The 72,089-nt window shown below is 43.6% G+C and overlaps 1 protein-coding gene and 1 non-coding gene across 2 annotated transcripts; one reads left to right on the top strand and one right to left on the bottom strand.

The window, feature by feature from the left end:
• Positions 1-2,981: 2,981 nt before the first annotated feature.
• On the top strand, positions 2,982-3,053 carry Trnap-agg. The gene has a single exon. It is a non-coding gene; the product is annotated as a tRNA-Pro (tRNA).
• Positions 3,054-15,602: 12,549 nt separating this feature from the next.
• On the bottom strand, positions 15,603-67,181 carry LOC115325758. Its single transcript, XM_029986474.3, has 14 exons — positions 67,100-67,181; positions 65,129-65,347; positions 58,951-59,196; positions 55,843-55,932; positions 54,299-54,459; positions 48,315-48,449; positions 41,931-42,042; positions 34,740-34,915; positions 33,454-33,561; positions 32,863-32,931; positions 28,663-28,834; positions 26,269-26,387; positions 16,448-16,609; positions 15,603-15,728 (listed from the first exon to the last, which is right to left on the bottom strand). The coding sequence occupies exons 1-14, from the start codon at positions 67,179-67,181 to the stop codon at positions 15,693-15,695; spliced, it is 1,887 nt and encodes a 628-aa protein (XP_029842334.2). The 3' UTR covers positions 15,603-15,692.
• Between the last annotated feature and the right edge of the window lie 4,908 nt (positions 67,182-72,089).

The following is a 72,089-nucleotide window of genomic DNA, read 5'->3' as shown; positions in this document are numbered from 1 at the left end:
TAAACGAACCAAACAGAGAATCAAATCTAAACAACGAACTCACGAAAGCCGGTTAGAAACACGGCGGGAGTCAGGTGCAAAGCGAAACTGCAACCATACACACTCGCACGATATGGAGGCATAATAAGTTTGGCCAAATGTCTTTTTCACGTGGTGTACGCACTTACATTTGTTACCTGCAGGCAAGACAGAGAAATATTCAGCTCGCCTTTGTTGTATATTCATAATTTCAAGTGAGACGCGTGCCGAACGTCGCCGCAGAACATCGCCGCCGGTCGTGGCAGATTCTAAATGATCAACTGCCGAGCCAGTCCCACACACACGCTGAATAAGACATTTCTACTGCAGACTAACGCCGAAACTTCTGAGGCACGCAACACATGAATCTGTCAAAACGTCAACACAACACAACACCGACAACACCATGAGAAACTAAACAGAACCAAACCACGAAACAGATTGTACACTACAACTGCGACGGTGGCATCGAAAGTGACGTCGAAATAGTAACGCCACTATTTTGACGTTTTACGAAAATGACGTTACAGACGCCGAAATAATTTTTGAGATATTTTGACGGTGGACGTCAAAATAGTCACTGCCTTTTGGTGGCGCCACCTCACGGGTACCCTCCTGGGAGCTTGTAGGATGTGATCAGACGACGCGCTACGTCAAAGCACGGAGTAGCGCTGTTCTTTCGCATACGTGCCGATTAGAAACGGTCTATTTTGTGAAGAAACGTGTATGAAGTTTTTGGGGTGACCTTTATAATAATTAACAAAGCATCAAAATTGTTTTTTTATAAAATATAAGATAAAAAGTTCAAACGTTCAAAAACAAGCCTGGAACTTCACATTACAGCTTGCACGACGTGCGTCAGAGCTATTCACTGCCTGTCTGATTTTGTTTTTTTGGATTTGTAAAGGCTGTCGTGGAAAAAATGTTTTGCATTCACCATAGTAAATGACGTGCTGCTGTCGTGATGACGCGTTGCAACACAGCTGTGTTGCAACGCGCCGCACACTTGTTTTAGTTACATTGAGCTTGCCGATACCGACGCTTCTATCCAAGTGTGACTCGGCAGTCGCTGACGAGTAAATGCTCGCCCAGCAACTGATGCTTAGCTCCTCCCGCATTGAATACGTGGCAAAGCAGTTTGTCACATCGCGACTTCTGCTCGAAAGAATACCAAAACTTTTCATAAATTTTTAAATTGTCGGACATGGCCCGGCAAATTCAGGCGATTAAATAATTTGTTCTATTCATTTTTTTACCAAGAACTGTTTACAAATTTTAAATCGCTCGCTGAGAAGCGCATCACGCATTATGCTCTTTTGGATCCGAAAAATTGAACATACAAACGGTAGTAATTCGTAGCAGGTGTATACCTACTTTTTGGGATGCTGAAGCGTCACTGACTTACTAGATCTAAGACTTCAATCACGAGGGATCTCGCACGGTGTATAAGCAGGGAGTTGAATGAAACGACTCCGGAAGCCGGATTTTTCTTGCAGTTATTTCGAGGAAATGTTTTTTTACTGGTTTACAAAATTGAAAAAGAATCGATTTGGAACTAATTGTTTACTACACACGTGAGAGGTTCTCGAATTTTGCTTTACTGTTTTCAATTTGATAAAACATTCCTTTCTCAGTTTTCGTTTTTCTGAATCATAATAATAAGAAAAAATACACCTTATTCGCCTTCGCCGCGGTAGATATTGTTGTGTGGATATTCCACCTTCATCATCCAACTTTTTGTACCGGATGATGGAAGTAAACCCCCATTGGAGCTCTTCGACAACTCAGCGCCAAAAGTGTAGCATGAGTACACGTAGCACGGTTTCAAGCTTTGGCGAAATGTCCTACTCCAAACATCACTCCATCAAATAAACACGCGTGAAAGAGGCTTTGCCGCGCGCTACCCAAACGGCGCACGAAGCGAGCTTGACCGAGCCGAGGGATCCAAGATTTGCGCGGTCCGTCCCAGTCTGTCCTACCTGTGACGTCACAAACTAGGATGATGATAGCTAGAGAAGCGCCCCCTTTGACTCGCGCACGCCGCCAGCTGAGACTATAGAAGCTCCTCCGCCTTCAGCGCGAGCTCGCTGGCTTCCGCGGTGCTTTGGTTGCGAGTGCCTGCGCGTTCACACTTGGGTTAGCAATGGCAGAGAGCTCGCGCTAAAGGCGAAGTTTCTAGTCTTAGCTTAAGGGTGAAAAAAGTATAGGACCTCCAAGTTTTACCACCCCAGTTGTCCGAGATATAAGCCCCCATTCCGCAATAAAAGCCATTTTAATGAAGAAAATAATATCGCTGGTTAAAAAAATAGAAAATAAGAAAAAGGAAAATAAGCAATAGGCATGGGCTTGTTCGTTCCCTGGCAAAAATAAATATATTTATACATACTAATGTCCTTACTTTCCTGAACAAAAAAGCTTTTTTTTTTTGTGCTTCAATATTCGTTTTGTCTACTTCACGTTTTTTTGGTTTGATGTGCGCTTACAAGTCGTCTGCCATCATAGATGTGCATTCTGAAAGCATGCATGTTCCCTCTACAATGATTGAGAGTATATGTAAAATAAAAAAATAACTATATGTTTTACTATACTATTAAAAAACGTAAACTATAGGCTAAATATACTTTGCGAAGTGTTTCATAAGAATACGAAATTAGTATCTTCTTAGCCTAGTGATTTTTTTCAGTGTCCTAACTGCATTTACGTTGACAAAAAAAGAAAAACAAAAAAAATGATTGATGTTGTTTTGTTCTTTTTTATTGCAATGTTTTACTTTGCATACGCATCCACTGTTTGGAGCCTGGTTATTTTTCAATGTTTATAAAAATATCGCAACAAAACGAGTAAAGAAATATCCCAGAAAGTTGTGTCACAAGTGCTAATTCCAAAGGAAAAACAAAGAAAGCAGAGTTACGTGTTACCGTCACTCGGTAAGAGAACATGGGAACGATGCCAACGTTTGTTCTGGCTCGTTGGTCTAGGGGTATGATTCTCGCTTAGGGTGCGAGAGGTCCCGGGTTCAAATCCCGGACGAGCCCGAGTTTTTGTTTTCTCTACACAGTGTTTTCTTATTAATCTTTGCTCCTCGGCGAAGATAGGGGTGGCTCATTTTTTATACTGCTCGTCTTTGTTACTGCCCATATTTTTTTTTATTTTTTTTTTGTAATTTCTTATTGCGTTGTACGAATCAACCTTCGGCAAATCAGCGCCCGACCTCCACGTCCCAAGGATAGGCGCTAGAATTGCCGCGTTTAGGCTCATGTTCGTATTAGGTATACAGGGGCCGACATCGCGGCTAATGTATCGGCATGCGTACGCATGTGAACGCAAATTTATTTGTTCCTGCTTTCCGAGTTTTCCCGGCTTTCCATTGGCTTTTCCGATATTCCAGCTTTGCAAGAACCGGTAGCCATTGCCAAACAAAAGAAGGTGTGAAGTTTTAGGTGTATTTTCTTTGTTAGACACGTTAAACATCCACAATTACGACTCGGTTATTGACGTGACTCTTGCCTATGAATATCTAATGCCGCCGAGGTATTTTCGAACGTTCTTCCATCGCTGTCAACGCAAAGCTAACAAAACTCGTTGGCTAATTGAGGACCGTGTCATTATGGACCAAATTAATTTTTCGTTTGCTGGATGCTTCTTTAGAGCCGACCACGAAGGGGGGTCATGTTGGACAACAAAGGGTGGCTACACTTGGCAGTGTCATGGAGCTTCCCCCTTTAACACCGTTGCAGGGGAGGACGATCTGCCTAAGTCCAAAAGGTATAGAGGAAAAACAAATATTCTGAAATTAACATTAAGCTCCGCCACCAAAAAGAAGAAAACTCTCCCCCAATTCTTTCTTTCTGTTCGCTGAAAACGGGAGACGCGCGGAGGAGTGCGAGAGGATAGGCCAACATGGTGGCTTACTGTCCCCGACACGATACGGAGCGACCAGGCTCGAAGCCAGACGACTTCGCCCGGAACATCCGCGGCTTACGCCTTCTCGGGGAAGGGAAACCAGTGGCTCCCACCAAGCGGAACAAGATTTTAGTAAATTGAACAGATTTTTTGTGGAACAGTAATTGGCCTGCTCCAAATTCACGTGTTTTATCAAAAGAAAAACAATTATAGAAAGAAAGAAACAAGCGTTCCACTTATACCGTTTGATCCGCTAAACATTTGCCTCGGCTCAATCGAAGTTAGTAAAACGCCAGCCTTATGCTGTACTTAACTGGAACCTAAGTGGAACCAGATTAAGAGTGTAGCATAAAACGATTTGCCTTAAAATATATCCCAGTGTCATTTATTTTGTATAAGTATAGTCACAAAAAGCAGGGGCTCAAACCGCAACCGTAACTGAAACTGAACGCCGTTTATGAACGAAATTGTTTTCAGTAACCGTAACAGGAACGAAACCGTTATTTAAAATTTATCAAAAACCCTAACCTTAACTGTAACCATAAATTATTTTCCGGTTCCGATATTAGCCCATATTAACCGGAAAATAAAAATACTAGTTTTTCTAAGAATGACCACGAGGATGGATCTTGAAATTTCGTGGCCATTTGGCAGAGTTTCCGTTAGCGAGTGGTGCACCTCGTAGTAGATATAAGTTTAATCTAAATTTGGTATTAAGAATACTTCGCTGGAATCAATAGTCGAGCTTCTAATGAAACATCTCTCTTTCTAAATCTGCCATACTGCTATAATCACTGCATGGATTCAGCACGCGTCGCCGTCAGGGTATTAACTAAAGTTAGAATTCCGAGGTGTCCATCCAACTCGGTTCTTTCAAAACCATAGATGTTCCTGACCTGCAGTAGCCACGAGGCAAATTGACCATCATGCAGAGCTGGCGGAAAACAAAACCTGGTTTTTATTTCGTATGAAACGTGTAGCGAGTGACGATTTTGGAAAACAAAAATAAAAAAGTCAGAGGTTTTACATTGACGTTTCGTACGAGGGGTGTTGAGACAGTTTTGCAACTCATATATAAAAAAAAGGGCTTTGAAAAAAAAATTCAAAGTAATCCCTTCTCATGCTAATGCACGTTTCCCATCAGCCTTAAAAGCTTTTAACAGAACGCAAAAAAAAAAAAAAAAAAAGAAGAACTTTATTCCTGCTTTTCAAGCTTAGGCAGTTCGCAGTGCATTCGAGTCATCGAACCTTGTTCCTTTTAGGTGTTTTCTCACATTCTGGAATTTAAAAAAGTCACTGAAGGCCAGATTAGGCCTGTAGTGTGGGTGGTCAAGCTCTTTGAAAGCACACTCTCGATTGACAGCCAGGGAGGGGAACGCGAGACCTTGTGAACGGGCGCGCTGTCATGGAGGAGGAGGACACTTTTTGCCACCAGTCCTCGTCGGTTTTCCACAATGGCCTCACGCAGTCTGGGAGAACATTGGCATAGTATTCGCCTGTAATTCTCGTGCTATTTTCCAGATAATCAATCAGTAGGATTGTTGTGTCATCATGTCCGAATCGAATGTCATGTGTCGGTTAACTGTGACCTCACTCTTTAACCTATAGATAGCGCGGCTGCTATCAGTATAAAAGCAGCCATGAGTGTGCCTACGGGTTTGTTGTAGTCTTGGCATCATCAAATAAACATGCAAGCTGCAGAAACTGAGTACTTCCCTAGAGGCTAAAACAAGGATAGCTTTTGCGTCCCAAAAGACTGTCGCCATCACTTTCTTCCCCCGTGCGTTGCGCCTTGAATTTATTCGGAGGGGGGCTCCTCATCCGAACAGTTTGGCAGTGGCAGTGCGCGGATGATTAGATCATCATCGCGTGCCGCCACTGCAAGGTTTGCGGCTGCTTCACGAGTGGTAACTATGGTGCGCCTCCGAGTTTCCCACGAGCTTTAAGTCGTTCTATAATTGTCTGGTATAGTGGTTTTTGATTATGCTCAGCATGTTCCTAATTGAAACCCTTAGATTGTTTTTCTAATGAAAAAGTTAATTGAGCAAGTTTAGTTAATTATCCCACTTAACGCAAAGATTAATAGGGTACGTTGCTGGGCTAGTTGGTTCATCTTAGTAACACATATAAAATAGCGCAAAAAAGACAAGGCCAAGAAGTATACTGGACAGGTGCTAACTAACAATACTTCTGAACGGAAAACCGTCCTTATGCGTCTTTACATTCAAGAAATGCCTTTAAAGTAACGTTTTTCGAATCGCTAACAGCTATTGCCACTTTTTGCATCTCTATAGGCTCTTACACAAAAAAACATCAGTTCTCTTTACCTTTAGCGGTTTAACGCTAGCCAGGGCGAAGTTCTTCATGACGGCCTTTTCTGCACATTCCTTGAAAATTTCAGACGGCATGACGACAAAGCCGCCCTGTTTGTCCGCTTGTCAAACAGAGAGGGTGGAAAAAGTCGAAGATCTTTTTCAGGGAAAAAGATCTTTGGCTCTTACAAGTGGACAAAAAGGGCGGCTTCGTCGTCATGCCGTCTGAAATTTGCAAGGACTGTGCACAAAAGGCCACCATGTAAAGACGCATAAGGAGGGTTTTTCCGTTCAGAAGTATTGTTAGTTAGCGTATGTCCTGTATACTTTTTGTCCTTGTCTTTTTTGTGCTTTTTTATATGTTTTGCAAAGTTTAGGACCCCACATAATGTCCCCCTGGCCATATAACTCATCTGCACAAACAGCATTAGTGCATATGCTGCGAATGTTTTGTAATAAATTCGTTCGAATTAAAATGGAACACCTAGTATGCATAGTATAGTGTTGTAGGCGTTACCGACAAAAGCAACGAAAAATGTCACTTGTTACTTGCAAATAAAACTTACGCGTTACCGGCATACGTCACCTGAAATGAAAAGGAACGCGTCACCGTTCCCAATAAAAAGTAACCCACGTTACTTTTGCGCTAATTTTTATATTATTAATTAGCATGATTTAATTTTTTGTCGGTGCAGGTATTTATGTGCTTCATATTTCAAGAAACATTATGTCCATGCATAAACTGAACAAATTTACATTATCTTTTTTTTACGTTTGCCCCTAAATACTCACGAGAAAAGACACAAAGAAGAAAGAAAAAACTGAAATATAAACGTGGCTTGGAGCCTAAAAACACGAGAGAAAAAGATAAAGATGTTTAAAATTCTCTGCAATGCCGAATTTAAGCGCAGCTCTTGAGGAGCATAACGGCAGGGTACGGGGGGGAGGGCATGTTCCTGCTCCCACTCCATACCCTCACCTCCTCCTTTTCTGCTCCCTTCCCATTTAGCGGAAAATTTTCGATAAATTTTCTGCTAAATTTAGCGGGGAAGTTTTTCCTCCACTAAATATAGCGGGAAAATTTTTCCGTCAAATTTAGTGGAGAAATTTTTTTCTTTAAAAGGACATTGACAGGGTTTTTATGCGCGCCCAGGTTTTTAGTTGTACATGACATATGAGAGCCCAATTACCCAGAGCAGAATTTCCGGCTCGAAATTCGGTTTCTTTCCGCCCGAAGACCGCCGATCAAGAACTGGCCGGTTTCAGTCGCGCTCACTTTCTTCTTCGTGGCCACGGGGCGTTTTCTAAGGTTTAGACACAACCATCTAATTTAATCAAAGTCGTGGGTCATTGAAGGCACATACTCTATATTAAAAATAGAATAAAAATAAGAGACACATTCTGTATTCGGTGCGTTCACTGCGTCATTCTCAACATGGCGTCGTATCGTGGACTCGCGGGCTGGACGGCGACGGCAGCGGACGACGGGCATGGGACTTCTACTTCACAACTGTGGTTCGCGGTACCGGTGACTTGTCTTCCTTCGAAAAAGTAACTTTCGACCGATTAAAAGAATTGGGATTCATTCCGTATGACCGCCAAGCCGATTTGCACGAAAACGTCGCCGGGCCGTCGCCTCCTCTCGTGGCTGAAAACATCGCTCGCGCAAACGTCAAGCACGAAGCGCGTAATTCGATTTGAATATGCGCGCGTATGATTTCTTTACCAGGTGCGGATGCGGCCAATGCGGGGTGCTGCCAGGTTCGAGCCTAGGGAGTGCCTTTGCTGGAAGGAAATCGGCAGCAAACTTTTCGACCTACAGTCCACCGGCTGCATTACTACGATCGGAAGAGTTCCCCCAGTATGGCTCGGTGGAAAGGTGTCCGCTTCACGTGCAGCGGTTGCCGGTTCAGTCCCAAGTGCGGGCGTACTGTTTTTTGTTTTGTTGTTGTTTTTTCTTAAACATTTAGCGGTTTTTGCACATTAATGTTCGTACAATTATCGCTGAAAAAAAAAAAAAGATGTTGTGGACGGGACGTCGCTGAACTAAACTGTATGGGATTCCCCTTTTGACGCATGCGAACTCAATGTAGTCATTTTCCACAAAATATAAGGAGCATACAAATCGGGTAGCGGCCGGTTTCCGAGGTTTCCGTAACTGTTCTGTGAGAATTGGAGCCAGCCATTGGTACCAATCCCGTTCATCCTTCGGAAACTTGTGCAGACTTTGCCGCACAGTGCCTCTTTGGGATGCAGAACCTGTGAGGCAGCTCTTCACGCAACTTATTGGGGGCATTCTTTTCGGATGCCGATCACGGGCATTCACTACGGCCACAAACTACGCATTTCTAACTCTTCAATGTACAAAACAACTCATCTCGAAGTGCAGAACAGTGAGCGCAACAAAAATAACTGCAAAGAAATCGCACGGCAACAGTTCCCGCAACGCATGTCGTCGGCTGCGCGCGGCCAAAAGAAAAAAATAACGGAGGGGAAAAAAAAACAAAAAAAAAAACAAGTGCACGGTCAATGAGGTAGACGGGCTTATAGTGATAAACCGGAAGTTCGGAAGTAGCACCCCCCCCCACCCCCCGGTTGCCGCCATGTTGTACGCAAAAGTGACCACTCGTCATGTGACCTCACAAGGGGTGTGACGTCATCGGTAAGATGGCAGCGCCCAGAGCTGAAGAATGCGAGTTTGTTCGGTGCGCGGCAGCTGTGATGTGCAGCTGCTTTCCGGCGACTTAGGGCTCCTTCGTTTCTCGCTGACGCAGGTATAATCTAAAATTATGAAGGAATGAGACTTTACATCCTTTCTGCGCAAGGTCGCTCTGAATCATCTGGATATTAACGCCTGTGAAACAGCATCAGCCGTATCGCCGTTACAGTGCTCGGATTCCCAGATGTGTTCGAGGATCGATAGAACTTTGAGTGCTTTTAGCATAAAATTTTCACATTCTCTTAGCTTTGTTTGAACGTTTGAATGTCTTAGAATCGACGCGAAATGTATGCGTCGGACATAGGGCCTAGGGGAATTTGTTTCAGCCCTAGGTAACTGCAGAATCACAGCAACATTTAGCGAGGAAGCTCCTGCGGTCTTTACGTTTTGTACTTATCAACAAATTTACGATATAACTTCTAGCCTAAAATATTCGCATTTTCTAGCTTCGTTTGCACTTTGGAATGTCGGCGAATCGAAGCGAAACGTATACGTCGCGTTAGGACCTAGGGGAAGTTGATTCAGCCCTGCTTTACCGAATAACCATAACAACTTTTAGCAAGGAAGCTCCTGCGATTCCTTTGTGCTAATCGACGATTTTACATTCGATCGCAATGGTTTCTTAAGTGAAAAGCTGGCGTTTACTTAATTGGCGTGCACGCAAACACATTAGTTACGTTCATAACATATTATATTTGTCCCCTTGGAACTTAGAACACAGCAAGTCTTCACATTCTTCATTGATCAATGCACAAAATGTTACATCCGATGTCCCATCGAAATTAGTATTACTAAACCCGTTACCTTCCCGATCGGTATCAATAGTCCACTGTAACCTCCATGTGTATGATCAGACTCCTCTTAGACGGTTGTCTAATCCGTCATTCTAACATATAGAATCTTTTTTTTTAAAAATGCAGCCTCACTCTTTAGAGGTCAGAGATATAACCAGACATATCAGCAGTTCGTTAAATGTAATTCAACTCTAAAATAGAAGATTAAATGCACATTTTTCTCTTTCGTAAGACTTATTGCAGCAATGCTTTTTTCATCAAGAGTGCATTGTATTAGCCAGTCAATTATTTACTTGTTTTAATTACCTGGACAAGATGATTCCTATTTGTGTTCATCCCTTTCCCGAGGAGCAGTCTTTTTGAAAAATGTTGACTACCATCTCCTTCCGTTTCTTCTATAGATTTCTTTCAAAAGTGTGGGCTGCCTTTGCTTCGTTTCACCGTAACTTGGAAAACGGCAACCGGCACAGCTTCCTAAGCTAATCAGACAGACGGAGTGAAGGTGTGTGACAAATTTGTGCAGACGAGCACTCTGATGATATGTTGTCATGTGCCTCTCTCCGACGTGCATATTGACTCACCGAGATTGTAGCCTTCGCCGCTTGCCAAATTCTGATGAAACGAATTACAGTAGCTACTATTCTAATTACCCAATGCCTTCATACTTTGGGCATTTGTTCGACAAGAATGTTATGTCAGTCATAATCGTGAACTCTGCTCAGTGCCAATTGAAATCGAATGCTGCATTTGCGTTCGACGTGAACTCGAACACATTTGTGTGCTTTACGCCGAAATAAAATGGTGACAGTTATGTTGCTTGATGGGGTTTTGCAAAATGTTTATTGTGCAATACGTAGAGTAAGAGGCCTGCTATGTAACACTGCATAAAAACATACTATTAAACTCGACGCTCAGAGGTGTGTTCGCTCTTGCAATTAGCAAGTTACAGCAATAATAATTTCTTACGAGTGTAGTACTTACTATCGGTAGCTGGGCCCGTTTTGTGCTCATTAATGTCAGTGTGCTTTAATTTTATTATCTTATATGTAGTTTTAAGTATCCTCTCTGCAATGCCTACAAAGGCCCCTGGAGGGAATACATTAATAAATAAACTTTTCATATTACTGGAGTTGGTTTTCAGATGCACCGCAGGTTCAGGAGAAGTGGAACGAGTGCAGCCCCATCCCCATACAACACGTCATCCAGTCTGGTATGTCCTATTAATTAATATTGAAGGGTCAGACATGCAAGTGTCCTCAAAAGGTCCAGCGCATGCAGTGAAAACAATTCTTGGTGTACAGACTCTGAAGGCGTAAAGACATGCGGAAATATGTTTATTTGGCTAGTGTATCAAATATGTTTATTTCCACTTAATTACATAATTATTGATTCCTACCAAATGGTTCCGTAACAAGTTTTTTCTACGACAGTCGCCGTGTCAGGCGTTCAGCCGTAGTACCTAAGTTCCTTGTTGTCGGATGACGCTCCTGGAATGTCGGTGTTCAGTTTAGTCGAGTGACAACTTTGACTGACTGATGCTGCTTTGTAATCATACGTCAGTACCGCCACTGACATTTGATGCACTCAAGCTGCAGGGCTGGCTTTTAATCCGCAAATTTTCCTGGTAGGTTTCTGCGTCAATGCAGCAAGCTCGGGCATGTAATTCTTACGTGACTGTGCCTTTTGCTGTACCGTTGACTTGATAGCTAGCAACAATGTTTGTTTGCTATCCAAGCCATTTCACTTCCATTCCTTAGTGGCGATTTCTTCCGCATCCCGCGACCATATTAGTGGTCGCGGAATGCTTAAGTCTCGTGTGGCAAAGTGAAGTCGGGTGATGCTTGGTGTTCACTTTTGAGAACAACCAACCATTGCATTTCTTCAAGTCACTCAGCGGCATTCGCCTACGAAGTTGCAAATTGGTTGTTCCGTGGAGTGGGCACAGACAATTGGTGTCAGCGTATTATTAGGTATTGTCTTTGGACGACAACCGACACGAAATTAACTGTCATTGCATTGTCGCTCACCTGCTTTGTCGTGCTTACCTCCCGCTAAGGTGATGGGGGGTAAGCACGAGAAAGCAGGCACCATTCGCTGAGCTGCCTCCTTAAAGGGCAACTCCGCATCATTTTTGATATTTAGAAAACTATGTAGCCCTCTTCAGTATCATATAGGAAGACCCCACGTCAAATATTACGATCTAATTCTGTTTATATATTTAATAAACTGGCCAGCAAACCTTCAAGCGAGCCAAGTCGCCGAAATCTGCCAACTCTAGCGTGCGGCGCGAGGGGCAATCATCAGCGCAGTCAATGCCACGGAGTTGGAGCGGCCAACGTTGAACCACTACGTCAGAGGCAAGTGTACGTCATTCTCACGTTTTGCTTGTTTTTACTTCTCAGAGCGAAATTGAACGATGACGTCATGAGTTTCTCCTCCCGGTGTTGGCTGACCGGGCGTTCACGTGATCACCGTAACACGGATGCGCTAGTTTGCGCTGCCCTGCGCGCTTATCGGTCTGTTTCTCCGCTCCCCTTCTCTTTCGTCTTCTCCCCTTCCCCCTCTCCCCAGGGCCATCACCGTCCACGCCACGCAAAGCAACCTGCCCGCGTCCAACAAAAAAAAAAAAAAAAAAAAATCCTGCCCGCTTTGCGTGTTCTGTTTCTCGCTCCCTCCCGAACGTCACAAGACCACGTGGTTGGACGGGGCGTGGCCATGCCTCTGACGACCCGAGACCGATGTTGCCTGACGCAACCGAAGTTTCGGTTTCGGTATCTGCTGATGTTTAAATTAGGATTACACAAATCATATTCCACATTTCGCGAATCCGAAGACGTAGAGTTGTTTAGTAGTGCTTTGTGAATGTGAATCACATGGAAGCCTAAATTTTTCGGAATTGAGCGGAGTTGCCCTTCAAGCTGCGGTGATTGGATCTGAGTGTTGTGCGGAAAAGATGACGCACGGACTTTTCTATCTTTTTTTTTTTTTTTAATTGTATTTAGCTTAGTTGCTGGCTCCCTCGTTCATCTGCAGGACAGCGTGTGTCGCACATCGAAGATGTCAAATTGCGGATCGCATGTTCAGTTTCAGTTCGCGCTTTTAAGCTTATGATATGAGCCAACTTTACCCAACCAAAGTTTTATTAACATTACCGTCTATACATGCACACTGACGCCAAGCAAACTTAACAAAATATTGGGGTAACGACATGCTTCCCATTTCGATACAGTCAGCTGTCTTCTCGGTGCTGTCGTCAAAATGGAATAGATTGCTTTGCACCATATTCACTCCACACCGTACAGAAGTCTTTGCGTATGTTCTTGAGTACCATCTGGTATCATTTGAGCGGAGTGATGGCTTTTAACATATAACGTTGTTTTTCTTAACTGCCTATTGTATTTCTTTTTATTATGAGTATCGTATATTTGGGCCTCATGTAGTATTGCGATATATTACAGTGGACTAGAGGGTTGTAGTGGGCTCACGGGACGGCTGGGCCTGACGCGTTTGATATCGACGCGGCGGTGGCGCTGTAAGCGTTTCCTCCTGAAACTTTCCAGCGCGCATTGGCCAGACCAGGTCGGCTAGGCGGCTCTCACCAATCGCGGCCCGCGGGCGGGAGAAGTTTCAGGAGGAATCTACTGCTGTGCATCCGGCGTTTTCGACATTGGCCGCTTCAGCGCAACACACGGGGGAGATAGGGCGGTGAGCCCACTACCTAACTTCTAGGGCACTGTAGGTATATGTACGCGTCTCTCTATTCATAAAGTCCGGTTATGTTCACCTCATATTACGTTGAATTAAAACTTTCGATTGGGCTAGTTGGTTCATTGTGATCTGGAGGGCTTAAAAACGAGAAAAGCACGGAGGGGGAAGAGACACGCACATAGTGCCAGTCTGTGTTGTTTATGTGTCTCTTTCTCATCCATGCTTTTTTTTTTTTTGCACTTTTAAGTTCTCCAGATCATAATGTGTGTATTTTCTTTACCTCATTGGCTTACTTCATACTACACCATCAACTAAGGCTTTTTTTTTTTTAACTCTCTACTTGCGCTACTGAAATTCCCCATGAAACTATAGCCACCGATGGGATAAAAACGGCTGCACGCGTGTCTTTCCCATGCCTAGCCACCGGCATGCGCTAGTAGCCTTCCGCCGTGATTTGGAAGCGCGTTAATGTCCGAAGCTCACGAGATGCCGAAACGTTGAGGAAGGTATTACCACGGAGTTTGGTGTTAGGTTAGCGCTGGAAGCCAAAAGAATGAGAAAGCTCCCTGTCGTTCTCAGCCTGCAGTGACCAAAGCAGTATACCTCTAAATAAATAAATAAACGCTCATGGTTATAGGGTCGATAGTATGAAGCATTCGTAGCACCATAAACATTCGAGCATTACTTGGGCCTTCTCTATGACAAAGAAACAAAATGCTTCTCAATGTTAGCTGCAAACACCATGCACTTCTCGTCCAAATGCTTGTACCGCACCAGGTTCTTGGTTCGCACAACTTTTGCCGATACTGGGAGTTTTTTCTTCCATTTTTGAGGGTTCCGATAACATAACGCGATCGTGAGTGACTATTTTCTTTCAGTTGGTTATGTTTTCCTTGTGCGACTTCTATAACGATGCATTTCATTTCATACCACTTTCCTGGCCTCTTGATTTATTTATTTTTTATATCCTAAAAAGTTTGAATCGAAATTTCCAAATTTCTTCAATTTTATTGAAACAACACCATGACTGCATTGATCCAGCCAATCAGCTGCTGTCATTTTTATATATAGCGCGGCTCCAGTGTATCTTGCGAGGTAAGCCAGCTGGAGATCTCGACGCGTGCACATAGGCGATTCAAGCTTTCATAAATGGGTTTTAAAGTTGTGCCTTTTAGCTTATAAACTTTTCAGGTATAGCTTCCTTTTTGCGAAAAATGAGAGTAACAAAATTACCAAGGTCAACGGCGAACGGGTTTGCGGACGACAGAATTAGCGACGCTTGTAACGTGTGGCGTCATTTCCTGATAGGTGCAACGAGATGCAGCGCTCTGTCGTCTTCTGGCTACATCAATCGGGAGATGGCGACACGCGTTACTAGCGTCGTTTACTCGGTCGTCTGCTAACTTATCCACCACTGACTGTAGCAAGTGTGTGAGACAAAAAAGGAGCTATGCCTTAAAACGTCATCAGCAAAAATGCACCACCGCAAAGAAGATTCGGTGAAAGTTCGAGTTTCCTATGCGCAGGCGTCAATTTTTTCGGTTGGATTCACAGTGTGAGATACACTGTAGCCCCCTATTTATGTCGCATTACAAGTAAGTATCAATACAAAACAAAACACAAACTGTCGTTCGCTTTTTGTGACATTTTATTTTGTGGCACGTTCCAACACGACCCCATTGTCGTTTCAAAGCTATCTTTGTGCGATTGTAGGATTACAATTTTTGTAGAATAAAATGAAATTGTATTAAACTTTTATACAGATCAGCTGTTCAGCAGCAATCTGTGCAGGGCGTATAAAATATAAAACAGCAGGTTGCTTGGCACAAGAGACTGCTAAATTTCGGCTATTTTACTGACGTACGCAAAACGTAAATATTTTTACTACGTCAATACTAATTTCAGATGTCAAATTATTGGTACACACGGTCTAAAATAGTAAGCAGTGTAATATAAAAATACGCGCTGTATTATAAGTTCACCAGTCACAACTGTTTTCAATAAGGATTTATTTCAGTATTATGAAGGCTTATCGTTTTTTTTTTCTACTTCAACACACAATTCGTTACAATATTTATAAAGGACCATTCGCTTGTTTAATGTGCAGACGTGTTCATTGCTGCATTGGAAAAGAATGTAGATGTTTTCGTGAGACTTCTATAGAATCTCAGCACCATATCTCTTGAAAACAATAGTAACCGACGGGTCAGCAAGCCGAGGGTAGCTTTCTTTGCACATTCAGATAAAGCACACTTTATTTATCTTGTACTCCTTCTGAAAACGTGAAAAAAATTGCATGGTGAATCGGCTGTACTCCATTAAAAATAGTACCTAGTTTTTGTAATTAAAAAGATGCTGTATAAATGCACAAATAAAAATGCACCTCAAAAAATTTCAGACTATAAAGTACCCAGGAAACAGTTCTGTTGGGCCAAAATTTGTGTTTTGTCGGTAAATTTGTGATTTTAACAAGACTGAAGAAACCCGGGTAAAGCCAAACTTGGAGTTCATTGGCCACAGCCTGGGTTCCTTGGCCCTAAATTGCCAAACAAGTACCAAAGTTGGGCTTTACTGCCGGTACTTCCGGTTTTCATGTGTCCACTTTGGACCTAAATTACCGATAAAGTGCCCTAATTAGGATTTACCGCTGCTTCCTTCGGTTCGTATACGCGGCATTTCAGGCTCAAGTCTGGCACTTTGAAAATTCTGTGGCGAGCCAGAGGAACGCCCTAGAAACGCCAAAAGTGAAGTACTCTCGAACTAACTAACGCCTTGGAGCAAAACCGTATCAGGCCCATGTTAGGCTCCTAGGGCTATCAAGCTTGTGCCAAGTTTGGCGTTTCTCTAACATGCCGCCTACACAACTGCAACAAAAGCCGCAGTACACAGCGGAAGAAAAAATTGTATGAGATTGGGGCCGATTCTACAGTGCCGTCCTTCATTATATCTAGAAAATTTGTTTTATTTTTGAAAAAAAAAAACGTAAGGGTTACCTTGTTGTACGTAAATTTGAACGATCCTCTTTTAGCGTGATACACCATTTTTGTCGTTATTTGATCCATATCCACTTCCTTTTGGAGCGTCGACGTTTCCTTCAAGTCGATTAATCTTCCCCAAAGCGTAAACTTAAGGAAACTTTCCTCTCTGTCCTTAATCTGTTCAATGGATGCTCATTAGTAGTAATACCGGAAAAACTCGAAAGATGTACCTGTACCATGAACTGAGTCCTGAGAGGGTTAAAGAAACACTACCACTAAGTGAAGCATAATGCACGCCACCTACCCGGCAGATGGGCGGGTGAAAAAATCTACATAATAAGAACTCAAACCTCGAACAATGTATTACTTCGTAACGTGCGATCAAAAAGTACCAAGACAACTTTTGTTGTGTAATCTCTTTGCTTTTGTCTTGCACGTAGCGTCAGATGCGCCACAGCACGAGGTCCGTGTCTCGAGCGAACCTTGAAAGCGAATGGCGGCGCAACACTGAAATGAGCGGCCCTTCGAAGCAAATGGCGGCGCAGCACTAAAACGAGTGACCCTTGGAAGGGAATGGTGGCGGAGCACCCGCCCGTGACACGTGTCTTGTGTATTTCCACAAAAACGGTTGGTGATACTTGTTAAAAGTGCCTGTGTCGAGGGGCTTTAGCGCGCCTGGCTTACAAAGGCAGTGACCTTCATGTGCCATGCCAAAGGGCGTCGTTCTGTGAACATTTGGGAATGCACGTACAAGAGCTTGACTACGTACACGTGCACATCAGCGATTTCAGCATGTACATCAATGAGAGCGACAAACGAGCATCGATTCTGCGTCAAACTCAACAAATCTAAAACAGAGACCATGAAATGAGTTGGCAGGCTCATGACAAAAAAAAAAATGCAATGAGTCGTGCGAGGAATTTCGAATGGCGCTTGCTTTTCAAGAATGTCAAAACGCTATTGGAAGACGAAGAGAGGTCAGGAAACCTTCCCCGGCCTCTCTTCGTCTTCCAGTGATGTTCTGTCGGCTCAGGTTCTGTGGCACCAATTTTCTCCCTAAATATAGCGGAGAAACTAAATTAGTGCATAGGTCACGTGACATAAATATTCTCGCCAAATTTGATATTTAGGGGCACTTCTCAAATGGGCACTGACAGGTAACAATAATTTTTTTTTTTTTATCTGAAACGATTGAAAACGATGCCTTGACATTACCCTAAAAAGCATTCGGAGCTTGGTAAATAAGTATTTCTGAAGTAAACAAAAAACAGTTTCAAAAAGCCGATTTTGAAGTTCCCGGACGATCCGTGCCAGTGCAGTGATGTCAAACATTAAGTCTACCTGTAAGTCAAGTATTTCTTCCGCCTCCGAGCCATCCCAACCGGAAGTGTCGTGTTTGCCCGATCAACTGCGCTTCTCCGTGTGTGACGCTTAACGAGGTGGAGGACTTAGAGCGACAAACCGGGGTTCCGGTCCACACACGTAAGTGACCCCCCCCCCCCCCCCCCCCCCCCTTTTCCGGGCCGCTGCCATTGTACACAAATGTGACTTCTCGTCACGTGACCAGACCAACTACGTGATGTCAAAGAAAAAATGGCAGCGCCCAGGCAGTGCTGGCCCCAGCTGATCTGGGGCGTTGGCCGGAGCTCGTCGTATCCGTGGTTCGTTGTCATTGATTTGAGCGAGTTGATTTCAGATGCGGGAGCTGTCATATGAAGTCGTTCAAAAGCGACTTGAGAGTTCAGCGTAGTCTCTCACCTAGGTATAACGTGCAAATACGGAAGAACGGTTCGCATTTCGCTGGCAATCGACGGGGGTATTGCCACGAAAAAGACAATCGGGCCTGCGTTGCACGTACGTACTTCAGATTGAACCTGATATCGCGATGACAAATTTTAACGCGACGTTTTTGTGCCGTCGTTGACCATCGTAATCCTTAAAGGGATGCTGAACCGAAATCTGGATTCCACAAAACACGGCGGCAAAAGCGTGCAACGGGATGCTACAAACACCAAACCATGACTCATACAGTGATATCTCGAACGGATGACCGTATTTTTTTAAAAAAAGAGGCGCCTTTGGCGGGAATGTTGACGTCATGTTTTTCCGAGAAGGAGAGGGAAAGGCCTCGCGGCTTTGAAGGAGCGAAGCGAAGAGAGGAGGAAACTCAGTATCTTGACGTCACGCGCCTTGTCGGCCTGGTTCCCCCCCCCCCCCCCCCCCCCCCCAATCTCGACTTCTTTTTTTCCAAAAATACGGCCGTCCATTTGAGATATCGCCTTACTAGTCGTGTGGTAGGGATTGTAGCGTCCCGCCTACATCTCCTGCATTGTTTTTTTGTTTTTTTTTTTTTTAAATCCAAATTTTGGTTCACCATCCCTTTAAGGTTTGCAACGAAGCGCGTGCAATATATTTGGATACACCGTTTAGCTACAGAAATTGCGTGAGTCGTGCCTGGCAGTGTGCAGTCCTGGTGCCGCTTCGTTCAAATGACTGAAGATTCACCTTGATTGTGCTGCGCACCGAAGAGCTGTCTTCAACCTGGTAGCTCACGTGCCGTGTTAGATGGTGCTGGCTGCTTCCTAAATTGTTTCACGGAACACAGGTGTTGCAGTTTGCATTGAGTCCGCTGGTATGCCGCACGTTTCGTTGACACCAACGTTTCATCTGCACTTTTTACGCGAATAGCAAACTGTATGGGTATTTCATCGCGCGTGTATCACTGTGGCACCTGTTACCTACCCGGGGTACCCGTTCACGCCGCTTTGCGGCAACAGTCTGCAGCGACGTATTACCAAAAAAAGTGGTCTTAACTCCATTTAAGTTCAGTTCGTCCACGGCAGTCGTCAAAACACCGAAGGAGAAGACTTATTCAGAGGGAATGCCACTAAATCAATGCAGCATTTTTTGCTGGTCAGGGTAAACTCTTTAACTCTTTTCTGTCAGTTTTATGTGGTCACGGACGCTTGGTCCAGTCGTTTTAACAATTATTACTATTATGAAAAGTTACAGGCCATGCTCAGCTGTCACCGTGCGTACTGGTGGAGGTGCTGGGTACTTTGCTCTTAGCCTTGCACTTCGTGGGCACCATGGTGGCTCCTTAGCTGAGTTGCCCGACAACGAGACATGGGTGGCGGACTGTCCCGTGCGGCGACAAAGTCGAGTCACGCACATCGCGCACGCCGCCTTGATAAGGCTGATGAGAGGTGCCGCCCAGGCAGTCGGTGACTCGGTGCCTATACTCAAACGCCAATGGTGACACGTTGTTTTAATGTTAGTGTTCTTTATCGTCTCATTGCTCTTCAATTAAATGTCTTTCCTTGTTGTCGCAGCTGTTGGCTCCGTGTTCTTCCCTTGATTTAAGTATGAAGCAAGGCAAACCGACCACAATGGCGCCATAGCGTGGTATGATACTTACCTGAAGAAATTTCACGGGTGTTGGTTTCTTTTCTTGGTAAGCTTTTTTCCCACTTCCAGTGTTTCCAGTCGTCATTCCGTGCTTCCGTGTCACGTCCGCGTTGGTTGTACTGGGGTTCGTTTGATTTGTTTTGTGCCTGCAGCAAGAGTTTTCTCGCTGCTCGCTTGTGTCGATTGCCTGGAGGCGTTTTTTGTGTGTTTGCAGTCATGCCGACACGGCAAGAGGATAAAGAAAGGGTAGAAGCTGCACAGAGGAACCCCCTAGCGAAGCTCACTGAGATGTGCACCTTTGTGATGCAGCGCCTGGCCCTTAGGCCTGGCCAGCAGGAGACCCCATCACGACAGCCCTGACCACACTTGTCTGTGCCAGTCTGCACAGGGTACGACGACGTCAAGTCCGTGGCAGACTTTTTGAGCGGGCTGCAGACGTACCACCATGCTTCCGGTGCCTCTGAAGCTTTCATTGTGGACCGCATCCTGCCGCTTGCATTACAAGCGAACGCCAAGTGCTGTTTGGTGTCACAGGACCTCTTCACCAGCCTGGCGGACTTCCGGACAAGGCGACAAAAAGAGTTCCTGTCTGCGAGCTATGCGGCACAGATTCTCCGAGAGTTCGAGGCAAGGACGCAACACCTGCAGAAAAGTCGGGTCCAGGATGTTCGTGTCATGCAAGAGCTCTTCAAGAGAACGGACCCGAATACACCGGAGTCGACAGAGTAGCTTGGGTCAGAAGACAGTGCCACTCAAGATACCATGTCTATTTTATCAACGGCACTTTTGAGACCCTTGAAGAGCTAGGCTGGGGCGCCAGCCTCGCCGAGGAAGCCATTCATGCAGGGCGGAATTATGTGCCGCCGTCGTGGTGGAGACGATGGGGCTTCCGGAACGGGACTGCCATCAACGTCGTTCCGGTCCTGCGAGAAATCTTCGTCTCCTGCTTGAAAACATCGTTTCAGGTCGGTCACTTGAACAGATCCAGTTTCTTGACTAGGCTCAGTTTGTACTTGACTTGTGAACACTTTTCATGCACACGAAACGGACTTTCCCACCAGTTTGCGAGGGAGGGTGCGAAGCTTTGAGCGGAGTCATTCTGTGGGTGAGTACGCCAGAGCACAAAATCTCCCACCTCGAACTGCAGGTCACGTCACCCTTGGTTGTGACGTTTCAACTGCTTTACTCAGGTTCCTTCAGATTGAGATTCACCCAGTAGATGTTCAGGAAACGGCTTTCATCTGCCACACAGGTTCCCGAAGAGTGCGTCGGAGAAGTTACCTGGCTAGCTGCAGTTCCTGAAGGACTACTGGACGGTTTAGAATCGAACTCCTTTTTTTCGTTACTTTGTCGACGAGGATTATGAAGTCCGCCCAAGCGACCCTAGACCGTGGGTGGTTAAAATGGTACCTCGGTTGAGGCGTGGTTCCGACACACTTCCCGCAGCAAAACATCCAAGAACAGAGGTAAGTCTACCGAGCATAAAGAACTTGGTCTGATTTCCAGAACACCCTCCCTGCTACAATCTACAGGTGCCGAGCGCCGCCACGTTTTTCAAGAAAGGATAGAAAGCCAGGAGGCAACATCACTTTCAGACTTCGATTGTCGGTATTTCAAAAGAAGAGGGCATAGGGCGTTCGCAATTGCGTTAACAAACATGTTTTACAAATGCCGTTAATAAATGTTATAGAAATGACGCTTACAAAGCGTCTAAGTTGTATAATCGATTACGTCACAACTAAAAAGGATCGCGGAGGAGAAAAACGCCAAAAATAAAAAGGTGCGCGCGCGCGTGGGAGAATTTATTTGGCGTTCTGGTATTCTTTTTTGCATGCCTATGACTACAACTTACATCATTTTACACTATAAAAAATACGACCTTTAGGGTGCCAGTGCCACTTCAGAGGTATTAACCCCATACCTGGCCGTTGCAATTCCTCTTTGCCTTTTGATCTCTGCCTGTTCCTTGGCTTCAGCCATAAAAACTTTCGGCGTTGGTTCTTTCGAAGACAAAGGTTAATAAACAGGCGAGCTGGTTAACGCTGAACAGGATTTTAACCGGAGACATCGGAAGGCAAGAGAGTCAAGGGACAAACATACAGGTCCCAAGCGCAGCTGAATAGATTTTATTATGCATTGTGTTTTATATGTCACCCATCACACGACCTTCACTGAGTTCTCACTTGTGTACACAACCAGCGCCACGCCTCCACAGCACAGCCAATGGTACGCTACCGTCTACCCCACTCTCTCACATGACTTTCACCAAGTTTCCACACGTTCCCCACATCCATTTCACCCCCTACCCAACAGATTCAATGGTATGGGTCAAACTTCTCTAACAAAGCCGATAAAAAATGTAATGTTCCCCTTACCCCTATTCCACCCATTACAAAAATAAAAAAAAACCTTCGCGACACCGGATTAAGAGCCATTGAAGGCTGGCTAATAGAATTTCGCACAGAGCCAATCCGAATTGTTTTGTTTGAAATTCTTCTTGTACAATTGTTTTCTTTACTCAATACAATATCCTCCAACACCGGCAACGATTGCACTCTTCTACGAACCTTGCCATTTCCGAGTTCGTTGCATTATTCTTGACAGCCTTCTTGTGCTCAAGTAATCTTACATTCAAACAGCGCTTTGTCTGTATGACGTAGGAGGATCAACACGTCATTGGAATGTCATAGACAACACCAACCTGGAGTTTTACGGGGGGCTTCCTGTGACTTTCTACAGAAGCTTGAATTCCATTTAAAAATGGCTTCAACTTATTCAACTTGCAGTCTGTAGTAGCGACCACGTTTATCCGAAATGTATTAGCAACCGCCATCAGATTGTACGAAAACCCGTGAAAGAAAGAAATACACGCCACACTGTCCTGTTTCTCTCCTTTTTTACAATTCCATTAGAACACTTTAGGCATTTAAAGGGTACCCTTCCGCCTTGTTATTCTGAGTATCCCGCGTCCTTCTCGCGCAATAACTAGTGCTTAACTGCCCCAGACAACCTGTGCTGACATGTTTTCTTAGAGCATTGTCTAGCAAGGATGCTAATATATCTGATTTAACTAACTTTGAGTGACGTTTAACTGACTTTGAGTGGCAAGTTGCCACCCAAAGTTAGTTAAACGAGGTGTAGCGGCAACAATGATGCTAAGCAACGAAAGGCCGAAGTGTCGTTACTGTGATACGTATAGTTTCTAGTAGGCCCAAATCTTCAACGTGACACTAAAGAAAGTGAAAGAGTGTCTTCTAGAAGGCCGGAGGGTTCAATTTTTTGTCACCTGAAGAGGTAAACGGGGGAAGGGGGAGGGGAGTTTACAAGTTGGGCTGTGTAGCTCGTAAGCGCCACAACACGAAAGCACGTGAGTAAAAAGTTTCGAGGATTGTATCTGCGACTGTACACTTCCCTAAGAGGTTACTATAGAGCTATTGCTAAATTACCTAAGCATCATAGAGAATACTGAAAATGTAAATACATGAGCCGCTCGTGCTCGCCTTCCCCGTATAAAAGGTTCGAAGTAAATAACCAAAATAAAGCGTTGACGAACGCGCGTGCCAGATGCCATTTCTTTTATGGTTTTGCTTTCAAACAGTTACTATACTCTGTTTCATACTTAGTGTGTGACGCTGTCAAAGCTACTGGCGCGAGCACAGGGCTTGAACTTGGTTGATCATTTGCACGCTTTCTCGCGTAAACAAAACCATAGATCAAGCCACGCGCTCGCGCCAGTAGCTTTGACAGCGTTGCACGCTAAGTATGAAACAAGTGTATAGTGCGGACGCAAGAGCTTGCAGCATACGTAACTACTTGGTGCTTGGTTAATTTAGCAAAAGGTCTATTGAATAATGAAGGCAGCATTCAAGAGGTTGTGTTCTTCCGGCTCAACGGAAATATTAAAACAATTCTGTGTGTGTTTTCTTTTTTAAGAATTGTTTTTTTTTTAACTGTGGGTATGTATTGCTTGTATATTTTGAGTAGTTTCTCGCCTTACATTTATGCAGTCCAACATTGTTTTATTGGGTATTTGCTGGCGATTACAAGCAAGAATTGAACATGGCCCAAAAGGGCTCCCACCGATATATCTATGTCAATCATCGTATTTCAACGGCGATTACAAAGAAATAACCCAATTTAATAGGTCAACTTCCTAACACTGTCACTGTGCGGCGCTGAACCGAGATAATAGATGCTATGGTTGGATTCGGCTATCTTTCCAGCGCGTCGTACTATTTCGCCGTGCATGCAGCTGATGTCTTCAGTAAGAAAACATTCATTGCAATGCAACAATAGGGTGTACATAGAATACGGGGTAATGTTGGGACCGGAGCGGCTCGCGTGAGGCGTGTGGTATAGTAGATCGCGATAGGTGGTCAACACAGGTGCATCAGCAGTAGGGTCAGTTATAGCCTCCTCTATGCTCATAAAGCCTGGCAGTTCGATGACGGAGCCATAGAGTACCCAGTTGTAGATTTGGAGCATGAGGATCTGGTAGCACAGAGCATTTCTCGGGGAGTCTGGTATTCAGCGCACAGCTTTTGCAGCGGCGAAGACGCAAAACATGGTTTTTAAACCCGACGGGAAAAAAAAAAGTGGTAGCCCGAGGAACGCGAGAAGCACGAGCGGACATTCCATTACTCTGAGCCAGTGTGTTTCGGCGTCTCGCCGCAGCGGGGCGCCCGTTACGTGACTCTTGTAGAGTGCCTTCATACACACGCGCGCTTTTCCTTGAGTGGTGACATCTCAGCCACTTTTCCACCCAATCCTTTTTTTTTTATGCATTTTGAGGTGTGCGCAATCCGGTGTCACTCAGCTCGAACGCGTAGCTTTGGCTAATGCATTGACGCCATTGTACCGCCCAAGTCACGCATCAAGTGCGCGAGAGCGTCACGCGCTGGCACATTCAGGGCAACAATGAATGTCTTCACCCTCAGACAGACAGACATGTAGGCACCCTAGACTCTTGTCTGCAGCTCTACCTTTTTACTTTCGGCGGCCGCGTCATGTGACGATCTGCCAGGCTTTGTCAGTATAGAGGAGGCTATGGGTCAGTTAGCTGGCGGTTGTGCACGTGCACCGCGTGAACGCGCACGTGCGGCGGCACGGGCGAACTGCAGCGACTTTCTTCTGCCCTGTCGACTGCAGCGCCGCGATTGTTGACAACACGCACAGCCTCACAATTTCCCATGGTGAAGTCGCGCCGGTGCAGACACTATCCCGTTTTCTAATACCCTGTAGCTACAACGCACCCTTCGGCCCCATCATCGCTCTCGTGTCGCACGCTCTAATGGCACGTACGTCAGCGCTCTCCTGTCGTGCGCTGTCGAGGCGCAAGTCTTGTACGCGTTACTTCAAAAAATGTCATTGATTACAATTACAATTACTTTATTTAAAATGTAACGTATTACCGTAATCAATTGCTGCATCACAAAAGAAATTGAAAATTTTCAGAAAGTAATTGATTACGTTTCACCTTACTAATTCATGTTACTAGTTGAGGTCAGTGCAGAACAGAGTCGTCAATGCCCCGGAACGCTTGGATCGTAACAACCCGTTCACAGAAAACAAGGCACATTCGACAGCTCGACAGTCAAAACGCCGCGCTGACCGTGTTGACATTCTAATCCTTCTGATACCTCAGTATTTTTTTTTCTAATTGTTTAGGTCTAAAAATGTGTCCGACCTTGGTGCACAAAAGACGATGTACGCACGAGCAGACAGAATGATTTTTTTTTTTACGTAAAATAACTGAGCTCAATCATTTCAGCTCTTTCGGGAACAAATCATTCATTACTTGTACTTGATTACAAAAAAAATACTAATTAAATTACAATGAACTTGCCCCCCCCCCCCCCCAAAAAAAAAAAGTAAAATTGAAGCGTTAAAAAGTTCCAATAAAATATAGCGGATTACAAATAATCAGTTGCTTGTAACCCTTACAAGTCTGCGAGGCGCTCTCTTTACAGACAAGGACGAGTGCTGCGTCAGCTTTCAGCTGAGACTCTCCTTCAATCAGTGAGGATACGAGTACCTGTAGAACGCTAACGTAGCCCTCGTGTTTAATACCTGCCCCGTATTTAAATTTTTCGGTGACGTAAACATTTCAACCCTCCAGCCTTATTATTTAGGAGGTGTTGGGATAGCGCAATTGCTCGCCTACCCTCGGCCGTTCGCCTACCTATCCCCAGAACACTCGAAGGTCGCTTCTATGGTCTGTTAGAGCCCACTCTGTACAAGCCGTTTACGGCATTTTTTTTTTTTTTTTTTTTTTTTACTTTGGTGCCGCGGAAGGCTTTGGACGCTTTGCAGAAGGTACGTTGGCAACTGACGAGAGCGCACGTGACCAGCACCCCTCCTGCTGATTGCAAAAGGTCCTCACCCTGGATACGAAGAAAGCTTCCCAACAGTCAATTTTTGTCACTCACCGCTTTGAAATCGGTGATTCGCAAACGTGGATTCGGAATGCCACCGGTGACCTCGACAGACCTCCAAGCAGCAAACAAGAAGTCTGGTTCTCTGAGTAATTCTATAGGAAGCGACGTTTCTAGAAGGGTAATTTAAAACCTTATAATAAGAATAAGTTAGTTTATTTGCTTTAGAGGGACAAATCGAATATACGCCTTTGTGAGAGGAGGTGAAATGATTTTTCACATTTAAATTTCGTTAAATCAATTTTTATTACACATATATTGTTATCGCGAAAAAAATATACGTAGAGCCTATCTCAACACCTACTTTGAGAGAACTTGCAAATTTGCATCTGCCCTCTAACGACAACAGGAACCGTGTTATGACCGGTTCATTTTGGATACATAACGAGTAGATTGAAGAGTGTCAACATATCTGGAATCTGGAGATTTCTATACGTTTCTGCAGTTTCTAGGCAGATGAAAACGAAAGTGAATCATGTAAAAATCTATACCATTATTTCGACTCAAAGAAATAAAAAGTCAGTCGCAAAACAAGACTCGTGAACATCAACACAAAAGCGATGGAAGGATTTACGTGTAATGAAGCCACAATATTCTTTACGTCACTTAACCTTCCCGCACCCAAAATAAGGCGACATGATGGGGCTAGGGTGGAGTCCCAACGGCTTTAACTTAAAAGCACCGATGCATATCCGTCAGTCTAAAAAATACAAAATCGGTAAAACTGCAAAACACCAATCTCTGGACCTTCTTGTTCCTCCAACTAGACTGTTTTTGTCGAAATCCTCCAGTCTTAGACTTAAAAATTAAAATTTGTATAGTATTTTTGTACGCTTATTGCCATTTTTACATTCTGAATGGCGAAATACGCCCATATATAAAAAAATTAATGATCACCGAGAAACAACCGCTGATATATTATGAATAAACACCGGAAAATCTACGACTTAGATATAGCCCACCTATTTTGTCAGAACAGTTCCTCAACATCCAAAAAAGAATGCCTGTTGACCAACCGTCACTCATCGTAGTCTTTGTCGTTTCCACCCGTTTAGGACAAGTTCTCATTCGCCCACAGAGCACAGGGTTCACCGCCACGGTCAAGTCCGCAGCCAGTTTTACGAGAATCACCCAGCAGTCGAGCACGCACATGCTATCCATAAGATGCATTCATACTGAGTAGAAGCGAAGCGTCACGGTGGCGAAACCCAAAGCACTGCCCACTAAGCGATGGAATGAGTTTTCTAACCGACACTCTCCCCTCTTGCGGGTGACAGGACGATTGGCGGGACAGCATTCTGAGAGATATGCGCTAGTTAATAGGGAAGCATGCAAACCCCAGAACAATTGTAAAGCGTGTTCTCCAAAAATGGTCCGTGTTTCTTTCACCGTAAAAATAAACTACGCATTACCGAACTTTCCGTTGCATAAATAAAGGTAACGCAAAAGACGAAGACAAGTAGAAGACACAGACACGGACAAGCGTCTTAGGGCTTGCCTTTTGCGCTTGTATTTTGTGCTAGATTTACGTATGTATTGTATAACCAACAAGCTTGTCATATGATCTTAGTATCCGCCCAATTGTACGGCTGTTTCCCAGACCAAGTTTTAGAACTGACCACTATATCACCCAGCAGTCCTAGGTGATTTCCTGAAACTTTCAATCGAGAAATAGGGCCCGTTTACCGTGGTTTGCGTCATTCAGGCCCATGCATTCCTTTTAAGGGATTCGCGTCGGCCACATTTTTCCCGAAGAAAAATTTCAAAAATCGCTTAAAGCTTCTTAATAAGATAACGGTTCATCATGAAACCTTAGCGTCGGATTTAGACCACTTGAGCTAAATTTGGGCGGAAAGTGAGCGTTCAGCGATGCGTAATTTGTTGCTCCGGTTAAACATAACCCTTCATTCCGATGACACATGGTAAATAAATTGCCGGCTATTTTCCTTGATTTTTCTTCTTCCATTTTCAATAAAATAAACAAGCATTAATACGGAACATCGTACACAAATAAAAAAAATACACTAAAGCCACCGACCTTGTTGTTATATTGCTGGTGTTTTGTTTGCTTCTTCCTCCGCCTGGCATCTTCACCAAAAGAGTGTCAGCCCCGTCACCTTCAGCGACTATATTCGCTATGAGCATTAATGATTCGGTCATGATACAATAATTTCAAACGGTTCAAGTAGCATCCCGTAATTTACAAAAATAACAATATAATTTTTTTTTTATAATCAAGGTCAAGACCAGTTTATTTTTGGGGTTAAGCAGACATCACCTGTGGTATTTCTTCGCTAGCTCCCAATATTTTTCTGTCCTGCCTATGCCGCTCTGTGCGGATATGTATTCACAAAGTAAGGTTCCACCGTAAACATTGTATATCCTTACCGGTCAATCGCAGCCTCAATTTCCTTGTGTCGTTCTTGTCGCTGCATGCAGTTAGAGCAAAGCCTTTTGTTTCCGTTAATTTATCCATGTTGGAGTTTACATTGTAAAAATAGAAGGAGAAGGTCTGTCCGATGTCATAATCTTTGTGCTTATCACTCTTTTTGTAGTACAGCTAAAAATGACAGACGAGTGTTCTTAAGAAAAGCGGAGAGCAATGTGGACCATGTCTGGCATGTTTATTTAAACAAGGCGCCAGAGTAAAAAAAATGTTGGTCAAAACTCGCAAAAGTACAGGTTGCAAACGCTCAGATACAAACGTGTGCTTTGCGGAGAGGCTTACCTTCTTGAGAGCCTCGCGTTACGAAAGCACTGAAGCAATTAAGGTCTTCAGCGAAACATCGGCGTTAAGGCTGAAACGCTCCAATAGATTTTTATTCTAGTTTGTATGTACTATGATTGAAGGGAATAAATAAGCGCAGGTAGTAAACCACCTTCATTCTGAATTATTACTGCGTGGCCACTAATTATGAAAACATGAGCTCATAGGACACAAAATGAAACAGACATAAACTTAGCACTAATGAGGATGTCCAGCATTTCTTAAGTTGTCTGTTTTTTTCAACTATTTGTGTTTACGATTCACTTCTAGAGGAGCACCATGACACGTAAGTCTTCACGTTTCACCGAGTAAATGTTTGCAAAAAAAAAAAAAGCACTCTCAAGAGATTTTTTTACAGCAATTAATGGCCCAGTATTTAATAAAGAACAGGTGCAGTTCAACCTACGCGGAGTTATGGAAGCTCGTGAAAATGGTTCAACAAAAACAATGTACAAAATCAAATTTCGTTCGTATTTGTATCAGAAGTTTCGGGTATTGACTAAACTCTAGATAACTTTTGGAGTTTGGAGGCTTCTTATTTCTCTGAACAGGCAGATTTTTACGCCAATAAAAAAGAAAAACAAAAACAGCGCTGCCCTACTATGATTATATAATTCTAGCTTTACCTTTGTTATTTTACAGAACAATAATTTAAGCAAATCGTCGTTGCTTGTTCTTTTTACAAAGAATTGTCAAATTGAAGCACAACTTTGGCTTGGCAGTTCTTAATCTCCTGTACAAGTGAATTAGCAGAGGATCGTATTAAAGGGGCACTAAAGTGATTTTGAAGTCCTGGTTTTACAGGTGCAACTCAATCTACGAGCACTAAGCAATTCTAAAAAAAATCAGAATTACATTCATGCGCGTCCGATTTGCACCTTAAAAAGTGATCAAAGTCTCCAACACTTAACATCGGCGCAGAACGACAGATGGCGCTGGTGAGCCTTGCTGAATATGGTTATGGTGCCTGGAACGCGTCTCCGACTGGTGTGTTTACCGGGTTCAAAAAAGTGGTCCCTCGATTTCCGCCTGATGACGTCATAGAAGTGTCATGTTGTCGCCTGTTGTGACCCTGGCGGCACCCCAACAGTTGTGGTATAAGTGGCAGACGCCTGTTCTGCTGCAGTTCGCTTTCCACTGTGACAGTTGACGGAAGCTGGAGCAGCCGGAAGTTAGGACGCCTAAAGGGACGCCGTGACGAAAGCGACACTCGCGTTCGCTCGTGCTTTTCGCCAGCATTTCTACGGCCAACCGCCAGGATCGCGACAGGCAACAGCATGACACTCGCGTCATTTGTTGCCACATTGGGACCACTTTTGATGTATGGGCGGGATAGGACGCTAAACACACCAGTCGAAGACGCGATCCAGGCACCATAATATGGTCGAACGGCGGACGGCGCGTGTCAGCTTCTCGCGAGCGATGGGTTCCCGCGTGGACGAGCGGACGACCAGTCCCGGTCGTCCACGCGGGAATTCAAAGCTCGCGAGTGGCTGACAAGCACCGTCCGTCGTTCGACCATATTCAGCAAGGTTCAGTAGCGCCATCTGCAGTTCTGCGCCAACGGCAAGTGTTGGGATCTTTGATCACTTTTTTAATACTCAAATCGGCCGCGCATGAATGTAGTTTCGGTATTTTTTACGATGATTGAACCTCGTAGATCAAATTATGACAAAAAAACGAGCATCTCAAAAGTACTTTTGTGCCCTTTTATGTTTCTTCCTCAGACTACGTATATATATATATATATATATATATATATATATCAGACAATGTCGCCCTCGATGGTTTAGGTTTTCTATGACGGATGTAGGTAAAAAAAAAATGTTTTGGGGCCTGGCAGGTCTTTCTTCAGTGTATTAAAAAACCTCAATAACTTCGTTTTCTATCACGCCAAGAAGTCTAAACAGACACTTACATTGGTAATAACATCTATTACATAAAAATATCCCTTACTTCTTTTATGCAATAAAATGAAAAGGCAATTCACCTTAATATACAATTAAAATAAACAAATAAATGTAGTTTTTTTAGGCGAAATCAGTTTTGGGGCATCTGGTTGATGTGAAGTCAACAATACCTGGTGCCACGATATATTGATCCATTATTAAAGTACTCACTCGTGTCGAGTTAAACGGTCAAACGAGGGAAAACTATAAAATAGGAAAACAAAACAGAAAACAGTGCGGCAACGATTAGAAGATCTCTGTGTTTTATATCGAGAAAAAAAATGACGGAAATGTCCTTTAGGAATGTGAATGTTCTTCAATTCTAGAATATCAAATTTATAAAAAAAAAATGGGTTGTGTGTATGTTTATACAGCCTAGAACTTGGTCTGCCTCCAAGGGCGACGAGTCTCCAGCTGTAGATGAGCAATTTAGCCAGTGCAGTACAACCGCTAGCCTGGGGACTTTAACATGCATCACGCAGCAGTGATACACGACCGCACGCCGGTCCGATGCTCATCCAGATTGAAACGGGCAGGGGTGGGGATTGAGCCCAGTATCCTGGGTTCTGCAGCGCGATCTTTCGCTCCACGTGCTCCGAGCTGGTGTGCGCTAGCCACTCGGCCACCAATTCCCCTCAAATTTATAAATTAATATAGGTTCCGTATGTTTCCTGTCTCTGGTGGTTCTAAATCCACCTTGAAATATAATAAAAAATAAGATCAGAAACTTATGATCTCTGGAATTGAGTTACGTGACTTTCATTAGATTGCTGACATCTGCAAGCTAATAAAAGGTGAGCCATTGTATTGTTCATTCTGATTGACCGTTCTTGCCTGCCAAAAATAAATACTGTGATACATGCGCAAGCATTCTTGCTTAATTAATCCATTTATAAACAAATCGCTGGTTTATTTTGACATTGGATTGTTATCTATATCGAAACGAGCTATTTATTTCAGCACATTAAGTATAAGAAATATATCATAGAAGGCAGTCTTCTTTCTATATAAATGCTTTCATCTATGTTATTCTGAGATTGTTGAGAATGATATGAACAATGTACCCCATTCTTACAGAGTTGCGTCACCTAATTGTTAGTTACTACATAGACATAATTAAATAACTACATGTTATTTTTTTTCTTCGTGTTTCTAGAGAAAGGCAAAATTATTTTTGCAAGCTGCTTTTCTTCATGAAACTGTCATTGTAAATGTGAACATACTCCTGAAAGAAATAAAAATCATTTGAGTCATGTTCTCTTCCGCAGTATGACTCTATTTGCACGTCAAACGTACAATATTTTTTTTTCTAGGTAGAAAGACATTGGCCCTGAGCGAATAAAATACACCGTAAAGGCTTGGTGCTTGATCCTCAAAGTGATTAAAGCTACCCTACTATAAAAACATTGCAAGTGTAAAACTGATTTTTTACTGTCAAAAGTTGCGTGCCTATTAGCCCCATATTTTATCTTTATAATGCCAAATTAATTTTTAAACACTCATTTCAAATTATTGCCTCAAACGTGATGAATAGTTCTATTAACGGTTAAAATTGACTTTTTGATACTAAGTAGTAGGCTAATATTGGTCCCTCCAAAAATCAGTCTGTCCCTGCATGAGCTCCTGATACATAGTGAATAGAGGTACTCACGGACAAGAACAAATATGATAGCGAATAAATTAGAGTAAAAGCGATTATTATCATACTAGAATATCTATCGCCGAAACATTCCAATTACTTCACAAAAAAAAAAGGACAACGTTCTTTTATAGGAACGCAGGGGGAACTGAAAAATATTTGTTTGACAAAGAAGTAAACGCGCAAATATCCGTGTAGTCACATTCTGGTATGCGTATACAAATACATCTCACCTCTTCAATAGCAATGTCAAGACTTACGAGTTGAGAAGAAATGGTTTTAGAGTCCCGAGTAAAAAATTCCTGGAGAAAAACAAGTTTTATTATGAAAGAACTAATTGATTCATTTTTGTTTTAAAATAACAATTGACTTCACATGCATGTTACATTCAAACGTGGAATATACACATGTCAAGTTTATGTATTTGTTCAAATTTGAAAGTGTGCCACAGTATATAAACTCAATATTGGTTTCGGCAAGGAAACTTAAATTGGCTTTAGTTGTCATGTTTCAATTCTATCACGGGTAATTCAAAGACCTGCTGAACGATCTTCTTTAAAGAATCGGCAAATTATCTCGTGACGTTGACTCTGCGCATGCGTCGTTTTGCTGATTCTTTAAAAAATTAAGTCAGGAGGGCTTTCAATTATCCGTGGGGGGAAAATGCATCGACAGGGGCAGTAAATAAATATAGGCGCCTAATTATTCATAAATTAATTATTGCATACATGAAGTTGAGGGCTTTTATTTGAGATTTCTTGAATATGCGCAAACAACTCAAATGTATTTCAATATCGTAACTATAATAATTGACCGTGTTTTACCTTATTAATAAAACACCACTGCCAGAGAGTCACGACGTATGTGGGGCCAGGGGGCCAATCGTCTCGTCTCATGCTCCACAAATGACACGGAATTCCTCCCTTGAAAGTCTAGGAAGAAATGAGGAGTTCAGAAAAATACGACTACATCAAATACTGCTCAAAAAATGATATAAACCAACCAAGGTAGCAACAATTAAATTAGGTCTTTACGTTAACCTACTTCTGTTTTTGTTCGCTGCGGTGAGTCTTTAGTAATGCTGTGAACGCATTATCTTTCTGTGAGCAACATTGAACACTGCAAAGCAGAGTATGTCCAGAACATTTACCACAAAACAGGCTACAAAAGGGTCAACTCGACGTTGCACTACAATTGTTTACTCGAGAACACATAAGGAAAAGAAAACATACGATTTCTATATTTTTATGGGTTCTGTAACAGTCAATACGGGCAGACGAGACACGGACATCCCTAAATTTTCCAGAAAATATGGTAACGCCCGTATTATTGTGCTACAGCGCCTTCAAATATATGAGTTAAGTGGCGTTTGGAAAATTCTCATTAGGCCACATGATATGGACATGCATAGTGCGATTCATTTTATCAGCTCTTTTCACGGGCTAAAAGCACGGTTGAAAGGGGAAAAAACAGTGATATGAAGAAAGTATTATGAAAATGATTCTGGACTGCAAAATATATATTCGAGAAACGTTCTGCCGCCAACAACAAGTTGGCGATATTCACTTCCCGCTTTGAAATATGAACTTGGCTTTTATACTCGCTTTAATACTACGACCGCTTTTTTATTTCATTACTTTTCGGGAGACGGATTTGCTGGGCCTTCGTTCGTAATCGTTCTTACCCGCATCTTTATGCGCTTCCGTTCCGGCTGTCTCTTTCTGTTATTTTTCTCCATCTTTCTCTTTTTCTTTCTTTCTTTCTCTCCACTCCTGTCACTTCTCGGGGTTTCTCGTCGGGCCTTTCGGACCGACTAACTGCAGCACTTCGGTATATTAACCCAGCTTTTTGACGAAACACACCACGACTACCGCTAATTTTGTTTTCTTACACAGCACAAAAGGAAACAACCTGCATGATCACGCTGGCGTTATTGAAGGGTATAAGATAATAGTAGTAATCTTCTCAGCGCGTATCATTACATTGTAATCAGAGGGATTGAGTGCTGGTCTGATAACACTCGTAACTGCGCCATAGATTTAATGTACGCTTTAAAACAAGCACAGGTCCAAATCTATTCAGATGAAACGACCATCCAGAACAAACTTACAACTTTCGTGTAGTTCAGCCTCGCAACCTCGGTAGGCCCCATAAAAAATGTTTTCGTCGTCATGGACGACATGTCCGTTGGCTTGAGAATCATTTGCGGGTCAAATTCGAGGTCTTTTATTTTCATTGCCTCGCACACAAAACCTTCCTTAGAAATTTTGTAAACACGGTCATGAGCTGCAGAAAAAGAAAACATGTTTACTTTTGAGTCTGTATATTATGGACCTAAGACAAAACATGTTCCGGCTTTCTGCTACCCTCACCACTGAATACTACTATGGATCTTAGATTTGCGCAGTAACTCATAATAAAAAAAGCTAAGTGTGTGTATTTTCCTTTTTTCGATGGAAAAAAATATATGCTCCCTTTCGGTAAAAGTACTTTTTTAATGATCGTCTTTTGTGTGGTTAGTCTCTAACAAAAAGAGGTTATTGGTGCTTCCTCGCGCATTATAGTGAGTGAGTAAATAAAACAATGTAATGCGCTTTGATCAACGTTGATTCCATCTTCTTCGAACGTCGATCAGGACACTTTGTGGCACAAGTATCCGATGCAAAACTAAAAGATGTTTCCACAAAAACACACCCACACAAACACACACACACACACACACACACGCACACACTTCGCAGTCATTTCTGCCAGAGAGTTCAAGGCAAATATTATGAGCGCCTGGTGGCGCAACAATACACCAGTCGCCCGGGTGCCCACCTCAGCGGTACATTTGCGCCAGAGTGTCTTATTCTAAGCTCATGCAACCCGGTGCAAATATAAATCAGTTTTGCATAACGCCCTGTCCGTAAATCTCTCTGAAGCGCTGTAATGCAATCGAGCGGACCAATCCTGTTTCTCCAAAATTATAGTGCTTCTCCAAAATAAAAGTTTTCGATTCGTCTTCACCTTCAACTCCCCGAACAGAAATAAAAACAATTTCCTCACAACGCATCCTTATTTATATCACTCGACCTTCATAAAACTCGTATACTGGAAGTTTGTTTAACTGCATGTTGCCTAATATGTTCGGCACTAAATCGTTGCGAATAAGCACTGGTCGAATCCTGAGTTTTGTATATTTAGAAGACCAAGACTATCTAAGTAAAATATGAGTAAACTGTGTAGTTTCATGCATATAGCAGTCGTGATGTTGATCATAAGATAAAAGTAACGTGCTATTGCAATCTTCGAAGAATTCGCAAGGCGAATAAATAACATATATTATGAAGTCTGCGTTCAAGTCATAGTGTATAGTAAACGTTCGAGGAGTTCCCGGCTATTGAAACAGAGTTGCCTCCTCTAGAAACCAAAACCTTCGCCTACGCAAAATAGCAAATATAACTGGAGCTCACAAAAATAAGGTGAAAATACCAAGCATTGCAAGTATTTATCACCACTGCCACTGCACTTATATATCTTCCAAACGGCAGTCTAAAACGAAGCGATTTACAGCGCACGTCCCCGGTTTTAGAGTGTATTTGAGTGTTGCCCGACTGCGCCGGACTGTGGGTTTCCTCGTGCGTGAGCTGTAGCAGCCTGAGTAGGCGCGATTGTGGGCGCTGGTGGCGGCTGAATTGCCGCTTTTTATTTTTGCTTTTGCGTTCCAAGGCGTACAGAATTTCTCCAGGTTAGTATGAAAGCATTTTAGAATTTTTGGGAACAAAAACAAAGAAAGAAACGCTATCTTTGGTGTGTCCGTGCGCGACCGAACAAATGCAACTGGAGTGTTTGGTTCATTTTATGTTGATTTTTACGGCACGATATACTCAGCCGTGTCAATCTACAAAGGTCTTCACTGTCGAAAATATTTTGTCACGCAGGACAGTCGAACTGCGAATCCCGGAGAAAAGCTCACCGGAGAAAAGCTCACCGGAGAAAAGCTCACCGGAGATACGCTCACCGGAGAAAAGCTCACCGCAAAACCGGCGGATGCGGAGAAAAGCTCACCGGCCATTGAGCGTATGCGGAGAAAATTTGATCACCGATATTTTTTCTTCTTTTTATATGGAGGCTGTTGGATCGAGCATAACATATATCAATTTATTATCATTAAAATTCGTAAGCTTTGTAAAAAATAAAATGTCCTCTTTTGTAATCTTTGTTAAGCTTATTGGGTATATTGCTCCCAAATTAATAATTGCGGGAGAGTATATTTTGTGGCTTACTCTTTATGCAACGAAAGCCTAAATAAAATCTTTATGAACTTGAAAAACAGAAAAAAGTTTAAAAAAAAAAAAGTAAACGTAATGATGACCGCCTGAAACCTAAAAATCAAAGGTGTAAATGCCGAAAATCCAAAAGTGCACGCGCAACAACGCGGTGCCTGAAATTCTCTTTGAAGCTTTTGTTAAGATTTGAAAACAGGATAAAACAGTCAATAGGATATCGAGGCTTCTTTTTTTCCACGGACATGCACGCTTTCAAGCCGTTCGACCTTCCACGGACTTGCCCGCTTTCTAGCCGTTCGTGCTGCATGGTGTTTCCACACGTTCCCTTTGTGTGTGATAGCGCCTTCTACGGTGAGCCACCCATGACCCTCAGAGCTGCACACTGTCACCGTTGTTACTCGTGAGCTATATAAGAGCTAGTCTTTTGTAACGTATAGGTAGCGAATTGGGCGAGCTGGTAAACGTTATACATGATGAAAACCGCTCAAACGACGACGACGGGGTGAAGACAACAAACACGACACGACGAAGCTGTTCTCGCAACTAAAGTTTTGTTAGTGAAATTGACTGAAAGTAAACAGCGTAGCCGACACTGATGACATCAAAAAACATCTACTTATCTATTAGGTGCTACACAACGAATCCCGGAGAAAAGATCACCGGAGAAAAGCTCATCGGAGAAAAGCTCACCGGAGATAAGCTCACTGGAGAAAAGCTCACCGCAAAACCGGCGGATGCGGAGAAAAGCTCACCGGCCATTGAGCGTATGCGCAGAAAAGCTCACCGATATTTTTTCTTCTTTTTATATGGAGGCCGTTGGATCGTGCGTAACATATATCAATTTATTATCATTAAAATTCGTCAGCTTTGTAAAAAATAAAATGTCCTCTTTTGTAATATTTGTTAAGCTTAATGGGTATATATTGCTTCCAAATTAATAATTGCGGGCCAGTGTTTTTTGTAGCTTACTCTCTAGGCAACGAAAACCTAACTAAAATCTTTATGAACTTGACGAACAGGAAAAAGTTAAAAAAACGCAATGATGACTGCCTAAAACCTAAAAATCAAAGGTGTAAATGCCGAAAATTCAAAAGTGCACGCGCAACACCGCGGTGCCTGAAATTCTCTTTGAAGCTTTTGTTAACATTTGAAAACAGGATAAAATAGGGTGCCTTCATGTGCGCTCTGCTTAGGGTGGTGGCACCTCGCCATTTTGTCACACACGTTTATTTTTATTTTTTGTTCAGAAGCGCGTGAAAGAGCGTGTCCCTGCACGCGCTTGTGGCGCTGACTGTGCTATGGCGGCATTTTGTTTTCGTCGAATCCTTTGTGTTTTCCCCGTGAGCGCGTGCTGTCGGCATGTGGTACTACAAAGGGTGGCATCACCCTAAACAGAAGGTCATTGAGGCACCCTAGGATAAAACAGTCAATAGGATATCGAGGCTTCTTTCTTCCACGGACACGCACGCTTTCTAACCGTTCGTGCTGGTGTTTCCGCACGTTCCCTTTGTGTGATAGTGTCCTTCTACGGTGCGCCAGCCATGACCTTCAGAGCTGCACAGTGTCTCCTTTGTTATTCGTGAGCTATATAAGAACTAGTCATTTGTAAGGTAGGTAGCGAATTGGGCGAGTTGGTAAACGTTATACATGATGAAAACCGCTCAAACGACGACGACGGAGTGAAGACAACAAACACGACACGACGAAGCTGTTCTCGCAACTAAAGTTTTGTTAGGGAAATAAATTAACAGAAAGAAACCAGCGTAGCCGACACTGATTACATTAACAAACATCTACTTATCTATTAGGCACTACACAATATTTGGACCTCAAGCTATTCACCACACCGCTATTCATATTGGCTCGCAAAAAACAAACCTCTTTATCTGATGACAGAGGTACCGACGGCGCACCCTCAGCTGTCAATAAATTGTTGTCTTTTTTCCCGGTGTACGATGTTCTGATTTTATACTTGCGGCTTCATTAATTTACAGAATGGGTGATTACTAATTTCTCAGGAATTAGTAAATATGCCCAATGAACCTCAAGAATATTACAAAAGCGAGGATATATTTTTAATGAAGTGACGAATGCGAATTGTGTTAAATTGCAACGTTTTACGCAGAATCAAGCTAAGCTAAAAAAATATCGGTGAGCTTTTCTCCGCATCTGCCGGTTTTGCGGTGAGCTTTTCTCTGGTGAGCTTATCTCCGGTGAGCTTTTCTCCGGTGAGCTTTTCTCCGGTGAGCTTATCTCCGGTGAGCTTTTCTCCGGTGAGCTTTTCTCCGGTGAGCTTTTCTCCGCCGCCCCTACACAACATTTGGACCTCAAGCGATTCACACAGAGCTATTCATATTAGCTCGCAAAAAACAAACCTCTTTATCTGACAGAGCTACCGACGGTGCACCCTCAGCTGTCAATAAATTGTTGCCTTTTTTACCGATGTACGATGTTCTGACTTTATACTTGCGGCTTCAATAATTTACAAAATGGGTGATTACTAATTTCTGAGGAAATTGTAAATATGCCCAATGAACCTCAAGACGCAGAATCAAGCTAAGCTAAAAAAATATCGGTGAGCTTTTCTCCGCATCTGCCGGTTTTGCGGTGAGCTTTTCTCCGGTGAGCTTATCTCCGGTGAGCTTTCCTCCGGTGAGCTTTTCTCCGGTGAGCTTTTCTCCGGTGAGCTTCTCTCCGCCGCCCTCGAACTGCATGGGTATTTCCCGCTTACATGAAATTCAACGAGTCTCATCAATCGAACAAATATATACGTACCCCACAATGCCGCGTTATCCGAACAGAATATAAGAAAGGTCTCAAATAGCACAGCATTTCTAATGTGCACTGTCGACGATAGTCACTTCACAACGATTGGACTGAATCCGGTTTGTTTTAGGGCACGTTTTGAAAAGCGCTGCTTCGTTACACAGCACCGAATCAAATGGACGAACGTATCTATTCCGTACCGATAACCCGGACCTGGTCCTTTCAGATATTTTTCGCAAAGGCCAGGAACATAATCCAGAAAGGCTTTTCAGGGATTATCTCAACGGAAACAATCCTCAAAGGACGTCGAACGGCCCACGTTCGACGTTCGCTGCTTGTGTTCGCTCCCTTTGTTTCCTGCGAAGATGGGTTCGTTTCCTGCGTTCCCTGGCTCTCACAGTGCAAGATAACACAGACAGGGTGAGCATTCTGAACAGGCAAAGGAAATAAAATCTTTAAAGATGAGCAGGCGAACTCAAAATGCACAACGCAGCTGGGAAGTCGCGCTGACCGGGTTTCCTTTCTACAGCTCGGAGGGGTAGCGAAAATTTCTGGCTCATAGGGGTCGCTGGAGTCGCAAAATGGCGGCGGCCAGAGAGCATTCCAGCGAGCGGTTTCAGGGCGGCACACATTTTTTTTTTTTTTGACCGCAGTATCCTTTTCACTTATCCGGGAAGTTCAGCAGGTTCGGCGGAGAAAACAAGAAAGAGGGCACGTGCAGACGACAAATCGGGAGGTTGCCGTTCTCCATATTTGGGCTGTACCGGCGGGCTGTACCGAACATAGAACTCTCGCTCGCGGCTGCCGTTGTCAATTGATTCACGTACCTAGGATATTCATGGCTACTTCAAAATCAGCCTATACCGCTGTGTTGTTTTATTTCAGTAAATAATCAGTTAGCGTATCTTTGTTCTGTCGCTTCAATAGCAGTGCATGTAGTCAACAGGCAGTACTTATACCCTCAACCACTGCGTTTAATGCGTCAGGAGGGCACGTTTCTTTTTAATATTCCAGACTTTCACTCATTGTCGCTAAAGGCCTACACCAGTACGAACTTTGTATAGTAAAGAAAAAAAAAGCTACAGCAACCCGATTTACATTTCGCCGGATAGGACAGAGCGGCCACTCTAACACAGCTTCCACATTACTTTTTTTTTTTTATTTGCACGGCAGGTAACAAAGAAAATGGACCCAATTCGTTTTTTTTTTTTATAGGTCATAGGCATTACGCGATAACCTGCATATTGAAATCCGCGCATCTGCGCTTGAAACTTACAAAATGACGCGATCGTAAAGTTAAACCGAGATTGAACGCCAGCCAGACGTCCTGTGCAGCCCACTTGGCGAAGCTGACGACGCGCGAGGTGAGAAGAGGAGGGAATTTTTCTCTCTCCGCTCTTTCTACTTGAATGGTCTAGAGCTTTGGTAAATCTTTACTCCTAGTGGTTTCTTAACACTATAACCGTTTTGTTCACACAAGAAAATGCTAAGCGCGCGAGCTCATCATGAAAAGCGTGTATAAAAATCATATCACTCCTTTCATCGCAATAAGCGTCTCGTGAGATTTCGCAAAACTTGAATAAAACAAGATCAACACATTAAGTAAAATGGGTGCTTTAATCGGGTAATTGCTAGCTTAAAAAATCTATATCGAGAAATATAAAATATTTTTTTGGTATTCCAACATATACCTTGATTACATTAGAATATCGTTTTTTGGTGCAGCACCCTGTCCATTGATAAGTTTGATAAGTTATTTTTTTACCTTCGTTATTTCGTTTATTTTTTATCCCTTCAGGTAAAATGCACTTCAAACAACTCCTACTGTAAATGATTGCATGTTGTTAAATTATTAACCCCGAATCTTAAAATACTGCTGTCCGAATGAAAAATTCTTAGGGTATTATTCTAATTATACATCTAAACTAAACGCTTTTTTTTTTTGCACAGAAGCACGATTACGCGGTTGTATTAAAAAAAAAACTACAGTGTTAATTCGACTTGTTAGAGCTTCATTTCCGTAATTCAGTGGTTATAGAGACTATGGTTATAATACGTGGGTCTTATTCTTACTTTGTAGACGTATTTGCGCAAGATTTAGTTCTTTATTAAGAGTCGAATCCCATATTTATTTTGAAGCAATTACAGTAAAGGAATATATACTAAGTATAATATTTTTCCCGCCCTTGTATCACCCGAGTGTTTTTTTGTTTTTTTTTTAATGTAAACATGTCTATTTGAAAAAAAACAGGGGGGTTACGTACCGCTGTTTTTAGTCGTCGTATTAACTACAATGACTGTGATTGGCTCCGCATCCTTGGAAAGCCAGGGAGTGTAATCCAATCTGGAGATGCGTTTATTCACATCGAGCCATCCCTAGAAGAAGATGGAGGAGCATATACAGTTCCCCGACATGATAAACTGAAAAAAAAACTATTTTACCTAAAGGTACTCAAACCAAAAATATTTAAGAACCAGAAGTTAGAAAGTCAGAACTCAATTAAAATTTTAGAAATACAAAAAAAAAAAAGCATCGGCAATTTCAGACGCTATATGCATTTTTCGTTTTCCTTTCTTTCTGAATCACGTGGGTTCCGTATCTGGTATAAGGGACGAAAAAATATTACAATATTTTAACCTGGAATACGCGGGAAACTATAGACAAGGCAAAACAAGAATGTTTGAAAATCACAGGTTTTTTTGGTTTTTTTTTTGTGAACAACATCCAGCGGCGTGGAGATATCAAAGCGACGTTTTAGCGCATACCAGAAGCGACGACATTCAAAGATTGCTGCGACCTCGTGGAAGAGGTATATACCAGAAGCGCGGTATTTCACTTCACTATAAGTCCGACCGTCTAGTCGACACTACGGTTTGATCTAGTCAATCAAGCGGCTTCAAAAGTGCGTCGTCACGGCGCTCGTCGTTTTTGCGCGTTTGCTAACCTCGTGTAAACACATCGCGCATAGTGAATCCCCCATGATCCTATGCTTTCGTTTTTGTGCGTGATTGCTTTAGCCGGGGATAGCAATCCCAGAAAGACTATGAGCGCCATGACGATGAACTTTTGGCGCGGCTTGACTGGTTCCATCGAATAGTTGCGTCGTGAAATTAGTCGAAAGGTAAAGCTGAAGAGAAGTTCCGACTGAATATGCAGCCAGCGTTGTAATACCCAGCATGATGAATGCGTGTAAAAGGTTATGTACAATGTCGCGTCTCTACTATATTTATAGGTGCAAAAGATTTTCCGACCACGTCTTTCGCGCCTTGGCGTGTTGTAATACATTTCAGTGAACTATTATAAAACCACTGCAACAAACAGTTAAAAAAAATTCCTATATTTCTTTGATGTCTCTTTCGTCTCATCTGCCTCTTTCCTGGAGGAGTAATATTGGTCGCTATTGCACTCTCTAATAAAAAAATAAAAAAAAGGTTTCTTTTTTTCTTTTCTTTTATGAGCTGGACGCTCCTCACAGGCCACTTCGAGACGACACGTTGAGGGTGACGCTACGTGAGTGCTGAGGCAGACCTAAAATAAAGGTAATACAGCTGTTCTCCGCTTTTTATACATCCAGGGAAACAAATTGAGTATCTATCAATCGCACGGCAGGCTGTCTTTTGACGAGAAACTTTCCCGGCTTCTAGAAAGTGTAACCACTGCACTTTTTTTCACAAAATAAACGAGGCATTGACATCTTGAATTTAAACTACCAGGAGTTCATTAAGTTCGGGGTGGAGACAAAAATGCAAGATGATTTGAAACGAGACTTAAGCCGTGCCAATTTCACTGTGATAATTTTCCCCTATTTTTTCATAAAAATATTTCCGGTGAAACTACTATCCGAAATTCTTTTTTATTACTGTGTGTCTGTAATTTGGTGCTGTTCATGTAGGCTTTTTTCGTTTTTCATCAAAAACATAAAGCAAATAAAAATGTATAACGAGCAAAATGCGGTGCTCTTCTACTCTAATCGGAAAAGCGGGTTTTCTTTTTTTTTTTTTCTTCTATGCTCTGCTTTTGTCATTTACGCGTGGTATCTTATGCAAGCATATCAGAATGCGAAGGAAACAAACATAAACTCGTATGTGTGTGCGCACGGGCACACAGACCGACAAATAGAGTGAATGAGAGAGACAACCACAGACCGATTTAATAGTAAACGTGAGGTTGATCTTACATCGGTCATTATAACTATATACGTTTTGTCTTACACGAGCGTGCCGCTTTTTTATGAAATTTTGTCACTGCCGTGCGCACCTTAAAAGTAAAAGAAAGAGTCACTGTCGTTAAACAACCCGCGAACCGTGCTCGAGTACAAAAAACACAATGTTACGTCGGTGAATTTTTTTTTTTTTTTTTTTTTGGGGGGGGGGGGGGGGGGGGGGTTGCTAAGAGATTTTAACGGTTTGTTTGGAATTGGCCTGAAAACTACTGGCAACAGTGGTACTGTGTGCACGAAGGTGATACAAAACAATCTGGCGGGAAGGAGCTCTTTCCTTGGGGTTTTCATAGAAACTACGGAGTTACTCTTATTTTGTTTTGCTGTAGTATTACAATAAATATATACAAATTTCACAATAACCTGACATATCAAGCGCCTTTTTTTTTTCTGGTATGCCGTGGTGTATATGAAGAAAATTGTTCCGGATTAAACAGCACTTTACAATAAAATTAAATTTACGGTGATTTTTTCTTTTACACTTTATTCAGCGATAGGTTGGATTAAAGAATCAATTTTTTTCTGTTTAAAAAGACTAGTGAAGAACGAATAATTTTTAACGTAAAGTAATTTAAATAATATATATATATATATACATATATATAATTCAAAGTTTAAAAAAACCTGAATTTTAATTTATGTTTTCTTCCTTTGATCTTTTCCTTTTATGAAACTAGATTAACTAAATTAGTATCTAGCTTAAACCACTGCTTCTTGTTCTGAAACATATGTAGATCGAAAAATTCCACACCTTAACGGTCGTTATCCATTCTCTTATATAACGCGAAAAGCAGAAGATTCACAAAATATTTGGCAGCGACGTTTATCTCTAAAGTACTATAATGCATGAAATGCGACATCTAAGGTGCGAGCGTTTGAAATTATTTAGGAGACTTCAAACTGTCGTTTCAGGGAGTGAAGAAGAGCCTTCAATTTTATCCATTTCGCCGGTACATTGAGCGATGAAATTGGGTGTATATAAGTCACGTCATGTTAATTTTCCTGCTGGATGTAGTACAGAAAATGTATTGATGTGTGAATGTAGATAGGAAGCGTCTGGAGACGGCAACACGCCAGCAGATGTGAAGCCAGGGGAGCCTTCCTGCCTGAAGGGAAACGCGCCCCAGAGATGACCGAAACCAAAAGACGCTCTAGACCTTTCCAATGTTTACAAATCCACAGCTCAGCGTGCGATCCCCAAAGCTCAGCACGCGCGTGTGCGTCGCTTCGGAAAGCGAGCAAATCACGCGCGATACACACGAACAATGAAAATGAAACCAGCCAGCAGCCCTTTTCTGGAAAGGTCTATATGACAAAAAAGACAGCTGATTTAGCGAAAAAAAAAAAAAGCTGTTTAAGCTACCCTTGGGGGCATTCCCACCAATTGCGACCTTAACTTCCGGCTTCATCTGAGGTTTTCTCGCTAAACTGGCTTGGGTCGGTATGTCGCCTACTCCTCTTCCTACCTCCATGGATGCATGTGTCCTCGAGTTGTCAGGTCGCGTGAAGTAAATATATTTGATAATTTTAGCCTGGAAACTAAATGGGTATAGAGATCTCGTGGCGGCAGGTCACGTCACGTCAAATTTTCCGCTAAATTTTGCGAGGAAAGGAAATTGGTGTGTAGGTCAAGTTACGTCACGTCACATTATGTTAATTTTTAACCGATTTTGAAGGGAAACTATTTTGGTGTGTAGATCACATGACGATAGGTCACGTGATATCAATTGAAGTCATGTGACTTAAGCACCGATTCAGTTTCTTCGCTACGTTTAGCGCGAAACGCACGGACAGAGGAAAATTTTGCTAAAATAGACTTTCTAACGGAAACTAAACTTCTGTTTCCGTTAGAAAGCATTTTATGCAATAATAACAGCCCCCCGTCGCCCATATTTTGTTGAACCGGGCCCCCCCGACTGCTAATCCGGCCCTCCTAGCCCTGCGTAGTAACTTCAAGAAACTTCTTCGATATTGGAGACGGAGTCTGCCTTTAACCTTTGATTTTTCGCTTGGTTTCCGGCTGGGTACAGTGGATTCGACATTCTTCCCCAGCGACACTGCGCTGAAGAAGATCATCTCCCTCGGCTTCATCGCATCGCGCCAGCGTCTGCCACAGATGCACACGGCACTCCTTAATGCATGCCGTAAGCTGTCTTGGTATCCCCCTGACGGGCACTTCCTCGTACTACGCATGATCGTGAATAATTTGATGCCCTGAGCCAAGACCGTTTCAATGATAAAGACACAGCGGTCCAGCCATTTCTGTGATAGGGACACGGCCAGTGTTCGTGTTCCAATCGTTCAACTTCTTATATTGAGTGCGACGGCGTCGAAGTGAGAGCCCGACCGGAGCGAGGTGCGTCAGTTTGACTTGACTCTCCGCTTTGAAACTTTTTGTACCACTCGTTCACCTGTCAGAGTGATATACAGACTCCTGCATACTGCTTCAACATCCTGCAATGAATATCCGCGTGCTTTTCTTCCTTTGCACAAAAAAGACCGGATTACTGAGTTCTGATCCTCCTTGTTGCAGACATCAAGGAGGTGTCCACTTTGGGAGTGCTGTGGTCACGTGACTTTTTCAGCAGGCCGCTGGACCGGTATGCAGAGATTTTGTTAGTGGAGGGCCGAACAATATTTAGGTACTAATTTCCACAGAATTTAGATTTCTTATATCTAAATTCCCCTTACTTTCTGATTCCGCTTTGCATTTGCTTAGCAGAACATTTGACACCACATCTACAACAACAAAACTAAATTCACCCTGGTTTTCTCATTTCTACAATATTTCATGATTTACTCGTGTAACACTCCTATCGAGGGATTGAGCGGAATGTTTCTTTGCGAAATTCATCCAAACATTTGTCGTGCGCCACCGCACGAATGACCGTTATTGGTCAGTGACACTCCTATAACGTGACACTAGATATGTTTTTGGCATACTTCATATGGCATCAACAGTGCTAAAGAAACACGGACAGAGAGAAAGAAAAAAGCAAAACAGGGCAGGCGCTAACTCGCAACAGTCCTTTGTCGCTAGTCTCATCGCCTCCATCCGCGTTTGTTTGCTTCTCTTTTTTTTTTTTTTTTTTTGTTCTGTTTAAATATCTCGAAGGAAAAATCCATCAATGTAACCCTGCTTGGCAGTCAATGTTTTCTAGTGGACCGCTCACTGTGCCTGACTGTACGTCAAGCATGTCTGATTGGCCAACAAGTTACTCTGACCGACAGTCAAACTCCAGTCAGACCCCGCTTGTCGGCTTTCTGATGGTTTCCTGGTGGCAGTCGGCCGCCGCGAAATGCCATCAGGACGTCTTGGTGGTGATTCTGACTGTACATCGATTGTCTCTGACTGTACGTCAGAAAGCTTTGACGTGCAGACAGACGTACGGTCAAAGGACGTAAAGTTCGTTCGAATACCACTATTTCGTCAAATCTATGAATACGAAAAGTAATCTATGCACGAGAAAACGATTTTGGGACGTGAGCCCATAAAACCGCTGACGTTAGAGATATGACACGTAACCGACCGACAACCTTGATCAGAAGCCCGCCGAAGCGCCGAACACGACACTTCGCACTTCGCTTCACCCATAGAGGCTTCGCCGAGCTTTCATGAACGATCGCTCTCGACTCATTTTGTTTGCCCGCTTGCTCCAACCTGTCGATCCTGCCCGGGCTCTACAATGTCTTATGTTTTAGTAAAATTTCTACTCAACAAGACCCAGCCTGTTGTGAGTTCCGACGATGTAAGGGACTTAAGCGGTGTAGTTTAAGACGACAGGGTGTACCAGGTCTACTGGGCCGGTGATGCGCGAACAAAAGAATCGTTCTACGACGCGAAAGTACTCTACATGGCAGGTGAGTAGAACTGAAGTACGGCGAGTGATGTACGAGTGCTTTGCATAACATGCTGACGGCTTAACCGCATTTGCAGCCAAAGCATTTCGTATAAAACGAATAGTCAAATCGAGTTTCTCTAACGGTGGCGTAGCATAGCAATAAAAAAAAAAAAAAAGGTGGCGTAGCATAGCGGTTAAGGTGTCCGATTTGTACGCATGTGGTCGCGGGTTCGATGCGCGGTGGTGCTACTTTTTTTTTTTCTCGAACATTTTGTTTTATCGAGGCATTTGGCGATATTTATGAGTGCGTATAGCTTTACTCTTATATAAATGCTGCCCTTGTTGATGAAATTCCCTTGGCAGTGGAAATTCCCTTGCCATCACGTTCCACCAAGGCTGCTGACTGGCAGTCAGTGTCCCAAATTACGTAGCTTGATGGAATTTTCAATAGGGATATATATCATGAACAACGAACTCCAACTAGCCCATGCAATTCTCGACCTTATTATTGTTTTTGACACCATCATCTAAAATAAAATGTACACGTTGAAACCGTACTACTTATTTGGTCATTCGTACTACTCACTTTAATGACGCTAACTTTTTTTGTCTTGGAATTCCAGACCCGTGCCGAATAACAAAATACTCGCATATTCCAAAAAATCGGCTGCGGAAGCCATTTTTTATAGTAATTCCCAGGACAGGAAACTCCATCTGGTATCTGCGAAATGACAAACAGAGATATTATGTAACCACATAAAAAACACAAACATGAATGGTACTAATATACAATCTTCTGTCAGGAGTGAGTAGTTTCTAATTAACCAAACTGTGTACTCTATGGTCGACTTATACCCTGGTTACACTAGCGCTCTTAACTGTCATTAAGTCAACGATCGTTGGCAACCCCCAACTGTCATTGATCACAACAAATTTGTCCGGTGTTACATGGAACATGGGTCTAGCAATCCCAGTTGAGATGCGCGTCAAGGCGAAACCAAAACTGATGTCACCTTAGTTTTTCTTAAAAAGTGAAGCAAATGAATTGCATGCCCACATTTTCTTTATTATAAACGTTTAAAACGAAAAATATGTACTTTTCTTGTTTTTAGAGTAAATAAACGCTAACCAGACCGTTTCACACGAATTCAAGCAAGAGTGACATCACGAAAGTCTTATCGGCACCGACATCACAATGGCCGCCCTCGCTGAAGTGAGGTTCCTGCGTCGTGCCGTGATCGTTCTATGGCAGCTCTGGCCCCCCGAAGCATACCTCTTTCGACAATATTTGCTTCTACGATACATTATAGATACTTCCCCCGATCTTCCGCAATAGTAAGCGCTTCGCTGGCGCTGGCCATGGGCGGCGATGCGGCGGATGCCGCCATCTTTAGCTTTATTGGGGCGAGCCCCTATGAGTTATACTTTTTACCTTAGGGTGTATCTCAGGAAAGGCTACAAGCGCGAGCTCCCTACTCTAGGGCACATCTCGGCGGCAGCTGCCAACGCTATGAGCTCGCGCTTTTAGCCTTTATACAACATAGGGTGAACCAGAGTATAACTCAGGTAGGACAGTTCAGTTGAACTCATGATTATTAGCGGCTCAATGACAGTTGGCGCCGCCATGTAACTCCGGCCGATCACGACTGAGTCAATTGTCGTTGGCCTAATGACAGTTAAAAGTGCTAGTGTAACTAGGGTAATAAAGAGGTAATGAAGTCCTAGTCTAGCCCAAGTATACTCGCATGGGCCGCCACTGATTCAGAAGCTTTTTTTGTCCCAGTGAAGTTGCGAGGAGGAAAGTGGACTATTTCTTTCAGTCTTGCCTTCGCAAAGCTTGATGACGTAATTGTGGTATCGAAACCACCCGCCTGACGACAGTCGAGCGCGGCTCATGAATAGACCTATTGAGGAGTTTCAGCGAATATAGGGGGCGCTCCGATCGATCCAACATGGCGGACAAGAGGGGGATAGATTTGCGACGCCCATAGACCGGTAGCGTATTAATAAAGCAAAGCGTGTCGTTCTCTGTTTGTTGCCGTGTGAGAGACGATCATCGTTTCAACCAAGACCTACCGTGATGCTACAGATGAAGTGTTCAAGCCAGTCGAAGGCAAGAAATCTTGCCATAGTCAAGATATGTGTGCAAGTGTTCGACGTGAGCTCTCAAGATGGTGCAGCTGTCAAGTTGAACCGAATGTACGCGGGTCCAAAGAAAGGTACACATCAACAATTTTTGCGCGTTGAAACTATGACGCGTACTTTATCTACAACTAAACTTATCGGTCTGCGGCTACAAACATTTTCGTTGACGTTGCTTAGATGATGTAACCATTCAGGCCTCGCATTAAAAGGTGTTGCGAACTCTTCGGTTGTTCTAGTCAATTGTGCTAAAAAGCGGTTGGATGGAAAGTATGACATCTACAGCATACAAGGGACGATTGAGGTCTTTATCCTGCGTTCTATGTATCGAAACATCAGTATCCGTGGTGTTATATTGCGATCAGCTGGTCGCCGATCGTCCTGTTCGAAACATCGGTATCCTTGGTGTTATATTGCGATCAGCTGGTCGCCGATCATCCTGTTTTTACGCATAATGTAAACAAGCCTCGGAAGCGCCAATTTCATTTCAATGCGCTTGTGCACCCCTACAAGCCTTGTTTTGGCTCTTGTGCAAAGCTTTATTGTAATAGCAATAGTCTCATCGGTCATTCGAGTTGTATGTGCCACGGTGATATCTGCTGACAAACAAGCCTGTATTAAATGCGAGAGGGAGAACGAAGGTAAAGCTTTTTTGACTGTTTTCTTTTTACAGAACAGGGCAAAGCTTCTAAAACAAGAGCAACCTAAGCTGATATTTGAGTGTGCTCAAGAATGAATGGTAAAAGGTGATTATGCTAAGTGGCAGATGTACGCAGTTGATTTTTTGTTTGCCTCTGCATTGTAAATTGGAAGGCATTTATCAGCAGAAGACACATGTCCTTTTGAAAATGTCTTTTATTAGGGCAAAAATAGGTTTTCATACACAACCGAAGAGTTCGCAACACCATTTAATGCGAGGCCTCAATGTTTACATTATCTAAGCAACGTCAACGAAAATATTTGTAGCCGCAGACCGATAAATTTAGGTTTAGATAAGTAGGCGTCATAGTTTCAGCCTCAAACACGCATCATTGTTGATATGCACCTTTCTTGACGACAACTGCACCAACGTGAGAGAGCCCACGTCGTCGAACACTTGCACACATGTTGACTATGGTATGGCAAGATTTCTTGCTTGAATAAGTGAAGATCATCTCGCTACGACTAGCCACGACCACCCACCGCAGCGATGCAGGCGTCGAAGGGGCGCAACGCAGTCAGTCGCCGTCACCCGACGTTGCTTGTTTAGCATTCACGGCTTTCCGCCCAGGTGTTTCGTTTGTACTTGGCACCGAGTGTTATTTTCTGTGCTTATGTGTGCTTAGTGGCTGGATATAAGCCTCAAGAGCAGCTCTTCAGGCTCAGTAGCGTTCGCCGAAGAACTTCTGAAAAAAATGCCACCCAGGAAAAAAGCACGAAGACGCAACGCACCAGCTTGGCGGACTATGCACTGGGCGCGGAAATCGGGCCCTGCGGATTATACACCAAATGCAAACCATCTAAAGAAAACAAAAACATTTTTAGGGTCAAATTGGCTTCTGCGGACTATACGCCTGGAAACTGGTGCCTGTTATTATGCATTGTATATTCACTGTTGTTTGTTGTGGCTTGAGACTGCCCTTCTGTAATGATGCAGAGGGGTCCACTGAACCTTGAAATAAAGATATTTAAGCACATGTAGATGCAATGTCTCTTGAAGCCAGATGGTCAGGGAAAAGATGTGCCATAACCTAATTTGCCAACAGCACACCAATGGTCACAATCAAAGCTCACCAAGTCAATGGGCAGTTCTCAACCACAATATGTATTGCCGTGTAATCACCAATTTGGTCCATTAAAAATCTTGAGGCTGTAGCCTATAGCATATCCATTCTGGATCTGCAAAGCTTATGCTGTAGACATGTATCATCACATGAGCATGTTTCTTATCAATCTTAAACGTAAAACGCTAGTTATGCAACGAAATTCCCATATCACATTTTTAGCAAATTGAATGGTCCCACCTGTCACACTGCTAGCTTTGGAAGTAAACCAATTCACAATACCACCAGTGGCATACATCGTGCCAAGCATTAGTGCCGCATGTGGCATAAAAATGTTCTAACTAGGGAAGCAAACTTAATCGATCGTGTTGATTAAAGCACTTAAGTACGGGAGAAATTATCAATCAAAGAAGGTAACTCGAAAGGGAACTTTTCTCGCTGAACGAAAATGACTTTTTATTGGGCGTTCCGCAATGTAAGGCCGAAGACATTCACTCCGTGATCGGTACAGAAGCATTTGCTTAGCAGTCGGTCGTGCGTGCTAAAAACAACAACAAAAACAAAGGTGGATTAGAAACGCGATAAATTCGCCTTTGCACGAAGTACTTACACTCAAAATCGTGTCAACATAAAGCGACTATGGCCCACCTTGCTAGCAGCAATCTTAAAATTTATCCGTGTAGTCGTCACACCCGTGCACCAATCGAAAGCGTTGCTGCAAGCCCCTCCGTCAACTTTGAGTCGCTGTTGAGTCTGAAGAACTGCTCTATGAGGTCCATATTCAGCCACTGAGCACATACACAAGCACAGGAAACAATACTCGGTTTTAAGTACAAGCGAAGAACCCGGGGCGGCAAGCCCTGAATGCCAAACGACCTGCGACGGCGACTGACTGCGTAGTACACAAGTTGCGCTCCTTCGACGCCTGCATCGCTGCGGCGGGTGGTCGTAGCGTGTCGTAGCAGATCGTGTCACCTCTGTTGCTCGTACCGGAACACTAGAGCCGCGTAATATTCTTGCTGCCGAAATTTGTAAGCCTACGTTCGCGGCCAACGCATTTACACAAAGCCAACGCCCAGCGAACCTATCCCCCTCGTTCTCTTTCGGCGACCGGCCGCCAGGGTGGTGACACCGTCGCTGAAACTCCTCAATGGCTATATTACCCAAGAATCAAGGAGAATGCAGGGATTGGTGTTCCACGCGCCACTCGTGCTCAGGAGTAGTTAATTTTCTAAAGCAAAAACCTAAAACAAATGGCATCTTGCACGCGCGTTCGTCAACGCTTTATTTTGGTTATTTACTTCGAATCTTTTATACGGGGAAGGCGTGCGCGTGTGGCGCGTGGAACACCAATCCCTGCACTCTCCTTGATGCTTGGGTAATATAGCGACTTCGGCTCGTAACAATCAATGCCTCGGCTAATACCCAAACGCTTCGGTGATGAGAATAGCTCAACTCCAACAATGCCTGGAGCTCACCGCGCGTTTTCTACTTTGCTAACCCCAGCGCGTGGCTATGATTAACGTTGGCATTATACGATAGGCACCAGGCCACGTGGCCGCTTGTTCTGGCTTCAAGTTGAGGGGATGAACAATGCTCTTATCTCTCAAATTGTTTCGGCAACTGCCATTGCCTAGAAAAAAAAACCGAAGGAGAGTTCATTGGGTAATTCACGTCAGGGAGTGACTCTAAGTTTCATGTCCCCTTAAAGGCAGCAACTGATAGGTCTATGGAGTTGCCGGTGATTACTTCTAATTGCAAGAAATGAATGCAATAACAACTATTTTTCTTCGAATATAATAAAAAAATATAGAAGCCTTAAGCAAACTCATACAACCACATGCACAACAGCACAAGTAAAGCCATCAACAAAGGAATATACTTGATGGGCTTTAAATACCAAGAAACGATTCCAATCAATCCAAGATTTTGCGTAACTTGAAAACAATATTGTGCCCGATTTTTTTAATGGCGCACTTAAAACTGAAACATTGGTGTAACCAAGCGGAAAATATCTTTTGCTGTGAGCTGCGTCATCTGTCGGATTGCACTCGGTGGTAATTAATGCGTCGACCTTAATCGGGCCTTGCGTTTGTGGCCCACGAACCTTTTCCGAGAAGAGTTTCGAGCATACCCGCGGACGTTGTTCGTGAAGCTCGCACGAGCTGCTGCAGCAATAGGCGCAGCTAACACCATAGCTTGAAAGACGTAGTACTGATTATTTTGCAACACCTGGCGATGGCCAGAGCGGGCCACATATTGGACACAGCGTTCGGTCGGATCTCGTGTTCGAACTGACTGAACTCGAGATGCAGCCGAACAGAGCGCGGGTCAGAATATGTAACCCACTCTGACCCTCGCTATGTGATGTAGAAAATTCAGCACAACGGTTTTCTATATGGAGAATGTTGATCTATATCGATTTGTTTATGTTCAGAACTAATCTTTTGTAAGCGTGGTTTCGTTAATCAAACAACATTACCTATATTATATCATTAACTCTCGAGAACATTACGTTAGCATTGATCAAATAGCTTCATGGGGTTGCCATAAGGCAGCGAATATTTTAACTTCGAAAGCTGTGTCCCTGATGCAAGTCGGACATGAAAAATTAACGCGTGCCGTTTGTCGCCAAGAAATAACTTTTAGAGGTGTCAGTGCTTACCTCAAGAAGCTTGTTCACGGATGACTGACGGATGAAGTCGATGCTAAATATCCTCGTGGTCATTGATTCAGTCTTATGCGTTGCAAGTTCAATCATGTAGGAGACCTCCCAAGGGACTGCAAGGGTCTCATTTATCGGCGTGTACATGGCCGACTTTAGATCTGCAGTCAGCAAGAAAGAGATCAGAAAAATTGGAACTACTTCGACGGGACTTTCTTTGAGCTTCAAAGATAGCATGAAACAACGTTATCTTCGAATAAAATGAACAAACAAATGGACCTCGGAAGAAAAGGGCAATCTCGCAGTAAGTGGGTGGGTGCAGCTTTTGGCTCTCTTCGCACGTGTGTTGGGTGACTACACCTACTGCAGTGGCTATTCTCTGGTTGTTTTGTAAGAACGGCTCACGTGAGCGGGGTGACGGCCTGGCCCACGCGTATCCTTCGGAGCCGGGCTGTGGCCTATCGGTCGTAACAGGGCAAGACCGATTGGGTCGCAGTCCCGCGTGGCCCCTACCCACCAGTTCAATCTAGCTCTTCTGTTGATTCTAGTAACGTTCCGTTAACTCGTGAGCTTCTGGTGTTCGTGTTCTAATGCCCCCAACTTCTTCGTGGCATAGCTTAAAGACCTTAGTGTATAAAAAAGACACTTCCGCTCAAGAAACAACTCATCACCGCACAGGAACTTCTCTGTCAGACCCAGTCGTTGATTAAACGTAATAAGGTTTACCGTTGCGCCCAATTCTTTTGTATAAAGAACTCGGGGTCAGGCGCAAATTCAGAGCAAAGTCAATTTAATCAGAACCACAAAACATTGAAATATCGCACGAACAGATGTTATTGAGCACAATGTAAATACTCTGTAAAAGTTTCATTGATGTAGAAGTTCGTGTCCTTGGCTTGTAACGGACAAATAAAAATGGTAAAATTCAAAACAATGCTGAGCTAACGAAAAATGTAACGACCTCTAAGTTTAGATAAAATCGGTAACATTACGTTGTTCCAATTTCAAAGTGGTAAAAATTCTCCAGAACGCTTTATTGTCTGATGAATGAACAGGTGATGCTATTTCGTTACTTTTTTTTTTTTTTTTAAACTTCAATAAAATAGTAAACTCGGCCTGTTGGTAACGATTAAACAAGGTTGATGAAAATCGTCTTCAAAAAATGGGAGCGAAGAAAGGAACAAACACGACAGCTCCGTCCTGTCGTGTTTTTTTCTTTTCTTTTTTCCTGTTTTTTCGAGCTGATTTGCATCAACCATGTTTATTTTGATAACGTGTAGAACACAGTATATTATGTGGGTTTTCTCTGTCTCTTTTTCTCTCTTTCACTCTCTGGCTCTTTCTATTGTCCTCTATCTGCTCACTTCCTGATACACTCTTTCTCTCATGACGTAGAGAACCAGCGCCTTGATCAACGCTGGTTGATATCTTGGTATTCCTATGAAACCTTTTACTGCCCCAAACTCCTAATTAATCGGAAAAATCAATCCCACTTCGAGCAAATTGTCCTTGCTTTGTTTGTACAAACAAACAGGCGTCTTTACCTTTAATTTCGAGTTGAGGTCTCGAAGATGTGACTTGTGGAGGTGGGGCAGTTGTACTAGATGAACGGTTATCTTTCAGCGTTTCATTCACTGTAGATAGAGCGAAGACAGATCAACTATCTCGCAGCAAAGCATCACACACTGATCAGCCAAAACATTACGACCACCTATCTAATGTCATATTGATACACTTTTGGCGTGAAAATTCAAAACAGTTGCAAAGGTCATCTGTGTCGGAGTTTCATATCAAACGAAGTAAAATTAACTGCTTGCTCAGAAATACTTATATACCTTGAACTATACGCTGTATAGGGGTCATATGAGCCACACGTAGCCGCCTATTTTGCTTCTTCAAGCGGGAAAAATCATTCTGTTACGTGACTTGGACGTGCAAAGCCTCGGCGTCTACTAAAAGTTCCACCGTCGTTTCCAACTTTTTGATATATGTGCAACGACAGCAGCTCGGGAACACCGGGCATTATTTGCAGTTTCTGAGATAATTGTTGTTCTGAGCCTTCGGGACATCACGATCTGCCCTCTGTCAAAGTTTCCTTGATCAGCAGCCTTTCTCCATATATGCAAACATAGTCTATAAAATGATTCCCCTGTCACCCCGCAACCGTTAAGTACCATCCACATCAGCAGGTGGTAGAATAAGTGGACGGCGCTTCAGATAGGCGCACTCATTCACACTGTGTAGGGGTGGTCATAATATTTTGTCTGATCAGTGTATACGGCACCTAAACCAAATGCTCGTAAGTAACACAACTAAAACTCAATAGTTATTAGATTTGCTGAAATTCACGAGGCCATTAGGCGTAAAAATTTTAAAAGGTGAGCAAAAGCTCACCGTAGAAAAACTCACCGGACATAAGATTGCCGAAAAACAGCCAAAAGAAAAGAAGCAAAATCTCAGCTAGCAGCGCAAGACACAAATTTGAGAACGGTGAATGCTTTAAATTTGGATTTAATATCAGGATTAATTATTTCTACCAGCAAGATACCTTAAAACGTGTCTAGAGTTTTCAGGGGGAAAACTAAAGTGAAGAATGATCTTAAAGAAGGCCACCGAGCTTTTTGCCTTCCAAACAGATATATCGGTCGCTTTGAATTAGAGGGTTTTATTATAATTTAACAATACATCAATATTAGTATTAGCAATCTGGAAGCGTATGCGCAGCTACTATATGTTTGCGCCAAATGTTGCTGGCTAAGAGGTCTCTGTCTGAACTTTGTGAGAATTCTGCTGCAGCACTTTGCAAATCCCTCAGACACTGCATTATTAGCAGACTAAGGATTGGTTCACACTTTTCTGTTTGTCTACAACCGACTGCACCGCAACCGGTATGTAAGCCTCCTGCGGCTGCTTACGACCAGCTCCCCCGCTACAGCGCGGCCCGTCATGACAGTCACAAAAGGCTTAAATGCTTTTTTTAAGTCCATCCGGCCGCAAGTAGTCTCAAGTCACATAATTATTCTTAGGATAATCATGCACCTGCGCACTTAGAGGTAACAGGCAAAGGCTTTTTCATGTCCTGTGTTGCTTTCTACTCTTTGCGGTTTCATTGTCGCTAATTTTACGTTAATATGTATAACGGTTAAGAGTTGAGCTTATTTGTACAGTGCTAATCACACTTTTCTATAACGCGCGAGCGTGCGGCTTTCTCCGGGGAGCGCTAGACTGGTGGCATTCGCGGAAACTAAGCTAGTCACGTGGCGCAACATGGAACGGCCCGCTCGAGGGGTGTCCTGCGTACTCTACTAACTTGATAAGCGATAAAAGTAAAGTGCTTAATTATAATTTTCGTTTTTTGATGACGACATCATTGTATACGCCTTCATGCTTTAGATTGCTTATTGTTCGAGCAATGATGTCTGTAAAAAGCAGCTGGCGGCGAACGCGGCGAGCGCCTTCCGCGTTCGCCGCCAGCTGATAAAGTGGGCAGGACACCCCTCGAGAGGGCCGGTCCATGTTGTGCCACGTGACTAGCTTAGTTTCCGCGAATGGCACCAGTCTGGCGCTCCCCGGAGAAAGCCGCACGCTCGCGCGTTATACACAAGTGTGATTAGCACTGTACATACTTGTAAATATATCAGCTTGAACTTTAGTTGATACATCGGCCAAACAGGCCGATGTATCAACGACAGAGCCCGTGAGCATGCAGCGTCTCTAAAGGAAAAAGCGGCAGGACATCTGGCAGCTCATTGGAGGACATGCCAGTGCAGTGTAGCTTTGAACAGTACCACCATTCTTGCAAAAAACAACCATCCTCATGCACGCGAAATGCTCAAGTCGCTCGCCATCGAGTAGCACGCCAAGGATTGTGTCAGCACGCCATCAATCACCATACACAAAAAAAAGACAATACCTACGGAATGTCACGCCCCAAACAACAACAGCACGAGCATGCATGTAGTGGGTTAGTTCAAAAACAATAATTTGCTAGGAGTACTGCGCAAATGATTTGTATATATTTTTGTATAAGTGTAAATATCGGAAGTGATCTTTAATAGTGGAATAGGGCAATTCATATAATAGGTTTATCGCGCTCCACTTGGGACTCAAAAGGAAGGAGCAAAAGCGCAAGGAAGAAGTTTACACTAAAACATCATTGGTAGTCAGCTGTGTGTCATATCCTGTCCTTTCTGTCTTTGTGTTCTAGTTATTTCTAAAGGTTCAAGCTGATATATTTACAAATCAATATGTAGTTTTCGTAGATCGTTCGGATAACTCCGATGACAATACCACGCCACTGACGCCATTGCGCATGTATCGTATCGTTATTAGGGAGCTTTAGTTCATCGTTTCGATACCTTCAATAACCATGCTCTATAACATGATGATGTATGCGCAAAGCCGTCGGCGGAGTATCGGATATTGTAAGAGGGGTTATTGGAACAATCTATACTAAAACTCCCTATCGATATCGTTTTGGAAGTATCAGAACGATGAACGAAAACTCGCTAATTTCTAAAGGCCCGACAAAGCTTCCGAAGCTCGTCGCACGCCCGTAGTAACACTCCGCGACATCGCTTCGCGCCCCACTGCTCGGGAACCATAGTTTAGAAACTGCAGTTTAAAACCAGAGGAAAGAAAAATTAACTTACACGTCCAAGTAATCACGGGCTTCATATATTGTTTTTCAGGGTCTCGGATGTCCAGATCAAATGTCCTACAGGACATGTTCCGTACGAGCTGAATCATTGTTTTGCTAACTTTCACTCTCCGTTGTAAGGTGAGAATGTCACGCAGAAACGTGTACTTTCGTTTATCCGGTCCACGAAGTACCGTAACTAGGTGTTTTTTATCTTCCCAGTCCTCTTTGTCGGCAGCTTCGCATGTCGTGAAACCATCTGCAAAACAATATTCTATTTTGCAAACAAAAACAAATCGCTATTTGCCGCGTATCTAAGCTCTAAGTGCGTAGCACCTGTACCACAGTCGTCGGCATCAGCAAGTTCGCATGTTTTAATATTATCTGCAAGGCAAAATCTAATCTTAAACGTCCAAAACATCTCTATTTGTCGCGTTTGCCTAATCTTAGGATATTTCTAATGTTTTAGATTCACATCTAATGAAACTCAAACAATCTGCTATCGGCTTTACTTAAAAAAAAAAAAAATTTAAAGCCGGAATTAAAAACAATCAACATAAAGTCACCATGAAATTACGTTCCCCGAAATACGTTTTATACAAGACAGAGCACAAAGGTGATTAACCAAAAACCACGATTGGATTGTGTAATGGCGTACTATTATTTTTCCTCCTCCAAACACATTGTTGATTATTACACCCATTGCGCCAAATGGCGACGCACTCAGTACCACTGACGTTGAATCGCTGTACGCACAAGGCACGGCTTGTGCTGCACATGGCAAACTATTTTAAGATTAAAAAAATTTGCATCTCGTCATTCTTACGTCGTTTATCGTGTCCCGGAGGATAGAGAAAACATCTCCTTCATTAAAAAATGTCGCGATTCTCCAGCATAAATGCGAAGCAAAAGTCGAGCTTTTTCCCCTACCTGCAGCCGCGGGTGGCAGCCGAAGGAACTACGGCGAGAAGCTTACGTGACCTCGCTCGGCTCTAAGCTGCAGCATAACGCCCGCTAATGTCAGCAGAGAGAGGGAGAGGAAGCGTCCTCCGAGAAAGCACACGGGAATTTACACGGCATCCCGAATTACGTCACTAGGAGTGCGACCAGGTGTGACCCTGAAGACTGGAAGTGAGTTGAGGAATGCCAGAAATGACAATATTTATCTTTTTTCTCACATCTAGGACACGGAGGCGAAATCGTTTTTCTGTTCTTTACTTTAGAAGTGTCAGAAGGCAACTTCCAAAACGTTTTGACCAAAGTCCCGAAATTGTTGCAGCCACCCTTTAAAGGCCCCAGGCTAGCGGTTGTACTGCACCGGCTAAATTGCTCATCTACAGCTGAGAGACAAGTCGCCCGTTGAGGCAGACCAAGTTCATGCTGTATGAGCATCCACACACCAATTTATTTTTACTGTGAGGATAATCCCTACACTCTACTTCAACCGTAAGTTTAACTGTTATGTCAAAACACCCCAGACCATCCGTCTGTGAGAACAGACGCGTGTTCATTAGAACAAAATGTTCTCTCTTTGTTCCTTATGTCGCTCTTTTGTTATTCCTGTAACTTACCAGCGCCCTCCAATTTGTCCAGTGTAAAACCTGGTTAAGAAATTTCCCTTCACTGCGCTGCATTGCGTCGCCTTCCGTTGGGTCTTACCACAACACATTGTACGGCCCTCGGTTCTGGGAGCAAATAACGCGTAGTGGTATATGGTGCTTTATCAGACGTAAGCGGTCGTAACACGAGTCGCCCTGTCTGAACCAGACTCAAAACTGCCCAGGCAAGGCACGTGCTCTGAAAGTTGCCAATACGAACTCAAGGCACATGTTGGCTGCGAATCGGGAGAAGTCAACGCAGCTCCTTTTTTTATGTTCTGAACATTATAGCGCGAGAAGAAAACAAATATAAGGCCCTTTTATTAGGAACATAAAATCTACAGTCCAACTAGCACTGGTAAGCACATAAAAACAGTGGTTCATGGCCTGTTTAAAGTCGTCAAACGAGTACAGTGGGGCTTGCATTTCTAGTATAAAGGCGATACGTTGTTGCCTCGCTTAACCGACAAAAGACTGAAAACCCTGTAAAAATTGAGGCGTATCTAAGGCATTCGAATAACTACTGCGAACCGAAGAAGGCATACTAAGATGTACCACTTCATAGGATAGGAAGATGGCTACACGTCTATGAAACGATATTGGACGGGCATGTTACTAACTGCATATCGCTTATTTCAGAAAAAAAAAATGCGCATGAGGCTATTCAAAGACTGGATTTTGGCTTTGAACTTTCTTCGAAAATAGAGTGCGACTATTAACACAAAACGTGTTCATGGGCTGAGTTTCGCCAGAAAAGCGTTACCCACGAATGTAACGGAAATTTGTTAAACGCAGGACATGGCAACATGAAGCCTACATAGCTCATATAATGTAATGCGTAGAGCGTGTAGAAGAACGCTTAGTCACAGTTTTTTGTACTTAATCATAAACAACAAGATTTACAAAGCGCCGCAAAAAGAATCGAACCCCACACCGTGAGATACGCAACCTGACACATTTGCTCAGCGTCATTAAAACTTTTTTTTCTATATTTCGTATAATAAGCACTGGGGATAAAAACACCACAGGTCCGAACTTTGGGCTGTTGGGGGCAATAATATTATTTTATACCTGCTTAGAGCGTTCAACAGGCTAACCCCCTCAGACGGGGTCTTTGGGCAGGAGATCGAACTATAGGAGGCGCTCTGACCCGTTTGTTTTCCCCACGCTCGGTGTTTACTCAACACAAGGACTGTGCACATGCCGACAGGCCTTATGGGCATGTTCATGTCATCTTCTACAATAGAGCGCGGGGCACAGTTTAATGTAAAAAATACTAACAATCGACGAAGCGACGTAAAGTGCCGGATCTATCCTCAGAGAATGCGAGCTTGACTCACTTCGGCTTTTGTGCGGAGCTGGGACCGTGCATGCTGCATTGTTCATGCAGGCCTTACTGGAAACAAAAGAGCCCCTCCTCCCCCTCACCGGAAAACACGAACTCCAACCGAACGCTGACGCCGCGTTCGGTTATGTCGGCCGAGCGCTGAGTCATTGTATTTGTTGTCCCCATCAATGTAGTTGTAAAGTTAACCGCTTGGGGCGTCACGATCTGTCCTCCTCCAACCTCGCTGATTTTTTGGTAACTTTTCACTGCAACTCGGTATTTTTTTCACGTAGCTGTAACGATAACTTAAATACTTTTAAGAAAAAGAAGCTAAAAATTTCAGCAAAGATACAAATATTTTTGGCAACCCCCCCCCCCCCCCCCCCCCCCCCGCCTATTTGTTCACCCCTATTTCTGAACACTACAGCGGGCCGACCACTTGCGGAGGTTGGGCTCCACATTATACGGGACAAAATAAAACAAGGACTCAACATTTTTTTGTCGGAACAAAGTGCCGGCGCAGAGGGCAGACGTTTTTCTAGTTTTGTTTTTCCCTTTTCATCGCGCGGAAAAGTGAATTTTGCCCTTGCTTTATTTCACCCTTTTTTGCGGGTGACTCTCTCGCCCCGTCTTCATCCTTTCCGGCCTCATCGAACACCCTCCCCCTCTTCAGCCAAGCGACAGAGCCACCTTGCGGAAACACGCGACACGTAAACACCTTTTGTTTAACGCTGAAGGTGTCGCAGCAGTCGCGGCTAGCTTTCTTTACAAAAGCGAGTCGCCGCCAGTAGACACTGTCTGACCGTGATGACAGTCGATGCTTTCACTGGTCGACCTGCCCTTTCTGAGTGTGTAGAAAAAATTGTGAACAGTCAGCAGAAGTTTTATTTTCGTCGCTGTGAAGCTGTGTTACACGGTCGAGGCGTTTGTTATCCGTTGCATATATGATATAAAATCAAAAAGAGAAGCAAAACGCATTCCGAGACGACTTTCTCTTGCTCTTGTTCACTTCTTTTTTTACCTTGTTTCATACTAACGGTCTTTTCCACTTTAATCAGTTCCAAATAGTTAAGTCTTCTGCTCCCCTCCCAATTATTGCTATGTACCAGTCTGTTCATGCGTATATATATCTCCTGTCAGCTCCTGGGAAAGGGGAATAAGAGAGCTTTAAAGGAAACGAAAAGAACGTCGCAAGAAAGAACAAAAATAGCTGGATGGTAATTAACTCTTGTAGCTCAAACGAGAGGCTGTCATCAGTGACGAACGACAGTTGTTACTGTTGCCCATGAACTGCACTTCGACCTTGAATTTAGTGGCGATAACTTCGCCACTTGCTGCAAACACTGCAAAAAAGTATACGGAGCCGAGAGGTCCTCTTCCTCCAACCTTCGCAAGCACCTCGGAGGAAGTTTTGACTTCCATTTCTGGACACTATCTCTAGGCATGGAGACGGAACGGCGGGAGGCTGAAATCTCAACAGCGCTCTGGAGCCTCAACGGCCTTCCCTCCATTAGGAAAGTTTTCTTACGTCTGAATGCTCCACTGCCGTTCAGCGTACCCGTTGAGCGCATCTCTAGCAAGGGGCGAGATGTGTTCAGCATCGAAAAAACAAAGTTCAGTGATCTTTGAAAAACAATTGCTGCTGCGTTATAACACAAAAAAAAAAAATTATTATTTAGTCCAACGCTTTGATTCAATAAATTCGTGCGACGGTAATATTGTTTATCTCAAGAAGTAAAATGACAGTTTTCTGAGAGACCCAAAATAAATATAGATCGTAGTCATTGTGTGTTGTCATCAAAGCCTTCATCGCTAAAGTAAAAAAAAACGAGAGTATGTTGAAAGCAACTAAGTTACTCGAAGTAACTGTAACTGCAACGCGTTAGTTTTATTTTAAGTAACCGTAACTGTAACTTAAATACATTTTGTCAAACTATCTGTAACTGTAACTAATTACTTTTTTAAAAGTAGCTTACACAAGACAGAGTAGTAGTCCCTATTAAAGCAGGTGAACGGGAGCGTAAGCAGATGTCCCAAGTATTGCTCAAGGAGGCCTGCAGTAGTTGGCAACTCTCGGCGCGCGCAGCTGACTTTCCAAATTGCGAAGCATAGATCCCCGAGTGATATGGCGACGTCAGAGGTCCTGAGTTAATTTATACTTGTCTCGATCATTCTGGTAGATCCAGGAAGTTACACCAGTGTGCCGCGCGTGAAGAGCATCTGAAATCTCCCCAGTATCCTGTAACCAACCACAACCAATCATAACACTCGCAAAATGCATGACCGACACAATATATGTGCTTCCTGGGTTTATCGAAGTAATTGTTAGAAGTTTAAGAAAAAAAAACTTGTCTCTTTCGGAACGCTTTCCGCCTTCTTATTGTGATCAGTGCTCGGCCGCGTCAGCCCAATCCAGCTCCCGAAATGGATGCGAGCGCGACGTCACTCGGACTGCGGTTTGTAACGAGAGATGCGTTGAAGAATGGTCAAGCTCGCGTAGAAGAATGCCCGCTCAAATTACCGGCTATATATAACGTGGACTCAATAAACCTAAGCCTAAATAAATAGTAAATTTGTGCTTTGCACGCTACGGCACTGAAATTCCAACAAAACTGAGGATAGGTGGTGGATTTATCATGTGAAAATACCAAGAGAAAAAAAAACATTTACCTAAATTCAATATTACAGATATAAACCAAAATTGATCAATGGTTCAATAGGCGGGTATTATTTTTATTTATGTTTTTAAGTTAAAGTGAAAAGACATTTAAGCAGTTCTTATGAGTTGTGAATGCGAAAGCGTGAATGTCGTTCTTCCGCTCCTTTAGTTCGTCTGCGGTGTACTGGCGTGGACGGCCACGTTTCACTACTGCCGAGGTTGCGGCCGTCGACGATGTAGATGCCTCAGGCGCCGCGGCCGCTTCTGCTCCTCTCGACGGGGGCCGCAGCTCTATGACGCGCGGCAGTCAATATGAGAATTTATCCATCAGTTCGCTGCTACAGACTACAGGTTTCGCTCCATGGGACAGGCGAATTCAGGTGCCGTTTAGCGCGGCTTCAAAAGCTGATAACGCCGATTCGCTCCATGGGACAGTTAATGCTTTCGCATTAAAACCTTCCCGTGGGCCCCTTGAGCCTTTGTTTGGGCAAAAACATGGCGGCACTTTTTTCGCATTGACCACTGTAAAGTGATCACCTTTTGACCACTGAATCTAACCATTTGAAGTTTAATTCACGCAGAATATCGATAACGAAACGCCACTCACCAAAAGTATGCATGACGAATTTATGTTTCGTATACAAATCTTCAAAGAACACAATCTCCTCCTTGTCCAAAAGTATGCGAAGGGCGGCCTTCCGTTCAACTGCGTCGTATGCTTCCTCAAACACGTTTGTTTCTCTGCGTTTGAATTCCTCTCCTAGTTCAAAGTTACTTCGGAATATCTCGCCGGAAGCATAAAATGACCCTTCGTACTTCGGCAACGCTGTAACAAAAAACAAAAAACAAAAAAAAAGCATATTCTATAATAATGCTCAGAGTAAGGGGTGTTTACACTACAAACATATAGTATGACTTGAATTTCCATAACTGGCCTGGTGAAGCCCGATTATTAGCCATAAAAAACTATTTTCGATGGTCCAATAATAAATATACCGTAGTTTGAAACGGGAAAACAGGGCAAAAAGCGGCATCAACAGCTTAGCAGTGGTCCACCCCCCGCCCCACCCCACCCCCTTTTTTTTACAGCAGACAATTCAAGAAACGCATAACAATAAAATACAATGAAGAAGAAAATCTTAGACCGTAATTTCGACTAGAGCATAAAAGTACAACATAAAGCAAAATATATATGTGGTACAAGACAACTCGCCCCACGAAATCTATCCTTCAGCCCTCTTACAGTTACGCGGTGGGTCAAATCGAATAACAGTATTGATAACAAATTGTTTACTTGTTTTGTAAAAAAACAAATTGTGGAGATGCACGTGTTATATAGACTGTCTCAAGTCACCAGGCCCGATCTAAAATGGATCGTAAAACTCGACGCCTGCACGAAGCAATCCAAACTTTTCGTCAAAGGAGAAGTTCACAGGTGCGTTTTTTTTCTTGTAAAATTTCAAAGCGTAGCTCCCTTTCTCTAAGAAGTAGGGCCAAAGAACTTGCCATGGTCAACGGCTGGAGGCGACGCAGACGACTGAGTCGAGTGGCGGAGCGTGTTTGGCGCACGTATTGATAGATGGTGCTGCTTCCTCATCGAGACTGCTCACGATGACCGTGATTTACTAAAATGAACATATTTTTCTAGTATACTTTTGGTTTAACATGCGGGCAATAAAGGAAACATTTTGAAGTTTAAAAGAACGCGGTTGCATTATGACGACGTTCTTTTTTCCGACGGATTTCGTCTACGTGGCGTCTGCTTCCTTTCGCCGGTCGGCTACACCTTCCGACGCTGCTCCCGACGCCATCTATCAATACGTGCTTCCAACGCGCACCGCCACTCGACTCGGTCGTTTGAGTCGCCGTCCGGCGTTGACCCTGGCAAGTTTCTTGGCCCTATTTTGTACAGAAAGGAAGCTACACTTTGTAGGTTTGCATGATAAAACTGGCCTGCGAAATACACCTTTGACTAAAAGTTTAGATTGCTTTGTGCAAGCGTCCATTTTTATTGTAGATCAAGCCTGGTGACTTCAGACGTCCTATATATTATTAATTTTAATATTTTAGTAATTGAAGTATTGCCACAAATAAGGTTCGATTTGACATACAACACATCATTTTATCCTAAACTTGACAATCAAGAAACGTTTATGTATATCAAACTTGACCTGATGGCAGTTGCAGTTCTTAAACATACTGTTCATGCACTACAGCCCATGTATCTACTTTAATCCAGTGTTCACCTATAGCAAATAAGACATATTTTGGTCTGAAACTTGCCCAAAGTGAACGCCATCAGATCCTTATATAAATGTTTCCCGAGATTGTTATTTCTGATATTTTCATGAACGGACCCACGCCATAGTCTCTCGAGCTCGCTTAAATGCTTACACTTAACTTAGACTTAGTATTGTTGATGCACACATTACACCTTTTTTAACACCCGATGTTTTATAATTGTTTCAAAAGGTTAATCTAATATTTATGACTATTTTATATCTGTCTGATCGTGCATACACAGATGCATTATTTTTAGACATTAGAAAATACATATATAAAAGATAATAAAACCCACCTTGTCCAGCGCTCCATACTGGCAATTTAAAGACTATGATCAGTAACGCCGAAACAGCGTTGTAAGTTTTACAAAGCGACATCTTCTTGGGCGTTTCTGAAATTGGCGCCACAGAAAGCAACAATCAAAACACGGCGAAAAGCCAAAAACAAAATAAGTAGATAGCACATCATGCTCATAGAATATACCAACTATTTTACACCCAGTGTTTCGATTCTAAACATAGACGAATTACACCATGAAATAAGCTCGTAAATTAATTCGGTATATAATATCTGCTTTGTACTGTTTGTTCTGTTTTTAGCGCACAACGCGTTTACAGTGAAACGCGAAAGTGTAACCACAAAAGGTGTGTGCAATGTTCACTAAACTGACGCGGAACAGACGAAACTGCGTATTTTCTCATAGGTACCTATTTTAAATGATAATGCATTTAAAGAAGTAGTCGTCGTAATTTACGCGAGTTGTTTTATATTTTCCTCTCATACGTCCATAACGTACAGTCACGTGCGTTCTCCGTTTCGCGATAATAGTGAGTTTTAGTACTGCGTATACGAGCGAACGCAAACCCTGTGCGTTTGCGCTATCGTTGCGTGTTCCACACTGCGCGTGCGTGGAGCCCAAACCGCGGCCTTGGATTGAAGCATGGCGACTTCGCGCATGCGCAGCGTGGAACACGCAACACTAACGCAAACGCATAGCGCTTGCATTTGTTCGTATACGCAATACTAAAACTCACTAATAGTGTTTTAGTATTCCGTACAGTAACAAAAGCAAATACTCAGCGTTAGCGTTAGCGTTATGCGTGCTCCACAGTGCGAATGCACCATACGTACACAAGACCACGACTTTTATGTACGTACGCTCTCCATCGATCTTTGTGTACGTAGGCTGCGGCCCCCTGCGTTCCGTTCTCGTTGCTCTCGTCATGAGCCGGACAGCGCGAGAATCAGATTGGCTTCACCGAATAGACCGATCTCACCAGCCAGTCTGACTACGCCACCGCTGCCGCAATGCATCGAGGGAACTTTAGTCTTTCTGCACGTGCGACGACCACACTGGAGCACTGCGCGTGCGGAGCATGAGACGTACGGCACGAGCCGTCTCGGGCACTGCTGCCTGCCTCCAGTGAACTAAAGTTATGGCGGCCTCACGCATGCACCGGAGGCTTGGTGAGATCGGTCTATACCGGCTTTACATTACTTGGAGCAGTTCGGTAGGGCATATCTAGATGGCGCGGCTACCGTATGCGTTTGAGTATTTGCTGTACTAAAAGCGCTGGCTTGACGCGCTCCGGAGCGTTCCACTGAGACCTTGAGTGCGTCGTACGCAGTGCTAACTCAAGGGTCTCGACCACTGATCTCTATTGCATGGGCTGAACAGCGGACCGCGGCCTCGGCAACTGGGGCCGAGTGTCGCGAACGGCGGCCATTGATTGACACCGCCAAATGCATGGGACTCTATGGGAAAAACAAGACAAAGTCCCGTTTCCATCGTTTCTAAGCTGTTGTCGGTACTGAAACGTTTTGGCTGCTTTTCGATAAGCCCGTCAAATAGCTTGCGTACAAACATTAAAACTGACGGCCCTCGCAGCTCTTATAAATAAATAATTTGTGGTGGAGAGTTACTCCGCTGGGCTAAAAATGGAGCGCAGCTCAATGAGGCGAAAGTTACCTAGACTTTTTGCGGAGTCGGTGGCGGTTTCGTTGGGTTGGGTTTAGCAGACGACAAGCTCGAAGGCTTTGCTACGCGGAAATCGCTCACTTTCGGAAATCCGCTGTCGAGATGGAGCTTCTTTATTATTCATCAACTTCTGGGCTTCCCCGAGGACGGTTTCATTGGCGGCAAGTTCCTTTGTTTACTCCACTGCGAGAGCGAGCTTGCCAGCTCAGCCGTAGGTGCTCCGGTACGTTTGATTTTCTTAATTGGCGTTCGAACGTTTGACAAATGCCGATTCGATCTTCAAACACCCGAAATAAGGATCGCAGCACACCATCAAATACTCGCCTCCGAGCACAGCGTACATGCTCCAATATTCTTACTTTTTCGTTTCTCCCATAGACTTGCGTGTATTACCATGGTGTCAAGCAATGGCCGCCGGTGGCGACACCGAAGGGCTCCCGATTCGCGATCCAGCCTACTACAATAGAAATCAGTAGTCTCGACTCTATTCTAAACCCCACAGTGAGTTTTAGTATTGCGTATACGAGCGGGTGGAAGCACTGTGCATTTGTGTTGGCATTGCGTGTTCCACACATACGCGTGCGCGGAGCCCAAACTGCGTCTTAGATTGGCGCACGGCGATGACGCGCATGCGCAGCGTGGAACACAGAACGCTAACGCAAACGCACAGCGCTTGAGCTTGCTCCTATACGCAATATCAAAAATCCATAATGCAAATAAGAGAGCAGATCTCACCAATAGAACATGTACGTCTCGTGTGATAACTTGTATACCATCAAGAGAACGCATCAAGCTATTCCGCGTCCGCGTGTACGAACTCATATGCCGTGGAGGGCTTTTTGTATTGTGCATGGATCAACTTCATTCATTATTCAAAGCCTGACAAAAGAAGGTTACCCCGCAGGGGGCACCTGTGAAAGCAGGTGTTTGGTGAGTGGCGTCCCCACGGTCCCCCAGCCATGCGGGTTCGCCTGCCTGGCTGTGCGTGGCTTTCCCATGTCCGGGGAAAAGAGCATACTGGTGGTTGAGCCGAACCCGTGGATAAATGGAACCTTCAGGGACCCCCAGGGTGTTTACATACGCCACTCCGGCCCCCGCTTCTCATAGACGGGGGTCTTGGTAAGGCCCGGCCAGGTTCATTCAGTCTAGTCTCCTTTTCTTCTACTATCCTCCCCGATCTTTCACCTTCACCTTTCCTATTTATTTCACTTCTCTCTCATTTCTCTTATTTCTTTTGCACCCCCCTTTGGCGGCAAGAACTAAGCTTGGGTGGCAATAGATACTCTCGTCTAACCACACTTGGTTATAGAATCTTTGTAGCACTGGTAGAGCAACCTACTCAAACAAGCCTGTACTTTTATGAAATGTTGCCTGTCCCTCTGTTAGACTCCGTGGTGGGCAGTGTGCCACAGGTGCCAAAGTTTATTTCCCTTTTTATGGCAACCGCTCCTAAACCAAACCCGGTTCATGGCGACTAGACAAGCGACTGCACTCAAAAGCACTTGTCATACCTAAAGAGTCGAAGTCGGACGTGTTTACTCCTTCGTACTTCCTTCAGAAAATAAACAGCGTCCAATGTCCAAGCTGCCCCCTTTTGCTGTTGCAAAAATCCTTGACTTGTGCCTAGAAACGCATTACATGCGTAAGAACTTTACTGTGGAGACCTGCTGTGGAAGTAAATTCGAAGAAACAAAGCTTCGTTTCCTCACCTTGAAAACCATTGCAGATGTAAAAGTAAAATTGTCTCCTCAACGCACGCTTAACACGGTTTTTGGAGTCATCTTTGAGGACGACCTCCTGCACACCAACGAAGAGGAGATCCTTGAGGGCCTCCGTTCCTCTGCCGTAGTTGCCGTAAAGAGGGTCCTGTTCAGGAAAGATTGATCTGAAACTCCCACTAAACATCTGATAGCAAGGGCGGATCCTAAACTCCGTTTTTTTTTTTTTTTTTTTTTTTTTTTTTTGGGGGGGTGGGGGGGGGGCGGAGAAAATTTTTAAGGATGTATTCTCCCCTTCTTTCATGGGCACCGGGGTGTCCGCCCATGTCAACTTGCCCTCTCCGCCCATGTCAACTTGCCCTCCGAGAAGGGGGGAGGGGGGGGGGGGGGGGCCCTGGATCCGCCCCTGTCTGATAGTCACCTTTGAGTGTCACTGTCTGCCTGCATCTGTAAATGCTGGCCACATAAACTGTCGCGTCCGGCAGTACCAACGATGACGCCGTTGCTACACAGCCACATGACGCATCGCAGCCAATGGCAATTGAGGTTCCGTTTCGCTGCTACAGACAATGCCGGCTTCGCTCCATGGGACAATTAATGCTTTCGCATTAAAACAGAAACAAGTACTATGATGGAAAAACCGGTGTCCCTCGCACCATTCTACGACGCAATTTGCGGGGAAGCGAACCCATGGCTGCTAGTAACCGCAGTGGAACGAATTGTTTTATTGGCTCTCGCAAATAATTACAGCATGAACGTTTGCTTTTTACTATGGGATTTATTTTTTTCTGCCATTGAAAATACTTTCTAAGCACTCACATTGCCGAGACAAGCTCGGTGTATTGGTTATTTATTGATTAGATGATCATCGCGAACATTTTTACCATCAAAACGACAAGTATAAAAGGCGGAACCGCATGTACGGAGCCAGGGGGGGGCTTTAGTGCGCGTTCTTGTTAATGTTTGTATGTGATGTGTTTGTGTATGTTATTGACTGTACGGTAACCAATGTAGAGGCCCGCGAATCGTATGTGTGTCATTTGAGCGTGTATAACAAAGTTACCTAAATCTCAGTACTAGAACAAAAACTTTTCTTCTTCTTTTTTTTTTTTTTGTGACCGTTGAGTTGGACGTTATTTAGCGACGCTTAACCTAGACATTTGTTATTCCTCTGCCAGTGCCTGCCATCTGGTGGCAAGCGACTTGTCCTCATTTTAGGCTCCGCGATACTTTTTTGGACCGTGGAATGAGCGAAGTAGTCTGCGTTGAATTGCTTCTTTTATGAACGATTTTTGGTTTCGCGAATGGTTTACCACTCCCTTCTGATGTCCGGTGCTAACGAAGAAAATGTGTCGCGTGGCATTGCAAAGATGAGACGGGACGTGCGCGTAGTGGCCAGGTTTCGGTTGTCTCCGTTTAACATCCCATTCTTGAAAAGGAGAGGACGGAGTGACAGCTTACGAAACGCATTTTCGTACCCGCGCGGGAAGCCGTTTTCGGCAAAAAATACAGGTCGTGAAAGCTCGTGTTATGTTATTTTTATTTGTTACAACTATCGCTCCGAAAGCAGACTTTGAATGTGTGCGAAG

Source organism: Ixodes scapularis, unplaced genomic scaffold, assembly GCF_016920785.2.
Source record: "Ixodes scapularis isolate PalLabHiFi unplaced genomic scaffold, ASM1692078v2 PGA_scaffold2__306_contigs__length_199485367, whole genome shotgun sequence".
Lineage (NCBI taxonomy): Eukaryota > Metazoa > Arthropoda > Arachnida > Ixodida > Ixodidae > Ixodes > Ixodes scapularis.
Note: the sequence above shows the minus strand (reverse complement) of the source record. Positions and strands in the feature narration are given on the sequence as shown.

What these genes read in the sequence shown, in the direction of transcription:
- LOC115325758 (XM_029986474.3), bottom strand. Translation starts at nt 67,181, where the DNA reads ATGTCGCTTTGTAAAACTTACAACGCTGTTTCGGCGTTACTGATCATA. An exon ending in ACCTCAACTCGAAATTAAAG is followed by an intron (nt 54,460 to 55,842) that starts GTAAAGACGCCT and finishes TGCTGACTGCAG; the next exon opens with ATCTAAAGTCGGCCATGTAC. An exon ending in TTGACATTGCTATTGAAGAG is followed by an intron (nt 28,835 to 32,862) that starts GTGAGATGTATT and finishes TGTCATTTTTAG; the next exon opens with CTGTACTACAAAAAGAGTGA.